This window comes from Xenopus laevis, chromosome 5S, assembly GCF_017654675.1.
Source record: "Xenopus laevis strain J_2021 chromosome 5S, Xenopus_laevis_v10.1, whole genome shotgun sequence".
Taxonomy (NCBI): domain Eukaryota; kingdom Metazoa; phylum Chordata; class Amphibia; order Anura; family Pipidae; genus Xenopus; species Xenopus laevis.
Genome location: NC_054380.1, coordinates 137,218,256 through 137,279,203, shown reverse-complemented (window position 1 = coordinate 137,279,203; position 60,948 = coordinate 137,218,256). Strand labels below are relative to the sequence as shown.

General features: G+C 42.4%; 1 protein-coding gene across 2 annotated transcripts; it reads right to left on the bottom strand.

The window, feature by feature from the left end:
- Nucleotides 1-12,905: 12,905 nt before the first annotated feature.
- Nucleotides 12,906-51,819, bottom strand: fam167a.S (family with sequence similarity 167 member A S homeolog). Of its 2 annotated transcripts, none has more exons than XM_041565099.1 (3): nt 51,475-51,819; nt 23,131-23,658; nt 12,906-13,774 (listed from the first exon to the last, which is right to left on the bottom strand). In XM_041565099.1, exons 2-3 carry the CDS (start codon nt 23,500-23,502, stop codon nt 13,511-13,513), a joined length of 636 nt encoding a protein of 211 aa, XP_041421033.1. In that variant the 5' UTR covers nt 23,503-23,658; nt 51,475-51,819; the 3' UTR covers nt 12,906-13,510. The 2 variants fall into 2 exon arrangements, with proteins under 2 accessions (XP_041421033.1, XP_018121502.1); XM_018266013.2 differs by lacking the exon at nt 51,475-51,819 and adding an exon at nt 37,595-37,728.
- Nucleotides 51,820-60,948: the final 9,129 nt, after the last annotated feature.

Below are 60,948 nucleotides of genomic sequence, written 5' to 3'. Positions count from 1 at the left end.
TACTGGTGCTGAAAGCTCTAGATCAGGAGGGAGACAAGTGATTAAATGACACTTACAGGGTCCAGTGAATTCTAATCTCCCTTTATTACAGGCCACAAGAGCTCAGGGTCACCACTAATTATCCGGCCAGAATCAATCAGATCACACGGGCCTAGGAAAACTAGCACAGCAGCATGACACTGAATTACTGGACTACAACTCCCACAATCCATTAGAGGCCTGGGGGAAACCTTCCTACGCTCAGCTCTGGTGTGGGACCCAATTTGGACCATTCTGATACATCTCTTATTATTATAACGACTGCTAATTACCCAGTGTTTCCCCAGCAGCCCATAGAGAATAATGGCACCACATACACCCACCATTTATTCCCACTGTGCCTATATCTACTCAATATCCCTACTATGCAAAATTCTTCACTGCCTCTTTTGATTGGTCACATTGCAATGACATCACGCCATCTGCCCTCGGCTGCTAGGCCACACCTTCTTTCTTAGGTTTTAGTGGTTGCATTATAACACAATAGGAGGGCTATGGAAATGCTAAGAAAGTCTGCGTCCCTCCAGCCCGATAGACTATGGCAGGTTACAGGATCCTAAACTGTTATGTGAGTGGGTAACACCTACACTGAAACTGGTGATGGTTTGGCCCCTGCACTTAATAAATGACTCCTTTACTTGTCCCATTCTGTTCTCTGCACTGCTGGACCTGACTGCATACACCATTGCAACAATGAAGCAGAAGTTCTTTCCTTTCCAGACAGGATTATAATTTGTCCTGTTTCGCTTCGCCGAAACATTTGCAAATTTCCCACGAAATTCATGAAAGTGCCGATAATTCCAACGCCTGCAACAATATTGCGCGCATTAAAGTCAATGGACGTCCGTTAATTGTCACCGGCGTCAGAATTGTCGCCAACGTCAAAATTCGCTTTTGTTCGTCTCGTTCAAAAAAAAGCTTTGACGCCGGCTAATTTTTGCTGCAATTTGAGAATTTATTCACCGGCGGCAAAACGCAGAAATTTGCCACGAATTTGCGCCTGCCGAATAAATTCACGCCATCTCACTAATTGCAACTCCAAAACACTGCATGCTTGTTCAAGGCATTATGGGAAATCTACTGTTTAAATAGTGCATGTAGTCAGGACCAGCAGTGCAGAGAATATAAACAGACAGACAGACACTGCTTTCAATCTCAGCTATATTTTCACGTAACTATAAAGTGAAATATATGGATATCGGGAAGTTGTATAGAATTTCCCTTCATTAGGCTTCATTGTTCTGGATTAATTTGACTTTTAAGGCCTTGAAGTCTTTCCAGAGAGACTCTGTCATTGATTTGCTATTTCTGCTGTTTTGTTCTTCAGGGAGAGGTTTGTGGCAGCTGATTGGCTAATGCTGGCACCCCATGCCCACCCCAAGCAGGAATAATCACTGTATCAACATGTTTTCCCAGAATGTGATATCAGTGGGGGGGGGGGTAAGATTTGGGCATTGGGCAGGGTTGGCAGAGCTGCTGTTTGTCCAGTTAATCTCCAAACCCTGTTCAACCTCACTATTAACTCTTTCATTCCCATTCCATGATTTACTGAGGATGAAGTTAGAAAACCTCAGCCCCCCCCCCCCCATACCTCCCAGTTCTACATTTCTCTCTTCCAGTTCATTGAGCTCCTTCTTATTTTGGAAAACCCTGATATTTTTTTGGGCGGGGTGCAGCAATTCATGGCTATAAGCCTGCTTTACCCAAAACCCAGACATTAATATAGTGAGAAGACCCTTTGTAATCCCCCCTTGCCCTTCCCCACACCTCCCATCTCTGACTATAGAATTCAAATAGGAGCCTAATGGAATAATTCTTCTTCTACAGCGCACAGACGGTTAAGTGGTGCTCTGATGGACACTTAGTAGATGACAGTTGCTATAATATAATGTAAGTGGCCTTTTTATAATGTCATTGAAACCATTGATGTTTAGCCACATACTGCCCAACCTATCAACCAGTTCTGCACCTTCTACCCAATAGGAATGAAGCTGCGCAACTGTCAGTAACAACTGTCAACAACCTTTAGCTTCAGGAAGTTGTAGTTCAAAACAGCTGGAGGGCTGCAAGTTAGGACCCACCCATGGGGCTGTGTCAGGACAAATACCCTAACCCTTACTGTCTGACCCTCAAACACCTCCTGTTCCCCATCATCCTCTGCTCTATAGGTCCCATTTGGCAGGGTACAATATAACAAAAAGCTCAATACCACCACCTGCTGGAATTGCGAGGAACTGTTTTTATTTATTTATTTTGAATAGACTTTTTAGTAGAGACGCACCAAATCCACTATTTTGGATTCGGCCAAACCCCAGAATCCTTTGTGAAAAATTCAGCCGAATACCGAACTGAATCCGAACCCTAATTTGCATATGCAAATCAGTGAGGGAGAGGGAAAAAGAGAGCCAGACATAAAGCCGCGCACCAAAAGTCACATGATTTTAATGATTCGGATTTGGTTAGACAGGGCAGAAGGATTCGTCCGAATCCGAATCCTGCTGAAAATGGCCAAATACTGAACTGAATCCTGGATTCGGTGTGTCCCTACTTTTAAGTAACTTCTCACCCACTGAAAATGTTATTTTGTACGGTGGTGACTATATGCGAGGCCTGAGTGTAGCCAATGGCAGGATTGCCCCCTCTGGGGTCGTTCACTCATTATTAAAGTACAATAAAAGCCCCCTGGGGGCAGAAGCTGAGAAGTAAACGAGGGAAAGGTTGAGCTCCCATGAACGAACAACGGCTACTGTCAGCCCCCTGGCTACGGCATTCTTATGGGAATGACAAATCCTGTGCCAGTCCAACCGTTACCATGTCAACAAGGCAAAAAATGTGACCCTGGTGCCTGTGCCCTTTACTTACCCTGGTGCCAGGGGCATCACCGGCCTATGAAATATCTCATTCATTAAATTGCCATTTCTTGGAACTGATTCAGTATCTCCCTGGTCTGTTGGCAGTAGGGGTGCAAGTTATTACCTTTGTATGTAAATCGGCCCCATAGACTCACATAGAGCTAAACAGCGCCCCCCAGTGGTTATATTGTCATGAAGCTGCTGCATAAAGACCTCCATGAGTCGGGACTCGATTTCCAGGTTTGGGTTGATCATTTGCATTAGGAAGTGATTTTGGGCAGGCGTGTGTGTGTGTGGGGGGTGAGGGGCTGGGCATAATGAATCCTGTCATGTCACTTTGGGAATAAGCAGAATAACCTCACCAGTCTGACTGAATGAATTTTGTTACAACAGCGCCACCTGCTGGTCATTTTCCCACCAGTCTGACCAACAAGTAGTCAAGGAAGTTGTCAGGAGAAAGAAAGAGGCTGCTCTGATGTTCTTCTGCTTAGGAAAAAATGAGAAACCTTTTCTCACATCTTTCCTAAGCAGAAGAAAATCAGAGCAGCCTCTTTCTTTCTCCTGACAACTTCCTTGACTACTTGCTGGTCAGACTGGTGGGAAACTGACCAGCAGGTGGCGCTGTTGTAACAAAATTCATTCATATTAACAGTACATGTATCCCTTAATATCTTGGAATTAAATAAATAATGAATGTACATTGCAGAAGTGCTTAGAATAGACCCCTCATCAGTTTTACATTCACTTATTTTTAATGATTACTTATCTTTTAAAAGGATACTGTCATGGGATTTTTTTTTCTTCAAAACACATCAGTTAATAGTGCTGCTCCAGCAGAATTCTGCCCTGAAATCCATTTCTTGAAAGAGCAAACAGATTTTTTTATGTTTAATTTTAAAATCTGACATGGGGCTAGACATATTGTCAGTTTCCCAGCTGCCCCCAGTCATGTGACTTGTGCTCTGATAAACTTCAGTCACTCTTTACTGCTGTACTGCAAGTTGGAGTGATATCACCCCCCTCCCTTTCCCCCCCCAGCAGCCTAACAACAGAACAATGGGAAGGTAACCAGATAGCAGCTCCCTAACACAAGATAACAGCTGCCTGGTAGATCTAAGAACAACACTCAATAGTAAAATCCAGGTCCCACTGAGACACATTCAGTTACATTGAGTAGGAGAAACAACAGCCTGCCAGAAAGCAGTTCCATCCTAAAGTGCTGGCTCTTTCTGAAATCACATGACCAGGCAAAATGAGCTGAGATGCACCTACACAAAGATATTACAACTAAATACACTTGCTGGTTCAGGAATGAAATTTTATATTGTAGAGTCAATTATTTGCAGTGTAAACAGTGTCATTTAGAAATAAAATCACATCATAAAAATTGTGACAGAATCCCTTTAAAAGTGAACTACCCCTTTAAGATGTTAGCGTTTTTTTGGTAACAATAGCACCACCTGCTGCTCAGTTAGACCAACTGTCTAGAGGCAGGAGAAAATTAAAGGGGAGGTTCACCTTCAGGGTAACTTTTAGTATGTTATAGAATGTCCAATTCTAAACAACTTTTCAATTGGTCTTCATTATTTATTTTTTACAGTTTATGAAAAATTTTCCTTCTTCTCCTGACTCTTCCTAGCTTTCAAATGGGGGTCACTGACCCCATCTAAAAACAAATGCTCTGTAAGGCTACATAGTAATTATTATTGCTACTTTTTGTTCCTCATCTTTCTGTTCTGACCCTCCCCTATTAATATTCCATATTCTCATTTAAATCAATGCATAGTCGCTAGGGTAATTTGGGCCCTAGCAACCAGATGGCTGAAATTGCAAACTGGAGAGCTGCTAAATAAATAACTCAAAAACAATAAATAATAAAAAATGAAAACCAATTGCAAATTGTCTCAGAATATCCCTCTCTACATCCTACTAACAGTTAACTCAAAGGTGAACAACGGGGATTATTTTAGATTTTTCCTGCGGGTGGAAAGTCAGAATGACCAGCAGGTGGCAGTATTGTTACATTATCATTTATCGATATAGCGCCAGCGCTTTACGTTATATTCACCTGAATTCGTATAAACTACAAAACTGCTTAGAAAAAGTTCTTTGAATCATTTTATATGGTCCCGCGTGAAATTTCTTTTGGAAAACAGATCCTCCCGAGGACTCGGCTCTTTTATTCTCATAAACATTTTTGTTGCCATCTGGTGGCTGATTCCTGTAGTGCGGGTCCTCGGGTCTCTAGCAGGGGCTGGCATAGCAACTAGGGATGCACCGAATCCAGGATTCGGCCTTTTTCAGCAGGATTTGGATTCGGCCGAATCCTTCTGCCCAGCCGAACCGAATCTTAATTTGCATATGCAAATTAGGGGTAGGGAGGTAAATCACATGCAGAAAATGGATTCAGAGCATTGCATTAACTCCAGACATACCAACAAAAATCACTGCAAAAAATGGATTCAGAGCATTGCATTAACCCCAGAGATACCAAAGAGATCTGTAATAAAATTACCTGGTGGTCTAGTGGTGCGGCGGCGTGGACGGCCGCCACGCCGACGCGCTCCTGTTCCGGCCTCCGGCGCTGGTTCTGGTGGTTCTGAATCTTGGTTCTGGTGGTTCCTGAAGCCTTGTGCTGTCTGTTCCTGTGAAACTTGGTTTTGATCCCTGCCTGTTCCTAACTATTCTGATATCCGAATCCTGACCTTTGCCTGCATCTCGACTACTCTTTCTGCCTGACCCCATCTGTTTGATTACCTGGTTTGACCCTTGCCTGCCTGACGATTCTTGATATCTGCCTGCCTCGACCCAGCCTGTCTGACGATTCTCTTGCCTGCTCCATTTGTACCGTGACCTTCGGCCCAAAAGACTATCTACCTGCCGTGCCCCTCTGCTAGCCAGAACATCTCACCTTGTACCCCTCGTTAAGTCCAGGTGGCACCCAAGTAAGCTGAGGGCTCCTCCTGAAGCCCAACGGTGGTCACACTACTGGTGAAGCCGAGCCGAGACCAGGTTACTTGGCACCTGTTCTGGTATTGGGTGCCGGCCGTGACAAGATCACTGCAGAAAATAGATTCAGAGCATTGGATTCAACTCAGACAAACGAATGAGGTCACTGCAGAAAATGGATTCAGAGCATTGCATTAACCCCAGACATACCAAAAAGATCACTGCAGAAAATGGATTCAGAGCATTGCATTAACCCCAAACATACCAAAAAGATCACTGCAGAAAATGGATTCAGAGCATTGTATTACCTCCAGACATACTAAAAAGACTACTGCAATAAATGGATTCAGAGCATTGCATTAACCCCAGACATACCAAAAAGATCACTGCAGAAAATGGATTCAGAGCATTGCATTAACCTCAGACAAAAGAATGAGGTTAATGCAGAAAATGGATTCAGAGCATTGCATTAACTCCAGACATACCCAAAAAATCACTGCAAAAAAATGGTTTCAGAGCATTGCATTAACCTAAGACAAACGAATGAGGTCAGTGCAGAAAATTGATTCAGAGCATTGCATTAACTGCAGACATACCAAAAAGATCACTGCAGAAAATGGATTCAGAGCATTGCATTAACCCCAGACATACCAAAAAGATCACTGCAAAAAATTGATTCAGAGCATTGGATTAATCCCAGACATACCAAAAAGATCACTGCAGAAAATGGATTCAGAGCATTGGATTTTCTTTTTTTTTTTTTAACTTTCTCTTTATTGATTTTTCACATTATCATGTACAATAAAGCTTTGGAGTTTCAAATTTTCTTTTACATAAAGCATTGGTTTTTCACATTGCCGTTTACCATATAATCAACAGTATACATCCAATAAACCTGTGTCACTTCACATAATTGGTACGATCTTAAGGCACATATCTTAACCAGGAAAAGACAAAAACATACTCATGTAATAGACCCAAAGCTATGGGTAGATCATTCACGCCCCAGAATAGGAAGCACAGAGCATTGGATCAACCCCAGACATACTAATAGAATCACTGCAGCAGAATGGATTCAGAGCATTGGATTAACCCCAGACATACTAATAGAATCACTGCAGCAGAATGAATGCAGAGAAATGCAGTAACCTCAGACACCCTGCCTGGGATTCAGCCCACTATATAGTGACCGTCTATAGCATCTTACAGCAGCCCTTCGGCATTTTCCAAAATCCACATATTGCCAGTCTGTACCCTACTAAGATAATTGGAGAAAAAAGGATAATGAACTTTGCATTAACACAAGACTTACCTGTAAGAGTAATGACCACTGTCTAACCCAGGCATGCCAATAAAATCACTGCAGCAGTGGGATTCAGAGCACTTACTTAATGCCAGGCATGCCAATAGGATCACTGCAGAAAATGGAATCACAGCACTGCATTAAGCCCAGAAACACCAGCAAGATCACTGCAGAAAATGGATAATGCTCATTGATTAACCTCAGATATACCAGCAAGATCACTGCAGAAAATGGATAATGCTCATTGATTAACCTCAGGTATTCCTGTAAGATCACTGAAGATGGTGGGTAAGTGCAGGAGAGAGTGTATCAGAGATTGGGTGGAGAAGGCGAGAGGGTATGGGGTCAAGGGAGCAGGTGGTGGGTTTTGAGCTGGCTAGAAGTTTGCTGACTTCATCTAGAGTTGCAGGGGTGAAGGAGTGCAAAGTAGATGTGAGTGGACTGCACGTTGGTCTGAGATTCTTGTTGGACGGTATGCTCAGCCTAATGAGATCGATTTTTTCATCAATCTCATTTTTAGTGCATCACTAATTCCAACCCATTTTCCATAGCCAGTTATGCAGGTTGCTTTTTGGGGCTGGTTTAAAGTAGGGTAGAAAAGCAATTTGCCGAGGGACCCAGTATCATTATAAAGGATCATTGCATTAACCCCAGAGATACCAAAAATGGATAATGCTCATTGATTAACCTCAGGTATTCCTGTAAGATCACTGAAGAAAATGGATTCAGAGCATGGCATTAACCACATACATGCCAGTAAGATGACTGCAGCAAGTTCATTAAATCTTGGGGCCCCTCATGCAACTAAATTAATGGGACTTTTACCATTTGTGACCACAGTGGTGCAGTGCTATAACTATAACTCCCACCTTCTTGTAATCACCCTTTCTCCCCCAAAGACCAAAGCTTTTAAAGCTTTTATTAAACCATTGCAATTTCTTTTCTGTTTTTCCTTCTCTATCCTCTTGTCCTTCCTCTATTGGACATACAGTAATGTCTGAGATCCGGCTCTGGCAGATGTTCCCAAAATCAGTTTATTGCTTCTTATTGTCCCCTGCTGGCTCTGCACCAAGGGAAAAAAATCATTTGACTGCGCTAAGTACAAAAGCCCCAATTGAGTGACTGCCTTTATTATAGCAAGTGCCACACAGACCAACAGAGAGAGATGAGTTCAACAGAAACTGTTATTAAAGGGATCCTGTCATTGGAAAACATGTTTTTTTCAAAACGGATCAGTTAATAGTGCTGCTCCAGCAGAATTCTGCACTGAAATCCATTTGTCAAGAGCAAACAGACTTTTTTTATTCAATTTTGAAATCTGACATGGGGCTAGACATTTTGTCAATTTCCCAGCTGCCCCTGGTCATGTGACTTGTGCCTGCACTTTACGAGAGAAATGCTTTCTGGCAGGCTGCTGTTTTTCCTTCTCAATGTAACTGAATGTATCAGAGCACAAGTCACATGACTTGGGGCAGCTGGGAAATTGACAATATGTCTAGCCCCATGTCAGATTTCAAAATTGAATACAAAAAAACCTGTTTGCTCTTTTGAGAAATGGATTCAGTGCAGAATTCTGCTGGAGTAGCACTATTAACTGATTCATTTTGAAAAAAAATGTTTTTCCCATGACAGTATCCCTTTAACTTATAACATCAATAAGATGGTATTTTTTGCTCAGAATGTTACTTTCTCAGGTAATTTCTTATCATCATGTGACCATCACTTCCTTCCAGGAGGAAGCACAGCAGTTCTGTCATGCTTTATGGCTAGAGTCTAAATGTAGAACCAGAATCAGTTCAATATCTGTCCATCCAGTTCAGCGGTTCTACAATATATCGGTAATGAAGCATATGTATCATTACATTATTATTATTATTATTACATTAATATGTAAGGGACAATTTTATTTTGTTGCAGCGAATTTTCGTGGGCGGCAAAACGCAGAAATTCGCTGTGAATCCATGCCTGGCGAATTTATTAGCCCATCACTACTTCCAACCCATTTTCAGTAGCCAGTTGTGCAGGTTGCTTTTCGGGGCTGGTTTAAAGTAGGGTAGAAAAGAAATTTGCAGAGGGATCCAGTATCATTACAAAGGATCTTTGATATTGTGTTATAATAGCTGACGACTACAACTCCCAGCGTCCCACTTAAAAATCCAGCACAAGGCTGTTCAACCATTTTGGACCCCCATTATTGGTTTACATCGCCCCCCGATGAGATCCTAAGCTTCATGCTTTGCTGTAGACCCCATCTCTTTTTTTCCAGGCCAATAAATCTGAAATATTCCAACGGTCAGTTTTCTATTAGTATCGTATACTAAAAATAAAAATAACTTTAATGCTATTTATCCAGATTATCTCCTGCAATGGCCCCAAGTGATTAACCAAAGCCAAACCACAGTGCCCTGCCCCCTGCTGGCACGTTACCTTCTCCAGGAGATGAGATAATTGTTCTTAAAGGGATCCTGTCATCGGAAAACACGTTTTTTTCAAAACACATCAGTTAATAGTGCTACTCCAGCAGAATTCTGCACTGAAATCCATTTCTCAAAAGAGCAAACAGATTTTTTTATATTCAATTTTAAAATCTGACATGGGGCTAGACATATTGTCAGTTTCCCAGCTGCCCTCAGTCATGTGACTTGTGCCTGCACTTTAGGAGAGAAATGCTTTCTGGCAGGCTGCTGTTTTTCCTTCTCAATGTAACTGAATGTGTGAGACATGGGTTTTTACTATTGAGTGTTGTTCTTAGATCTACCATGTAATTCTCCTACCGCACACCTGTAGTTCACCACTCCTGCAAGCTGGTGGTGCGTTCCTTCCGTTGACCCGGCCGGGTCCCTTAGCAACCAATGTGTAAAAAAAAAAACGGATCCGCACACACACCGATTAGTGCAGTCGGGGATTATCCCCTTTTATTCAGCCACCAAACACCAAACATGTTTGGTGGCTGAATAAAAGGGGATAATCCCCGACTGCACTAATCGGTGTGTGTGCGGATCCGTTTTTTTTTTTTTTTTTTTTTACACTTCCAGGCAGCTGTTATCTTGTGTTAGGGAGCTGCTATCTGGTTACCTTCCCATTGTTCTTTTGTTTGGCTGCTGGGGGGGAAGGGAGGGGGTGATATCACTCCAACTTGCAGTACAGCAGTAAAGAGTGATTGAAGTTTATCAGAGCACAAGTCACATGACTTGGGGCAGCTGGGAAATTGACAATATGTCTAGCCCCATGTCAGATTTCAAAATTGAATACAAAAAAATCTGTTTGCTCTTTTGAGAAATGGATTTCCGTGCAGAATTCTGCTGGAACAGCACTATTAACTGATTTATTTTGAAAAATTTTGTTTTTCCCATGACAGTTTCCCTTTAATAATTGAGATTGAGAATTATTAAGAATAATTGAGACGAGATAATTGTTTTCCCTTTGGAAAGAGAATAACTTCCTGGTGCATGTGTGCTATGGATAAGCAAGCACGGGATTCTGGGAGAACACTCATTTGATCAGCATTATCACATGGGGTAGGGACGAGAGCTCAGGCAGCACAGAAATATACCAGTTATCCAGTATAAGGGTCATTAATGAACGCAGTGCAGGGAACCCTGGAATTAACGCTGATTCTGCAGGGTCAATGGGGATGGCACTTGTTATTGAAAGTTCAGTAACAGAAGCAACAACACAATCCCCATTGTGCGCACGTTACTTTATTGTATATACAAAGGCCCACATGATACACAATCCTCCCATAATCCAAACAGTCTACAAAATAAAAAGGCACCAAAACAGGGTTTTTCAAAAAGTCACTTCCTACTCTGCGTGTCTGCAAACCCCCCCCCCCAAATCCGCTAACAAATAACCTTTGTTATAAAACAATTGTATAAAAGTAAATAAGACAAAAAAGCTTAAAACATCCCCAGCAGATCTCATGTATAGAAAAAGAAGAAAAAAAGAAAGGCAATAACTGGCATTTGTAACAGCTGAAAGAAACATTAAAGGATAAGTAGACCTTAAAAATAAGGGAATATAAAATTGATGAGGGGTCTATTCTAAGCACTTCTGCAATGTACATTCATTATTTATTTTCTTTTGATTGCAAGATATTAAGGGATACATGTACTGTTAATATGAATGAATTTTGTTACAACAGCGCCACCTGCTGGTCAGTTTCCCACCAGTCTGACCAGCAAGTAGTCAAGGAAGTTGTCAGGAGAAAGAAAGAGGCTGATGTTCTTCTGCTTAGGAAAGATGTATAAAAAGGTTTCTAATTTTATTCCTAAACAGAAGAAAATCAGAGCAGCCTCTTTCTTTCTCCTTGACTACTTGGTGGTCAGAAAATGGTGGCGCTGTTGTAACAAAATTCATTCATATTAACAGTACATGTATCCCTTAATATCTTGGAATTTAAAGAAAATAAATAATGAATGTACATTACAGCAGTGTTTAGAGTAGCCCCCCCCTCAATTTTACATTCAGTTATTCTTAAGGTTTACTTATCCTTTAAGGGGAGAACCAGAGTCGGGCCGAGCCCACATTTCTGACCCACGAGATACAAGGTTTTAAACTTTTCTCAATGGACTCCACTACAAGGATTTGAGGGGCCACTGATGAAGTGTAAGAGTACTAAGAGGTGCAACGGTGCACCCAACTTCTTATTTAGGGATAACTTCTCACAGGGTGCCTTGGTGCAGTTTTTGGGATGAGAGAGAGTGGGAGAGAGAGGCATAGGCCACACCTTGAGGACATGAGATGCCCTTGAATTAACAAAGACCCAAGAATCTCCACCCAAGAAATGAAGTGATCAACCAAAATGTAAGACCCCCCACCCTCTAATCTAATGGTTGGATAGGAAAATCCCTTTAGCTGGGTTTTCTGTGTCTCTTGAATGTAACTGCTGATAATGGCACAAATAATGAACAAAACCCAAAGCACAGGCACAACAGCATGTTACTAACTGCCCCCTAACTGTCATGTGTATGTGTCCTAATGACAGTTTTTAGTTGATTTGATTCTATAGAAATGAACGCTCTCCGTTGGACCTAATGAGCCAGTGACCCATCATTACAGTCATTATGTAGAAGGAGGCACTTCCTCATGTTCTTCTGTTATGTCCTAATGTCTCTGCAGAGGGGTCTCTGGCTCAGGCCCAACTTCTGGGCAATGTTTTTAGATATCCTGGGATTGTGTCCCGGCCTGACCCCTACCTGTTACATTCTACTGGATCCATGGACATTGGACTTGGTTTGGAGGACACTCCCATGGTCGGGAAACACTTTGTTTAAATATTATTGTTTGGAAATAGCCAAGAAACATTCATGATCGGTGATTTCCCTTTAAATCAGCAGCAATATGGCAGCTCACAGTTAAAGGGGAACATCCCTCTTTTATTTATTTTTTTTGTTTTTTTTACCAAATGAAGGAAAATAATCCTAAGCAACTTTCCAGTATGGTTTCAAAGATTTCTGTAAATGTAATTGCCATTGAAAAAATGTCTGTCTGTCTTTTTTTTTTTATTTAGCGGCTCTCCAGTTTTGTCCAAATTCCCCTAGCAACCATGCACTGATTTGAATAAGAGACTGGAATATGAATAGGAGAGGCCTGAATAGAAAGATCAGGAATAACGTTTTAATAACAATACATTTGTAGCCTTAGAGAGTGCATTCAATTTTCAGGTGGGGTCAGTGACCCCTGTTTGAAAGCTGGAAAGAGTCAGAAGAAGAAGAAGGCAAATAATTCTAAAACTATATAAAATAAATAATGAAGACCAATTGAACAGTTGGCAAGATTTGGCCATTTTATAACATACTAAAAGTTAACTCAAAGGTGAAACACCCCTTTAACCTTATATTTATAGGGACTTTCAGTGTAATTTAATTGATCGTAATTGCTTTTTATTGGTCAGTACTCAGTACTGTAGACGGCAAGGCTAGAAGGAATTGGTAGGCAAAGGAGGGAGGAAGCAGCAGCCAATCAGAGCATTACAACAGCCACATTTCACATATTAGCTGAGCCAATCACAAACTCTACCTGCGACACAACATGTGAAAGCTCCTCTATAGGCGGATGGGTCCAACTGGTTCCTTTAAAGTCCTACCATTAGGTTTGGTGGGTTGGGGCCCTATTGGTCCCCATTGCAGTGCCCTTATCTGTAATCTGCTGTCGCTTTAATAATGAACTGATCTGAGCAGTTTCTATAACTTGTCCTGACTGGGGCTCAGTTCTATGATATAACCTGGTACAGGCATTTGGGTCGTGTCTATAACTGGTTCTGAAATAAGGCAACAACAACAGGCAATATCCTAATAAAGGTCCATTTAGAAAATTGTTGCGGTTTTGTGCTCTTTGATGCAGGCGATGCTGCTGGGCGGGGGGTCTAACACAGGGAGAACCTCCTAGAGTTGATGTTCATTTTGGTGACCCCAATAAGTTTTAGGGGGGTGGAGAGGCTGAAAGGAGACATGAGGGGGAAATCACACAGCAGGTCGGACAGCTCGTCCCTCTCCTCCATTTCGTAGGTTGCGTCGTTCAGCATGCGCCGGTGCAGGTGACACGTCTGCTCGATCTTCAGTTTGTTGATGTCGCTGCGCAGTCGCATGAGTTGCCTCGCCAGTTGCTGGTCCTGTAGCCGCATCTCTGTCTGAAAGAGACACACGTAAAGCAACAGTCAGTGATATTCTCTGGGTACAGGGGAGCGGCACGGCTATCGTTTATATAGTAGAACCCCCATTTTATGTTTTTCAGGGGACCAGGAAAAAATTACGGGAAAATGTAAAATCAGGGAAATGCGTTAAAGTTAATAACAAGGGTTAAACATTGCAGAGTTAATGTTACACTACGGGGGGCATGTGCGTCTCTGTCGGTCACATACACAACCTAAAGCAATAAGTGATTGGTGCAGGACTGTATAAAGCAATAAGTGATTGGTGCAGGACTGTATAAAGCAATAAGTGATTGGTGCAGGACTGTATAAAGCAATAAGTGATTGGCGCAGGACTGTATAAAGCAATAAGTGATTGGCGCAGGACTGTATAAAGCAATAAGTGATTGGCGCAGGACTGTATAAAGCAATAAGTGATTGGCGCAGGACTGTATAAAGCAATAAGTGATTGGCGCAGGACTGTATAAAGCAATAAGTGATCAGTGCAGGACTGTATAAAGCAATAAGTGATTGGTGCAGGACTGTATAAAGCAATAAGTGATTGGCGCAGGACTGTATAAAGCAATAAGTGATTGGTGCAGGACTGTATAAAGCAATAAGTGATTGGCGCAGGACTGTATAAAGCAATAAGTGATTGGCGCAGGACTGTATAAAGCAATAAGTGATTGGCGCAGGACTGTATAAAGCAATAAGTGATTGGCGCAGGACTGTATAAAGCAATAAGTGATTGGCGCAGGACTGTATAAAGCAATAAGTGATTGGCGCAGGACTGTATAAAGCAATAAGTGATTGGTGCAGGACTGTATAAAGCAATAAGTGATTGGCGCAGGACTGTATAAAGCAATAAGTGATTGGTGCAGGACTGTATAAAGCAATAAGTGATTGGTGCAGGACTGTATAAAGCAATAAGTGATTGGCGCAGGACTGTATAAAGCAATAAGTGATTGGTGCAGGACTGTATAAAGCAATAAGTGATTGGTGCAGGACTGTATAAAGCAATAAGTGATTGGTGCAGGACTGTATAAAGCAATAAGTGATTGGTGCAGGACTGTATAAAGCAATAAGTGATTGGTGCAGGACTGTATAAAGCAATAAGTGATTGGTGCAGGACTGTATAAAGCAATAAGTGATTGGTGCAGGACTGTATAAAGCAATAAGTGATTGGGCGCAGGACTGTATAAGCAATAAGTGATTGGCGCAGGACTGTATAAAGCAATAAGTGATTGGCGCAGGACTGTATAAAGCAATAAGTGATTGGCGCAGGACTGTATAAAGCAATAAGTGATTGGCGCAGGACTGTATAAAGCAATAAGTGATTGGCGCAGGACTGTATAAAGCAATAAGTGATTGGCGCAGGACTGTATAAAGCAATAAGTGATTGGCGCAGGACTGTATAAAGCAATAAGTGATTGGTGCAGGACTGTATAAAGCAATAAGTGATTGGTGCAGGAACTGTATAAAGCAATAAGTGATTGGCGCAGGACTGTATAAAGCAATAAGTGATTGGCGCAGGACTGTATAAAGCAATAAGTGATTGGTGCAGGACTGTATAAAGCAATAAGTGATTGGTGCAGGACTGTATAAAGCAATAAGTGATTGGTGCAGGACTGTATAAAGCAATAAGTGATTGGTGCAGGACTGTATAAAGCAATAAGTGATTGGTGCAGGACTGTATAAAGCAATAAGTGATTGGCGCAGGACTGTATAAAGCAATAAGTGATTGGCGCAGGACTGTATAAAGCAATAAGTGATTGGTGCAGGACTGTATAAAGCAATAAGTGATTGGTGCAGGACTGTATAAAGCAATAAGTGATTGGTGCAGGACTGTATAAAGCAATAAGTGATTGGCGCAGGACTGTATAAAGCAATAAGTGATTGGCGCAGGACTGTATAAAGCAATAAGTGATTGGTGCAGGACTGTATAAAGCAATAAGTGATTGGTGCAGGACTGTATAAAGCAATAAGTGATTGGTGCAGGACTGTATAAAGCAATAAGTGATTGGTGCAGGACTGTATAAAGCAATAAGTGATTGGTGCAGGACTGTATAAAGCAATAAGTGATTGGCGCAGGACTGTATAAAGCAATAAGTGATTGGCGCAGGACTGTAATAAAGCAATAAGTGATTGGCGCAGGACTGTATAAAGCAATAAGTGATTGGCGTCAGGACTGTATAAAGCAATAAGTGATTGGTGCAGGACTGTATAAAGCAATAAGTGATTGGTGCAGGACTGTATAAAGCAATAAGTGATTGGTCGCAGGACTGTATAAAGCAATAAGTGATTGGTGCAGGACTGTATAAAGCAATAAGTGATTGGCGCAGGACTGTATAAAGCAATAGTGATTGGCGCAGGACTGTTAAATATCTAAAGCAATAAGTTGATTGGCGCAGGACTGTATAAAGCAATAAGTGATTGGTGCAGGACTGTATAAAGCAATAAGTGATTGGCGCAGGACTGTATAAGCAATAAGTGATTGGTGCAGGACTGTATAAGCAATAAGTGATTGGTGCAGGACTGTATAAAGCAATAAGTGATTGGTGCAGGACTGTATAAAGCAATAAGTGATTGGTGCAGGACTGTATAAAGCAATAAGTGATTGGTGCAGGACTGTATAAAGCAATAAGTGATTGGTGCAGGACTGTATAAAGCAATAAGTGATTGGCGCAGGACTGTATAAAGCAATAAGTGATTGGCGCAGGACTGTATAAAGCAATAAGTGATTGGTGCAGGACTGTATAAAGCAATAAGTGATTGGCGCAGGACTGTATAAAGCAATAAGTGATTGGCGCAGGACTGTATAAAGCAATAAGTGATTGGCGCAGGACTGTATAAAGCAATAAGTGATTGGCGCAGGACTGTATAAAGCAATAAGTGATTGGCAGGACTGTATAAAGCAATAAGTGATTGGCGCAGGACTGTATAAAGCAATAAGTGATTGGCGCAGGACTGTATAAAGCAATAAGTGATTGGCGCAGGACTGTATAAAGCAATAAGTGATTGGCGCAGGACTGTATAAAGCAATAAGTGATTGGCGCAGAGACTGTATAAAGCAATAAGTGATTGGTGCAGGACTGTATAAAGCAATAAGTGATTGGGCAGGACTGTATAAAGCAATAAGTGATTGGTGCAGGACTGTATAAAGCAATAAGTGATTGGCGCAGGACTGTATAAAGCAATAAGTGATTGGCGGCAGGACTGTATAAAGCAATAAGTGATTGGTGCAGGACTGTATAAGCAATAAGTGATTGGCGCAGGACTGTAATAAAGCAATAAGTGATTGGTGCAGGACTGTATAAAGCAATAAGTGATTGGTGCAGGACTGTATAAAGCAATAAGTGATTGGCGCAGGACTGTATAAAGCAATAAGTGATTGGTGCAGGACTGTATAAAGCAATAAGTGATTGGTGCAGGACTGTATAAAGCAATAAGTGATTGGTGCAGGACTGTATAAAGCAATAAGTGATTGTGCAGGACTGTATAAAGCAATAAGTGATTGGCGCAGGACTGTATAAAGCAATAAGTGATTGGCGTAGGACTGTATAAAGCAATAAGTGATTGGTGCAGGACTGTATAAAGCAATAAGTGATTGGTGCAGGACTGTATAAAGCAATAAGTGATTGGGCAGGACTGTATAAAGCAATAAGTGATTGGCGCAGGACTGTATAAAGCAATAAGTGATTGGCGCAGGACTGTATAAAGCAATAAGTGATTGCAGGACTGTATAAAGCAATAAGTGATTGGTGCAGGACTGTATAAAGCAATAAGTGATTGGTGCAGGACTGTATAAAGCAATAAGTGATTGGTGCAGGACTGTATAAAGCAATAAGTGATTGGTGCAGGACTGTATAAAGCAATAAGTGATTGGTGCAGGACTGTATTAAAGCAATAAGTGATTGGCGGCAGGACTGTATAAAGCAATAAGTGATTGGCGCAGGACTGTATAAAGCAATAAGTGATTGGCGTAGGACTGTATAAAGCAATAAGTGATTGGTGCAGGACTGTATAAGCAATAAGTGATTGGCTCAGGACTGTATAAAGCAATAAGTGATTGGTGCAGGACTGTATAAAGCAATAAGTGATTGGTGCAGGACTGTATAAAGCAATAAGTGATTGGTGGCAGGACTGTATAAAGCAATAAGTGATTGGTGCAGGACTGTATAAAGCAATAAGTGATTGGCGTCAGGACTGTATAAAGCAATAAGTGATTGGCGCAGGACTGTATAAAGCAATAAGGTGATTGGCGCAGGACTGTATAAAGCAATAAGTGATTGGTGCAGGACTGTATAAAGCAATAAGTGATTGGTGCAGGACTGTATAAAGCAATAAGTGATTGGTGCAGGACTGTATAAAGCAATAAGTGATTGGTGCAGGACTGTATAAAGCAATAAGTGATTGGCGCAGGACTGTATAAAGCAATAAGTGATTGGCGCAGGACTGTATAAAGCAATAAGTGATTGGCGTAGGACTGTATAAAGCAATAAGTGATTGGTGCAGGACTGTATAAAGCAATAAGTGATTGGCTCAGGACTGTATAAAGCAATAAGTGATTGGTGCAGGACTGTATAAAGCAATAAGTGATTGGTGCAGGACTGTATAAAGCAATAAGTGATTGGTGCAGGACTGTATAAAGCAATAAGTGATTGGTGCAGGACTGTATAAAGCAATAAGTGATTGGCGCAGGACTGTATAAAGCAATAAGTGATTGGCGCAGGACTGTATAAAGCAATAAGTGATTGGCGTAGGACTGTATAAAGCAATAAGTGATTGGTGCAGGACTGTATAAAGCAATAAGTGATTGGTGCAGGACTGTATAAAGCAATAAGTGATTGGCGCAGGACTGTATAAAGCAATAAGTGATTGGCGTAGGACTGTATAAAGCAATAAGTGATTGGCGCAGGACTGTATAAAGCAATAAGTGATTGGTGCAGGACTGTATAAAGCAATAAGTGATTGGCGCAGGACTGTATGAAGCAATAAGTGATTGGTGCAGGACTGTATAAAGCAATAAGTGATTGGTGCAGGACTGTATAAAGCAATAAGTGATTGGTGCAGGACTGTATAAGGGGGCAGACTCATTGCAATTGACCATTTAAAGGCAGAACCAATGCAACATATACATCTGGTTAGTATTTTACCCTCTCAAATGCGGAAAACTTAAAATCAGGGGACTTAAAATTGAGTTTTTATTGTATATCATTTGCTGGAAAATAAAAAGGAATTTTAGCTCCTTAATGAAGGTCACATACCTAAGCTTTCCCAAACCTGCCCCAATTATGGCCAAACTTTACCCCCAACCCAACAAACCCCACCCACTTCCCAAGCCCCACCCCTTTCATAACCTGCAAACTGCTCTTTTCCAATTCCAGGGCCTCCCTTTGCCATAGGGCCCCTGACTCCAGTGCCCCCTTTATGCCCATCATGGTATAATGAGTGTCTGTATAAGGTACAGTAAAACACAGAATCCATAGTCTGAAAAAAAACAGGGGTCCCTAGCCCCTGTGGGACCCACTGACCCAGACCCGCCCGAACGCATAAAGAAATGATGCTCATAAAGCAGGTAGAGATGCGGGATTTGTGGCTGGGGGTCCCTGATGTAGCAGCCCCAGTGGGCCCAGACCCCCTCAGTCCAACCCTGTCCGTAATAGTTGGGGGTCATACCCTAGAGTGGGCCAAATCAATGGAAGGGAGGCAATCTTGTATTTGGGTACTGCAGGAACAGTGTATTTGTTGAGTTGGAGATTTTTGGGGTCCAAAAAGTAGGAACCTCTGCTTTGTTAGAGACTTCCACTGTGGTCTGGACACGGGCAGGCCCATTTATCAAAGTCCAAATTTATCTCAATATTTTCTGAAAACAGGTTTTTTTCTCTGTATTTATCAATACACTTTCCCGAAAGTTTTGTTTGCGGGAAAAAGCCATAAAAAATCGTGAAAAAAAAACAAATCGTACAACTTGTATGGATTTTCCACCCGAAAACTCCAACAAAAAAACCCAACAAAATCTTTGGATTATTGCACGAAACCCAGTGCAGATGGGGAGGCTTATCAAAGTCTGAATTTATTTCAATATTTTCTGAAAACAACTCTGACCAAATCTGAAAAAAGCGTGGAAAAATATATTTTTTTCGGATTTTCCACCTGGAACCCAGCGAAAATATCTCCGGGACTTCTCCCATTTACTTATATGCAACATCGGCACGTCTGAGATGCCGGATTTTCGGATTCGGACTTTTTCTATCCTCAGAGTATAATAGATCCCGAAAAATTTGTTTTTTTTCTTACTAAAAATTCAGATTTTATACTAAAGAAAGACAATTTTTTTCAGGCATTCAGAGTTTAGTAAATAACTAGTGAACTTGAAGATAAACGGTTGCTAGAGTAATTGTTTGCTCAATTTTTCTTTGGTTTTAGTAAATAACCCCCCTATTATCAGTTTTGTAACCACATTTAACAAATGATTTTATTTCAAGCCTCTTCATTGTGGCCATTGCAGTTCTGGAGTATCCGCAATAGCAACATCTAGTCCCAAGTTTATATTGATTGTCTTGCAGCCCGTGCCCCTCATCAGTTGGATCCTTGTAGGGGGGGGTAGCCCCAAAATTAGTATATTTCAGTATTTTCATTATATGCAAAGCACTGGGGTAACACACAGATCTCACTCATAAAACTATTGATCCCTGTTTCTAAAACCGCCAGATTGAGCTCTGATTCTCCCAGAGGGGTTGGAGGCTAGAGCTGCGGCAGCAAAGAAAGATTCCTTTTATTTCTGGAATAAATCTCAAATGACTTTATTTTCATTCACAAAGGAGAAGTGACATTTAATTCCTTTGTTCTAGGCCTGAAATGCCCCCCCCCTGCTCTGCCAGCCCTCGGCACCGTCACACAGACGCCCGAATCAGATGGGGGAGTTGCAGAGACATTAGAGAGAATGGCAGGGGCAGGAATAGGGTTGCCATCTAGCCGGTATTTTAAATTTTTTAAAATGATGGTTGATCCCAATGTTATTAATAGGGAATAAAGATAAATATATAGGAAGGTCAGTGATCCCAATGTTATTAATAGGGAATAAAGATAAATATATAGGAAGGTCAGTGATCCCAATGTTATTAATAGGGAATAAAGATAAATATATAGGAAGGTCAGTGATCCCAAGGTCATATGTCTCCTTTGCATTAGCTACATTACCCCCTCTCCATCATGGTCACCCCCATTTCTGCTTTCTGCATTTCTTTCCCCAAGCGGCTCCAAAATTCGCTTATCTTGAACAGTATGAATTGTACAGAAAGTTCTCCGTCTCCTCCCCTACAGCACAATAATGCCGTGTATTTATGTACAATTACTATGTAGCAACATTGGGTAAATGTATTCCTGAGAGTTATAATTAGGATAATGAATGGCGGCACCCCAAGCCAACTATATAGCCATTATAATAAACACTGTCAGTCTCCAGCTGAGAAGGAATAAGATAATTAGATTTTAATGCCAAATTCCTTGGAGAGACCCAGATTTTAGAAAATTCGACCGCAATTGTACAAATAAATTGGAATCTTGTGTTTATGGGATTATGAGCCGCCTGTCAGACAAACCATCAGCCTAAAATCATGTTTGTAATGGAAATGCAGCTTCTACCTTTCTCGTGTAGGTTGACGCTTGGGGCTCAGTCTGATGGACAGTTATGGTGAGAATTGGCCTATATCTGTACTTGGAGGGTGGATTTTCAAGAGAGGCCACATCCAAAGTTTGGACCTTCAAGGTGGGTTCTCTCAAAAGGCTGGTCATTCAAGGGTGGGCCCTGTTCCAACACTGGACCTTCAAGGGTGGGCCCTGTACAAAGCCTGGACTTTCAAGGACAGGCCCTGCCCAAAGACTAGACCTTCCAGGGTGGGCACTATCCAAAGCATGGGCCTTCAAGGTTGGGTCCTGTCCAAAGGCTGGACCTTCAAAGCTGATCCTGTCCAAAGGTTGGACCTTCAAGGTTGGGATGTGTCTAAAGGTTGACCTTCAAAGGTGGCCCCTGTCCAAAGTCTGGAATTTCAAGTTTGGGCCCTGTCCAAAGACTGAACCTTCAAGGGAGGGGCCTATCCATGTCAGGCTTAAAATGAAAATGCAATGGAACCAGACAGGGTGGGAGATGGGAGGTTTATCTGTTTTCTGTAAGAGCTCATGTATCTTCTCCTGAGGGGCAGTTGCTGTATGTGCTGTATGTGCCCACCTGCAGGTGTGTTGCCTGGGGCAAGACAGAAGTCAAGGAAGGTATCAATGCTCTACAGCACGTCAGTATTTTAGGAGTCACAAAGGAACCGGATCCAGGCCCCTCAGGGTTTTGGAAAGAAATCTAATAAGCCAACTTGCTATATGTATATTTACTGAAGATTAGATAGACCAAAGTACATTTGTTTTATCACAGAATAAGTATGTCAGTTGCACAGCATGTATCATACAGATGCACTTACCAATACTGACTTTTATAGTCGGAACATTATTTTATATGTGTATTCGTGAACTGTTATGGAAGAAATCTCCTCATTCCATAAGACCGATTGTATTAGAACCTTGCCAAATAAAGCAGTTATGTCACCAGAGAGATCTTTAAAACACACCTTATGAAATTCCTGCTTTGTACTGAATCCCAACCAGAGGCAAATAAGAGGCGGGTGGGTGTTATTCTGTCCTTCCTTAAGCAGATAGAATCCCCTCCTGTTTCCTAAGACATTTGAGAGACTGAGTGGGTGGCAGCCTTGCTCAAGGCTAAAGAGTAGGTACCACAATCTCCTGCTTAATTAAAGGTGGCCATAGATGTAGAGATCCGCTTGTTTGCAGCGCCGGATTTCTTTTCCAGCCACCCCTTGGCCGCGCGGTCTGACCAGGCGGCCGCGCGGTCCTAGCGCCCTCCTTCCCAGCGCGCCGGCGAAAAACCGCTGGTGTAGTTGAATCGGGACGCGAACATCCCCATAATGTGGCTGGGCGGCATGCCGCCCCTATTTTTTGCCGCCCTAGGCCCGGGCCTATCCGGCCTTGCCGCAAATCCGGGCCTGCTTGTTTGGCGATCTCTCCCCGATATGACCACATTGAAGTGAGCGATAACGGGGGCGGTCGGATTGCAGGACTGCATAGATGCGGCCGCGATCCGACAGGATTTTTTAACCTGCCCGAGATATCGATCAGGGAAGCCCGTCGGATGGCCCCACACATGGGCCAATATGCTGCCGACTCGGTTTGTCGGCAGATTTTATTGGCCCGTATATGGGGGCCTTAAGAGTGAAACTTCTTTCTAAAACAGTGAAGGTTCTTAAATTTATATGCATGATTTGGGAATGGGGGTAAGATGAGTTACTTACCAGTTCCTTCCGTAGCCAGTTTAGAGCTTCATCAATATTATCAAACCCATTTATTTTCCTGGAACCAATATCAGTCTCCTTTGGAACACTTGAGTCCAGCTGGACCCGTTCTATGTTCTGAGTAAAAGGTTCCTCTCCATCTCTTGGCTGCTGGTTCACCTGTGGTGGTTCTTCTGGTGGTGGCTTTGGGCTTTTCCATGTTTGGTCTTCAAGCTTTGCTCTCCATTCTATATAAGAAGGTCTCCTAGTCTCCAATCTCAGCTTCTCTGTTAGGGCCTTTAGGCTTTTAAGGTGGTCATCATGAGGAGGCGGCACTAAAGTGGTATCAGTTTCATTGTCAACATCCTCAATTTGTATATTTGGTAAGGACATGTTGCTGGTTGGGAGCTCGGCACCAGGGAATGATAAAATACAAGTGCTTTAGTTCATTTTGCACCCCTCGTTCCTCTCCTTTTCATGAAACGGCCTCCAGTTAACCTAAAATTTACTTGCGTTGACTCATCTGTTTGATTGCAGAGTGCGGCATATCTAAAATAACAAAGTGTTGTATAACTTCATTAAATCATGATTAGGCTGATGGATAAAATTACAGAAGTAAAAAAAAAATTAAGTTATCATTTAAATGAATCTGGGATGAGGCATTTCTTCCTTTCAGTGTGGATTAAGTGATTGGGGAGAGTGAAAGGCATCAGCGAGTGTGTGATTGCTCAGTGTTAGATATTCCATGAGACGGAGAAGAATAATGAGTTTGCATTGGTATGTGCGGCACATGTCTGGATATAGTCGTGTTCAGAAATAACACAGGCCGATTGTTAATGACAAAGTTGCTTTAAATCTTTTGATTTGGCTTCTGTGCAATTAAATAGAGAGGTTAAGTCACTAGGAGGTTTATCAGTCTCAACAGGCCTAGAACATGGCATGGCCAAACATCTTAATTCATATTATTATATAGGATATCGCTGAAGCTTATATTATCAGATGCCTTAAAATTTGATCTTCCCAGAACACATAGAGAAACCCATTAGGACCTGTTTGCTGTCGATCCACAACCTGATGTTACAAGTTTTATCTGGAGCTACATTGCTTGTAATGGTCTCTGGAGGTATTACTCAGTTCAATATGCAGCATCAATATCATATATAACACACAAGATCTACTGGCGTTTATTACTGGGAATATAGACTATTTCTTTCATAGTTGTAACTGCAGGACTGTAGCAGTGGGACTGTGGGTTAGCAGGTATAGGGAAAGTCTCTTTCAATTCCATATAAATGTAGGGACCCATAGGGTTAATTCCTTACAGTCGAAACCACATGTCTGGAAATCCCCTGGATTTGAGCTACAGGGTCTACCTAAAGCCTTGGCAGGGGCAGAAGCCCTTGTGCCTGTGCAGCATGGCAGATACCGGAGGGTGTCACTAGATGTCGCTGCTGCACCACTTTTCTATAAATAGGAGATGCCATGTGCTCATGATTGGATTTGCTGATTTTACTTCACTGAGGACAGAGTGGGAGTAAGAATCTGGCCGCCAAGATTTAGGGGCAGGAGGCCTCAGCCTGGGAGCTGGACCAGGAGGGTCTAAAGCTCCTGATTTCCAAATCTGGATTTCTGAGTGCTTGCGCTATGGAGAGTATTGGGAGCTGTAGTTCTGCAGAGGAGGAATTCTGCGTGCTCGCGCTATATAGTTACATAGTTACATAGTTAAATTGGGTTGAAAAAAGACAAAGTCCATCAAGTTCAACCCCTCCAAATGAAAACCCAGCATCCATACACACACCCCTCCCTACTTTTAATTAAATTCTATATACCCATATCTATACTAACTATAGAGCTTAGTATCACAATAGCCTTTGATATTATGTCTGTCCAAAAAATCATCCAAGCCATTCTTAGGCATTAACTGAATCAGCCATCACAACATCATCCGGCAGTGCATTCCCCAACCTCACTGTCCTGACTGTGATGAACCCCCTACTCTGTTCCTTTAAATGAAACTTCTTTTCCTCTAGTCTGAAGGGGGGGCCTCTGGTACGTGATTCTCTTTATGTGTAAAAAGGTCCCCTGCTATTTGTCTATAATGTCCTCTAATGTACTTGTAAAGTCTAATCATGTCCCCTCGCAAGCGCCTTTTTTCCAGAGAAAACAACCCCAACCTTGTCAGTCTCCCCTCATAATTTAACCCTTCCCTCCCTCTAACCAATTTAGTTGCACGTCTCTGCACTCTCTCCAGCTCATTTATATCCCTCTTAAGGACTGGAGTCCAAAACTGCCCCCATACTCCAGATGAGGCCTCACCAGGGACCTATAAAGAGACAGAATTATGTTTCATCCCTTAAGTTAAAGGATAAGTAAACCTTAAAAATAAGTGAATGTAAAATTGATGAGGGGGCTATTCTAAGCACTTCTGCAATGTACATTCATTATTTATTTTCTTTTAATTCCAAGATATTAAGCGATACATGTGCTGTTAATATGAATGAATTTTGTTACAACAGCGCCACCTGCTGGTCATTTTCCCACCAGTCTGACCAGCAAGTAGTCAAGGAAGTTGTCAGGAGAAAGAAAGAGGCTGTTCTGATGTTCTTCTGCTTAGGAAAACAATTAGAAACCTTTAGATAACTGTTCTCACATCTTTCCTAAGCAGAAGAAGTGCTTAGAATAGCCCCCTCATCAGTTTTACGTTCACTTATTTTAAAGGTTTACTTATCCTTTAATGACCTTTTTTTTATGCAAGACAGAACTTTATTTGCTTTAGCAGCCACAGAATGACACTGCCCAGAATTAGACAACGTGTTATCTACAAAAACCCCAAGATCCTTCTCATTTAAGGAAACTCCCAACACACTGCCATTTAGTGTATAACTTGAATTTATATTATTTTTGCCAAAGTGCATAACCTGCATTTATCAACATTGAACCTCATTTTCCAGTTTGCTGCCCAGTTTCCCAACTTAGACAAATCACTGTGCAAAGTGACAGCATCCTGCATGGAACCTATAGTTCTGCACAATTTAGTATCATCTGCAAAAATAGAAACAGTACTTTCAATGCCCACCTCCAGGTCATTAATAAACAAGTTGAAAAGCAAGGGACCTAGTATAGAGCCCTGCGGTACTCCACTAACAACAATGGTCCAATTAGAAAATGTTCCATTTACCACCACTCTTTGTAGTCTATCTTTAAGCCAGTTCTCTATCCAGGTACAAATACTATGTTCCAGGCCAACATTCCTTAATTTAACCAGTAACCTTTTGTGTGGCACTGTATCAAATGCTTTAGCAAAGTCTATGTAAATCACATCCACTGCCATCCCAGAATCAAGGTCTCTACTTACCTTCTCATAAAAAGAAATTAAGTTAGTCTGGCAAGATCTATTATGCATAAAACCATGCTGGAACAAACTCATAGTATTATGATTTGCTATGAAGTCCAGTATCTTATCCTTTATTAACCCTTCAAAAAGCTTTCCTACCACTGACGTCAGACTAACTGGCCTATAGTTTTGAGGCTGAGAACGGGATCCTTTTTTGAATAGAGGCACCACATTAGCAATTCGCCAGTCTCTCAGCACTATGCCAGATCTCAATGAATCCTGAAAAATTAAGTAGAGGTTTGGCAATCACAGAGCTAAGCTCGCTAAGTACCCTGGGATGAATACCACCTGGCCCCGGACCTTTGTTAATCTTAACATGTTTTATAGACAGCGTTGGGAGCTGGTTGTGAGGAGTAAAGGGGGTTTATCGTGACCATGCTATGGACAGTGCTGGAAGCAATACCCTGAAGGTTTAAAGCAAGGTGTGTGCTCTGCAAGGAGAGCCTGGAGTTTCTAAGGACTTCATCACTATGGATGCCTGTTCCAGCTCTGGAGGAACCTACCCATCTGAGTGACTCCCTCGGGTGAGTTGTGCCTGAGGGAGGGTAGAAAAAGAATAAGGATTCAGCGTATCTCCTGTTTGTGAGACAGGCTACTTGTGTGCCTGCCACGTGGGAGCCAATATCTTGTCCAGTGGGAAAGGTATTTGGGGCAGGTAGCGCTACCTGGGGACAATTGTGCTCTTTTGGAGAAAAGGGATTAAGACTATTTATTTGCCAAAGGAGTTGCGGGACTTTGTCTGCTACGGAGGGCCAGGACTGGACTTGCATACATTCCCAGGGTAGTGGGTCAATAAATATGTAAATGTATTTTACTTTGCCTTTCTCTAACATAAAGTTATTTGTTATACAGTACTTTGTGTGTTGACTGTTTTTCCTAATGGGGCCACCTGCAGGTGTATTCCCAGATCCCATTAGGTGGAGGCACTGCCATGAGAAGAATTCCCAGTACCCTTTCACTTAGCAAAGGGGACTCAGGACCTGCATTGGTAAGAAAAAATTGATGTATAACCTTTGGCACAGGGGGGTGGCCAAAAAGGGGTTACATAAGAAAGTGGAATAAATGTCTGTTCCTAAGTAGAGGATACAAGTCATAGAGAGAGATCAATATTAGAGATGCGAGGAAGGAATTCTGCTGGATTGTAAATCACTTTTGTTATGAAGAGAACTTAAATTATTTTCCAGTGGAAACAAACAAGTGTCCATCACTCACACCTCCTCATTCAACTCCCAGACACAGTCACTTCCTCATTTTGCTGTTTATCACAAGTTCCAATAAACATGATATATGGCCCCGGAGCTTGGGCCCCTGCTCATCAGTTGAGCAACAAAGACAGATATAGCTGCAGGTTAATGAACAGAGAGGGAAAGACTGGCTGGTTACTGGTTACGTAATTCGGAGCCATATCTAAGGACCACTCTACCTGGTTACATTATTTGCATTTATCTAATTGAAGAGTAGAATTTAAAACGATTCTCCTTGCACTGAGCACTTGCATCCGGGGTCTTACTGTGCTTTGCGCCTTGTGCTGGATTTAAAATTGGGTTTGGGGTGCAGAGAGCAGCGCTGATGGGTGTAAGGAATCCAGGTCAGGGCAGAAGTTAGAGAAGACGGGGTCAGGGGTAATGCTTTAACTAAACCAGGGGTGTTTAAACTGTGTGCTGTCATACCTTGGGCTGTTGTGTGTCAGTTACAGTTAGATATAAACACATGTTGCAGATGTAAGTGTATATGACTGATGCATCACATTTCCTTTTGCAATTTAACCTGTATTTACACCTTTGATGCTAGGGGCCAAAGAAAGATGCCCTTTGTTCTTTAACCGTAAAGAAGAAGGAAAGGCTAAAAGTAAGTAAGCTTTATCGTATAGGTCTATATAAATACACCAGTAAACCCTAAAAGAAATTCTGCTCCGAGTCCTCTGTCAAAAGAAACAGCACATTTCTTTCCTTCTATTGTGTACTCATGGGCTTCTGTATCAGACTTCCTGTTTTCAGCTTAAACCTCCAGGGCTAGGGCTTGAGCATGCTCAGTTTGCTTCTCTCTCCCTCTCCCCCTCCCTCCTCCCAGCCCTGCTGTAATCTGAGCCCATAGCTATGAGTGAGCAGGGAGAGACTCAGGCAGGAAGTGATGTCACACCAAGCCAATATGGCAGCTGCTATCCTAAACAAACAGAGAGTTTCTAGAGCTGTTTACTCAGGTATGGGAAAACATTCTACAGAATAAATATAGTGTTACAACTTGCCCTTTTGTGGCTAAGCTATTTGCAATAAACTGCCTCTGTAGATTTCCTTCTCCTTTAAGGCCAATGGTACTTGTAGAAAATGTGTCACTGTTTTGTCGGGCAGGTAACACAGTTCTACTAATTACCCAGGGTGACAAACCCCACGGAATTGCCCCATTGCCCTAAATCTACCCGAATTCTGTGAAACCCAGAAGGAGCCTGAAACCTTGGGCTACAGGGTAATCCCCTTATGGTACAAAGTGGCAGCAGCTATGAGTAGGCAGAGGCGAGAACCACAAGGTTATATTGTTCTCATATATTGATTCTTACAATTTGTCCTGTACTTAAAGTTCAGTAAGTGGATCAGTTTACAGAAACACAATGGGACACTTAGCAATGAGGACACCGGCTTGTGTTTTCTGTTTGGGAACAAGAGGACGTCATTGTGCTTTTCAGTACTGTATGTCCCCAAGGTCAGGTGAAGGCGGCTCCTCTGTCTGCAGCCTGGGAAAACCCTTGGAACATAGACAGGTGCACAGTAATACAGGTATGGGATCTGTTATCTGGAAACCTGTTATCCAGAAAGCTCCAAATTACGGACAGGCCGTCTCCCATAAAGTCAATTTTATCCAAAGATTCAATTTCCTTAAAAAGATTTCCTTTTTCTCTGTAATAATAAAACAGTCGCTTGTACTTGATCCCAAATAAGATATACTGTAATTAATCTTTAATGGAGGCAAATCCAGCCTATTTAGTTTATTTAATGTTTATATGATGTTTTTAGCAGACTTAAAGGATAAGTAAACTAGGGATGCACTGAATTCACTATCCTTCACAATAGATTTGGCCAAATCCCGAACTGAATCCTAATTTGCATATGCAAATTAGGGATGGGAAGGGTAAAACAGGTTAAAAGGGCAGAATCCTGGCTAAATCCCAAACCGAATCCTGGATTCGGTACATCCCTAAAGTAAACTTTAAAAATAAGTGAATGTAAAATTGATGAGGGGCTATTCTAAGCACTTCTGCAATGTACATTCATTATTTATTTTCTTTTAATTCCAAGATATTAAGGGATACACGTACTGTTAATATGAATGAATTTTGTTCAATGACCAGCAGGTGGCCCTGTTGTAACAAAATTCATTCATATTACCAGTACACATATCCCTTAATATCTTGGAATTAAAAGAAAATAAAACAATGAATGTACATTGCAGAAGTGCTTAGAATAGCCCCCTCATTAATTTTACATTCACTTATTTTTAAGGTTTACTTCTACTACTACCTTTAAGGCAGGGGTCCCCAACCATTTTTTACCCGTAAGCCACATGTAATGTGAGAAAAGTCAAAGAGCAACACAAGCATGAAAAAAGTACCTGGAGATGCCAAATAAGGGCTATAATTGGCTATTTACTAGCCCCTATATGGACTGGCAGCCAAAAGGAGGCTCTACATTGCAGTACACTTAGTTTTTATGCAATTAAAACTTGCCTCCAAGTCTGGAATCCAAAAATGAGCACCTGCTTTGAGGCCACTGGGAGCAACGTACAAGGGGTTGGTGAGCAACATGTTACTCAAGAGCCACTGGTTGGGGATCACTGCGCTAAGGTATGAAGATCCAAATTATGGAAAGATCCGTTATCAGGAAAACCCCAGGTCCCGAGCATTCTGGATAACAGGTCCCATACATGTAGAAGAAAAACAGAAAGGGTATAGGCTCACCCACTTGGGCCCAGTGGCATGTCTATATTAGGGTGACAGCCTGACCCCAGTTCATATGCCCAGTTGCATTGTCAGGCCAATCAGAACGAAGTGTTGATTCCAACAGAGTAAATAGCACTGGTGCCATTAATGCTAATCATGGCTAAATATGTAATAAAAGACCTTCCTATTGTGGCATCATTATTAATATCCATATTGTCCAAATTGACATCTGAGAACACAATCTCAGTTTATCACGGGAGCAGATAAATAAATTATTAGGCAAACAGGCAATATTGATTTTGGAGAAAGCATTAACTGCATTAAGTTTGGCTGTGGGAGAAGAAGAAGCAAATTCTTTCTAATAATGAAAGTATCACAAAATATTTTACATTGCCACAGGTTTTCTTGGCAGGAACGCTCGGCTCCTCACACGTCTAAATCAATGTTTATTTTTAGAATGGATTTTCTTACCAAGCCCCAACCTTCATTCAGAAAGCAACCGGATTCCTGTGATCGGCAACATTTATCCAAATCCCAATGAGACTTAAAACACCCAAATGTATCTGTGTTATTTCTACTGGGTCTATGGGGTGGACATTTAATTTATTACATAGATCAGTCGCCATGTAATACCATGGTTTCTTAAAGGGATACTGTCATGGGAAAAAACATTTTTTTCAAAATGAATCAGTTAATAGTGCTGCTCCAGTAGAATTCTGCACTGAAATCCATTTCTCAAAAGAGCAAACAGATTTTTTTATATTCAATTTTGAAATCTGACATGGGGCTAGACATATTGTCAATTTCCCAGCTGCCCCAAGTCATGTGACTTGTGATCTGATAAACTTCAATCACTCTTTACTGCTTTACTGCAAGTTGGAGTGATATCACTCCCTCCCTTCCCCCCCCATTAGCCAAACAACAGAACAATGGGAAGGTAACCAGATAACAGCTCCCTAACACAAGATAACAGCTGCCTGGTAGAGCTAAGAACAGCACTCAATAGTAAAAACCCATGTCCCACTGAGACACATTCAGTTACATTGAGAAGGAAAAACAGCAGCCTGCCAGAAAGCATTTCTCTTCTAAAGTGCAGGCACAAGTCACATGTCCAGGGGCAGCTGGGAAATTGACAAAATGTCTAGCCCCATGTCAGATTTCAAAATTGAATATAAAAAAATCTGTTTGCTCTTTTGAGAAATGGATTTCAGTGCAGAATTCTGCTGGAGCAGCACTATTAACTGATTCATTTTGAAAAAATTTTTTTTCCCATGACAGTATCCCTTTAAGTAAACAGAGAGTATGGTTCACACATATTCTAACAGCAGCAAGATCTCTGCTAGCAGCAAACTGGAAAAAACACAACTTCCAGGTCGACAAACATTAATCACTAAGGTGAATTGGATCAGGGCGATGGAATCAATCTCCTGGACAGAGATTATGAGGGGGAGTTGGAGTGGTACCCATGGACCCGGCACCTGGAAAGCCTTCAACAGCAACGTTAGGTACCTTATGCAGAAGCCGTATGGATCCAAGCTTCTCAGTTGGTGTTTACTAATGATGGGCGAATAAATTTGCGGCGAAAAAAATTTGGACACGCGCCGGAAAAGGTGCTCGCGTCAAAACCATCGCACGTCAACACTATTCAGACGCCCATTGACTTTAATGCCTGCATCAAAATTGCAGAGCGTCAAAGTTGACGTGAATTGATGTGGGCGTCGAAATTCAAGTTCCGCAAATCTTTTGCCATTTTGGGAAATTCGCTAATTTTTCTACGAAGCGAAACGGGAGAAATTCACTTATCACTTGTGTTTACAGAAAGCTGAATAACAATTCTTTACCATTCATTTCATCTTCTCCTTTCTAACTCTTATCTTCCCTCTCCCCCTTTTCTTCCCCTCCCCATTCCGCTCAACCTCCTCATAGGCCTCACCCCCTCTTTTTTTCCTTGTATGTCCCCCCACTGTTACATAAAGGCACAGCTGATGGAAGATTAAACACAACTCCAACGGAAGCAGCCGGACTACAATAACTAAACTTTATGCTGTTCCAAGTGAATATATTCAATGGTGATAAAATGAAATTCTTTCAATGTTAACTCATGCTTGAACTTTTGCTGTGTCAAAGAAAATTAATACAATTTCAAAATTGTGGATCCAGTGACACAAGTGAGTCGGCAGAACCTTCACAAAAGCATCGGCACAAACCCCCAACTCTAACAAGTGCCTGGGGTTTCCTGGGAACTAAAGCCTTGCAAACCGGTACTGAAGGTCAGCAACACAATGGCTAACAAAAGCATGTAGAATTGCACTATATATATATCAGAGCCCATTCTTGGGAGAGTTGGGTCTGCTAATAATTGGACTTATTATTCTGTCTTCCCAGGGCTAATCTCTAAACCAGCAGTTCATACTCCTGCTCTTTAATGTCTGACTATTAACATTTAAATAGCGGGGGGGAGGGAGCACCCTTCTGCAAAATCAGCCATTCTAACTGTCAGTTCCTGACTGTCCTGCTTGTATGGCAGTCAGGAACTGTATGGGGGTGAATAATGTAGAGTTAGGGAGGCTCAGAATCCCAAAAAAAAGATCATTTCTAATTTTAACTTCTCCAATGGAAACTAGTCTATTTGTAACCACCTCTGCCCAGTGCCACAGTCAGGGAAACACCACTTCTGGGCAGAGGAGAGAAGTATTTGGACCTACAGTATATATAATATTTACCCAGAGAGATATTGTCTTAATCCCATGCACAGGCGGAAAGTTCTTGCAACTGGGACCTAGTCATCAAGGCTATATAAATGCTATTGATAAAGAGGGTTTACTTTCCCTTTATTCTCATTTTGGTAGAGCTGCTCTCCAGTTTGCAATTTCAGCAGCTGTTCTCCAGGCCATAGCAACCAAAGCAGTGGTTTGAATGAGAGAATGGGATAAGAATAGGAGAAGGAATTTATAGAAAGATAAGGAATGAAAAAGCAATAATAATAGAATTGCAGCCTCAAAGAACGGTCACTTTTGACTGCCGGGGTCAGTGACCCCCCCCCCCTATACCCCCCCCCCTATTTGAAAACTGCAAGGAGGCAGAAAAACAAAGCATATTATTAAAACACTTTAAAGAATAAATAATGAAGACCAATTGCAAAGTTGCTAGGAATAGGACACCCTATAACATACTAAAAGTAAATTTAAAAGTGAACCATCCCTTTAAAGCTGTGCTAAAAACACATGGTGCCTGCACCCATTTTTTTTTTTGCACTTTGGTTCTTTTTAAAGAATAAGCCCTATAATGGGAGAGAATGAGATTTTGCTACACAACAGGATTAGTTATCCAGGGTCCTTTCAGTTGGAGGCCGAGCTGTGAGCAATTAGTAAGACATAACTGGGAAGGGGGAATCATTAAACAGTTCCTGTTAGTTTGTATGTTGCCTCTCGGCTGGGAAGGAAAAAGGAGGGGGGTTGTTTACTTTTAAATTAAAATAAAATCAGTATGATGTAGAGAGTGATATCCTGAGACAATTTGACTCTGGTTATAATTTTTTATTATTTGTAGTTTGGAGTTATTTAGCTTTTTATTCAGCAGCTCTCCAGTTTGCAATTTCAGCCGTCTGATTGCTAGGGTCCAAATTCCCCTAGCAACCATGCAGTGATTTGAATAAGAGACTGGAATATGAATAGGTGAGGCCTGAATAGAAATATGAGGAATAAAATGTAGAAATAACAATAAATCAGTGACTCCATCTGAAAGCTGTCAGACAAAGACAGTAAATAATTAAAAAAATAATTTAAAAAAAGGCAAAAAATGAAGGCCAATTGAAAAGTTGCTGAGAATTAACAACTGTATAATATACTAAAAACTAACTGAAAGGTGACCCACCCCTTTAAGTATGGGAGAAAAGGGTAATGCCCAATACAGACAGGGAAAGTTGTGAAAGCAAACCTCCAAACATTTTGGAAATAAAAAGAGAGACAAAAAAGTTGACACACATAGCGCAACAAAATATTTTTGGCCATGCCCATGTTGTGGCCACACCCCCTAATTACCATGTTCATGTTACAAAATTTGGCAGGCTATGAAAGTTTGAACCTATTTTTATCAGTTATTAAAGTTTTGATAATGAAGTTGAATTGCCCTTTAAGCTGTGAATCTAACTTCTCCCAAGGGATCTGTTATCTTATATTGTTACAATAACTTATTTGCTTATCTCAAAATTGTTACAAAAGTATCGTATCTGCAGCTGTGGCTGTTCTGGGCTCTCTGCCAAAAGCCAATTAAGTTAGAAACATTGTTTCTTTTTCTGGCTGTTCAGTGCAGAGAAAGTGACTTTCCAGTGCAAACTAGGGACTGCGGGTTCAGCTGTCAAAAGAGGGACTGTCCCTCTAAAAATGGGACAGTTGGGAGGTATGAAAGTGGGCCCTGTAGAGGTTTCCAGCTGTAGTACAGAATACAGAGGTCAAAGTCTTTTGTTTCCAGGCCTGATGAGACATGGATAAAGGTTGGGACCAAAGCAAAACAATCTAATCTGTAGGAACCCTGCTTGGGGGTCCAGAGAGCTTAATTGGGGATTCCCAGTTTTGAGAAACACAATATCTCATTCCACATTCTACCCTTTCCCATTTTCACTGTGCTAAAATGCCAAGATCATTATTACGTGCTCAGCATGAAGCAAGGTAATGTAAATCTGGCTGATTCCACTGCTATCCTTAGGATGGACCATACCAAATGAACACTAATGTAGTCAGAATGGACCATACCAAATAAAAACCATTACAGTCAGCCTGGACCATACCAATGAAATGGCAGTACAGTTAGGCTATGCCATGCCAAAATAACATAAATAACAAAATACATTCAGGATGGACTATCCCAAATGACCACTGATATTGTCAGGTGGACCATACCAAACAAATAGCACTATAACTGGGCTGTGCCATGCCAGGTGAACACTGATATGGACAGGATGGACCATACCAAAGTAATAGCAGTATTGTTAGACTGGGCCATACCAAATTAAAAAGAATGTTAATGTGTCATACGTTCATGTGAGCTGTTAAAACCACTTACTGAGTTTTGGTACCAGAATGTATTTTTTTCAGGTATATTATTAGTCCAATGCAAAGGAACAAAGGGTGTTCCCATTAAAGGCATTATGTGGTACTCACGGAAGGTTTGTTTGTAGAGTGTCATGATTAGAATTCATACTTTCCTTTTGTATTAACAGCAAAACCCTTAAAGGGCAACTGTCATCACAATAAAAACTCCACTCCTCTGCAGTATATGTTTCACAAATAAAGCTTCAAATATAGTTTTTTTAAAAAAAAAATGGAAGGGGTCTATTTATTAGTTAGAGAAGCTGCATTTCTGCATTTCATAACCCCCAATCTATATTGCTCTTCTGTCCTCAGAAAAACAAGACTTTTAATCACATTTTGTTCTAACACAAAATATAAAACACCCCCAAAAGACCTGTAGCAAGCTGTACTACAATGCCATTTTCTGCTCCATGTGCAAAAAGTTCCTTTGTAAGGAAGACTTCTCCTTTAAGAAGAATCCATGGCGACGATGGGGTAAATGCTTGAGGCTGTTTGAGGACACTTCTCCTAAATCTCTGTTTTATTAAAGGAGAAGTAGATTATCAACATGCTCTGAATTTTAAGCAGTGATACAGTGAGGATGCTGGCAGTTCAGAGATGGCAGTTGTAGAGTTGTACACCCTAAATTTAAGGATAAATATATCCATGGCTCATAACAGAATGAAATACTGTATATGATGGTCTGGGTGACAAAACATTATGTTCTCTACCCTGAAACTGTCTGGGGTTGTCGAATTCAGGCAGATTAAGATGTGACAGATAGGTCAGTAGGGACAAATATAGGTGGTGAAGAACCTCTGACTGCACAAAGGCACCTCAAGTTCACAATAACAGGAGGAGAATTTGCATTTATAGAAGAGATCTCTGTATCAACCCAAATTATGGGCAATCGAAATTGAGATCTGGTAGAGTAGGACAAGATAAGCCCATAGGCATTGAACCACCTTGGACCATGGAAGGAACGTGGGATTTAGAGCTCCTCAAAGGTCCCTGAGGTCCAATCATTGGCCCAAGGGCTATCACTGAGATTGCACTCACCCGTTGAGAGGTAAAAACGGGCAAAGGTCCACAAAGCAGGATTGCAAAGTGATATATATGCCAACAAACATGTTCAGCAATGAAAGATGAGATAAGCCCAAACTGGCCAAGTTGAGTTAAGGTGGCCATAGATGCAAAGATCCGCTCGTTTGGCAACATCGCCAAACGAGCAGATCTTTCCCCGATATTTCATTAACGAGCATGGCTATATCGGGGGTAATCTGATTGTTCGGCTGTATGGCCGAACGATCCGATTACGATGTTCCATGGGCTCTGGCGGGATCGGTCTGGTCAAAATCAAACCTGACCGATTGACCAATCTCCGCTGGATGAAAGATGTCGGCACACACCACACACGATCCGAAAAACATACAAATCGAGAATCTGTGTGTCTATGTGTCTATGGCCACCTTTACCTACTGATTGTCATCTTTCCTAAGCAGAAGAACATCAGCCTCTTTCTTTCTCCTGACAACTTCCTTGACTACTTGCTGGTCAGACTGGTGGGAAAATGACCAGCAGGTGGCGCTGTTGTAACAAAATTCATTCATATTAACAGTCCATGTATCCCTTAATATCTTGCAATTAAAAGAAAATAAACAATGAATGTACATGGCAGAAGTGCTTAGAATAGCTCCCTCATCAATTTTACATTCACTTATTTTTAAGGTTTACTTATGCTTCAAAAAGAAACTCCACCCAAAACAGTTTTTTGCACAATGAAAGAAAATATAACTCTTAAGAACTCTTCATGTGAAAATGTTTCAGCGGTTTCAATTTAAAGTAATTTTTACATAAAACTGAAATTAAAAGCAGTGTTTATCCATCTCATTCTGTTCCCTGGTTCTGACTCTTGAAGCAATGTAGCAGCAGTCAGTGTACCCCAGCATATTGCATTTCTCTGATTATATTGTTCTACTGTCCGGGGAGTCTTGTCCCAGAGAACGGGAAGCAGAATATGACAGTATATGAGGGCTGAAAACCCACTGAGATAAAAAGAAGTAAAGAGAGAGGAAGAAATGAGCGGCTCACCTCTCCAGTGATACCTCCGAGCCGATTCATAGACAAGACACAGTCTGCTGCTGCTTTTATGCCTCCGGCACATCCTCCCATTCATCCACTCCCACTCTTAAGCAAATAAGCCCAGTTCAATGCCTTTCTGAAGCTGTGAATGACTTGCACAAAGCTGAATGGGAAACATAAAGGAACCTAGTGGTCCTCACAAAGAGGAGCAGAAATAAAGGAAGAGTTCTATAGCACCCAGGAGAGATGCACCCCCCACCCAAAGGCTTGTCTGGTTCCTGTCAATGCATCATGTCTCTCTCTTATTCCTTCTCTTTCATTTCTGTTCTACTCCCCTTTCTTTAATCCCCTACTACCATAAAAGTGCCAGCGGAGCCCCTGATTATTTGTATAGTTGCAGTTGCACTGGGTTCCTCTCATGGTGCCCCCCAATCTGGCTGCAGTTATAGGAAGGAAGGGAGGTATGGTTTTATCACTGACCCAAATAGCTCAATACATTTTAGGTAAGGGCAGATGTTCCAAAATTGTGGGGTTGCCTCAACTAGAGGGGAGCAGACGACTTGTCCAAAAGGTAATTAGAGTGAAACTTTGGACAAATGCCAATATGACCTTATACTGGAGAGAATACTGACCCCAACATTTCTATATATCTGTAACATTATTATGAGCTAAGGGGGTCCAACCTGGAGGCCAGTTAGGGGCAGATTTGGGGTGAGTGCTTATTTGTACCCTGGGTACCCCTGGAACTATAGCAGGGTGACTGTTACCCCAATGTTTCTATATATCTGTAACCTTGTTATGAGCTAAGGGGGCCGAGTCTGAAGGTCAGTTAGGGGGTGAGATTTGGGGTGAGTGCTTATTTGTGCCCTGGGTACCCCTGGAACTATAGCAGGGTGACTGTTACCCCAATGTTTCTATATATCTGTAACGTTGTTATGAGCTAAGGGGGCCCAGCCTGAAGGTCAGTTAGGGGGAGATTTGGGGTGAGTGTTTATTTGTACCCTGTGTACCCCTGAAACTATAGCAGGGTGACACCCCAATGTTTCTATATATCTGTAACCTTGTTATGAGCTAAGGGGGCCCAGTCTGAAGGTCAGTTAGGGGGAGATTTGGGGTGAGTGCTTATTTGTGCCCTGGGTACCCCTGGAATTATAGCAGGATAACTGTTACCCCAATGTTTCCATATATCTGTAACCTTGTTATGAGCTAAGGGGGCCCAGTCTGAAGGTCAGTTAGGGGGAGATTTGGGGTGAGTGCTTATTTGTGTCCTGGGTACCCCTGGAACTAAAGCAGGGTGACACCCCAATGTTTCTATATATCTGTAACTTTGTTATGAGCTAAGGGGGCCCAGTCTAAAGATCAGTTAGGGGGAGATTTGGGGTGAGTGTTTTTTTTTGTGCCCTGGGTACCCCTGGAACTATAGCAGGGTGACTATTGCAGAACGTGATTGTATCTGGAGTTGCCTGTGTATTAGCACTTTGCCAAGAGTGAACGGGTCTTTGCCAATAACACTCCTGTGGTTAAATGATATTATCTCATTGGCAGTTGTTATTTTACCTGGCGCCCCACTGTGCAGGAATCCTAAACTATAAACTGCAGAAATACGGAAAAAAACTATCAAAACAAGTGATACAAGAACAGTACATGACTATGGGTCATTTTTCTGTGTCTCACCATATCACATCTCACAATTTCTAGCCCAGAATGGAAGTTGTTAGATGGGGTCAGTGACCCCCTCTTGAAAGCTGGAAAGAGTCAGAAGAAGAAGGCAAATAATTAAAAAAACATAAAAAAAAGAAAAAATGAAGGCCATTTGAAAAGTTGCTTAGAATTAGCCATTCTATAACATACTAATAATTAACTGAAAGGTGTACTTACCCTTTAAGTTAATTATTAAACTGCAACAAGTCAATACAAATGTTATTCCTTGTTTTATATCAGAGCATCAATATAAGGGACTAATCTGCACATATTTGTTATGGACGGGGACTGGCAGAGCTCATGTACCTGATGGCAATTGGCACAACACCAGCATCAATTCAATAAATAGAAATATATATATATCCAATGAGTCTGACTTGAAGGATTAAGCTCTACAGGGATAATGTAATAACAGATGCAGTCAATGCTACCTGCTCATTGGTTGCTATAGGTTACTAGGTTGTTTCTATCCGTTGCCTTTTTCTAATAGATCATAAGCTCTTTGGGCCGGAAACCTCATCCCAACTGTGTATTGAATACTGAAGCATAGATGTGTTTATTTCCACTGTCTCATCCGTATTATTTGCACCCCTGTTTGTGTTCATTTCTTGTCAAGCTGTGTGCTGCTATAGACACATACAAACTAAAGGGCAGAGGAAAGTCACACTCTCCTTTAAGGAATGTATTTACCCCTCAGAGGAGAATAGACATCTGATTGTTCTCACTGGATCATTTACAGGCTAAATAGCAATTAAAGGACTAAATGAGATAGTGACTAATGGATGTGTCTCCTTTACAAACAGTATCCATGTTATATTGTGTTTGTAACTTAAGTCCAATTGTTCATCATTATTAACATCCTTAAGGGCTCTAACCAGACTTGTTATCTTTTGTAGAAACTGAAACTAAAATATAATTCCTTATTAATTGCCATCTTTAACACTCCCCACCTCCTCTGTGACTGGGGTTGTTATTGCCGATGGCTTATTTTTTAAAAAGTATCCTCCTTCCCCGAGACTCTGTTACTATAGGCACCATCTCTCCCTACTATACCTGCTATCTAACAGTCACACTCCGTTCCCAGAGAATATTATCCACTGTTACTATAGACACCATCTCTCCCTACTATACCTGCTATCCCACAGTCACACTCCCTTCCCAGAGACTATTATCCACTGTTACTATAGGCACCATCTCTCCCTACTATACCTGCTATCCCACAGTCACACTCCCTTCCCAGAGACTATTATCCACTGTTACTATAGACACCATCTCTCCCTACTATACCTGCTATCCCACAGTCACACTCCCTTCCCAGAGACTATTATCCACTCTTACTATAGACACCGTCTCTTCCTACTATACCTGCTATCCCACAGTCACACTCCCTTCCAGAGGACTATTATCCACTGTTACTATAGGCACCATCTCTCCCTACTATACCTGCTATCCCACAGTCACACTCCCTTCCCAGAGACTATTATCCACTGTTACTATAGACACCATCTCTCCCTACTATACCTGCTATCCCACAGTCACACTCCCTTCCCAGAGACTATTATCCACTGTTACTATAGGCACCATCTCTCCCCTACTATACCTGCTATCCCACAGTCACACTCCCTTCCCAGAGACTATTATCCACTGTTACTATAGACACCATCTCTCCCTACTATACCTGCTATCCCACAGTCACACTCCCTTCCCAGAGACTATTATCCACTCTTACTATAGACACCGTCTCTTCCTACTATACCTGCTATCCCACAGTCACACTCCCTTCCCAGAGACTATTATCCACTGTTACTATAGGCACCATCTCTCCCTACTATACCTGCTATCCCACAGTCACACTCCCTTCCCAGAGACTATTATCCACTGTTACTATAGACACCATCTCTCCCTACTATAACCTGCTATCCCACAGTCACACTCCCTTCCCAGAGACTATTATCCACTGTTACTATAGGCACCATCTCTCCCTACTATACCTGCTATCCCACAGTCACACTCCCTTCCCAGAGACTATTATCCACTGTTACTATAGACACCATCTCTCCCTACTATACCTGCTATCCCACAGTCACACTCCCTTCCCAGAGACTATTATCCACTCTTACTATAGACACCGTCTCTTCCTACTATACCTGCTATCCCACAGTCACACTCCCTTCCCAGAGACTATTATCCACTGTTACTATAGGCACCATCTCTCCCTACTATACCTGCTATCCCACAGTCACACTCCCTTCCCAGAGACTATTATCCCACTGTTACTATAGGCACCATCTCTCCCTACTATACCTGCTATCCCACAGTCACATTCCCTTCCCAGAGGCTATTATCCCACTGTTACTATAGGCACCATCTCTCCCTACTATACCTGCTATCCCACAGTCACACTCCCTTCCCAGAGACTATTATCCCACTGTTACTATAGGCACCATCTCTCCCTACTATACCTGCTATCCCACAGTCACATTCCCTTCCCAGAGGCTATTATCCACTGTTACTATAGGCACTATCTCTCCCTACTATACCTGCTATCCCACAGTCACACTCCCTTCCCAGAGACTATTATCCCACTGTTACTATAGGCACCATCTCTCCCTACTATACCTGCTATCCCACAGTCACACTCCCTTCCCAGAGACTATTATCCACTGTTACTATAGACACCATCTCTCCCTACTATACCTGCTATCCCACAGTCACACTCCCTTCCCAGAGACTATTATCCCACTGTTACTATAGGCACCATCTCTCCCTACTATACCTGCTATCCCACAGTCACACTCCCTTCCCAGAGACTATTATCCACTGTTACTATAGGCACCATCTCTCCCTACTATACCTGCTATCCCACAGTCACACTCCCTTCCCAGAGACTATTATCCACTGTTAGTTTAGACACCATCTCTCCCTACTATACCTGCTATCCCACAGTCACACTCCCTTCCCAGAGACTATTATCCCACTGTTACTATAGACACCGTCTCTTCCTACTATACCTGCTATCCCACAGTCACACTCCCTTCCCAGAGACTATTATCCACTGTTACTATAGACACCATCTCTCCCTACTATACCTGCTATCCTACAGTCACACTCCCTTCCCAGAGACTATTATCCACTGTTACTATAGGCACCATCTCTCCCTACTATACCTGCTATCCCACAGTCACACTCCCTTCCCAGAGACTATTATCCCACTGTTACTATAGGCACCATCTCTCCCTACTATACCTGCTATCCCACAGTCACACTCCCTTCCCAAAGACTATTATCCACTGTTACTATAGGCACCATCTCTCCCTACTATACCTGCTATCCCACAGTCACACTCCCTTCCCAAAGACTATTATCCACTGTTACTATAGGCACCATCTCTCCCTACTATACCTGCTATCCCACAGTCACACTCCCTTCCCAGAGACTATTATCCACTGTTACTATAGGCACCATCTCTCCCTACTATACCTGCTATCCCACAGTCACACTCCCTTCCCAGAGACTATTATCCACTGTTACTATAGGCATCATCTCTCCCTACTGTACCTGCTATCCCACAGTCACACTCCCTTCCCTGAGACTATTATCCACTGTTACTATAGGCACCATCTCTCCCTACTATACCTGCTATCCCACAGTCACACTCCCTTCCCAGAGACTATTATCCCACTGTTACTATAGACACCATCTCTCCCTACTATACCTGCTATCTCACAGTCACACTCCCTTCCCTGAGACTATTATCCACTGTTACTATAGGCACCATCTCTCCCTACTATACCTGCTATCCCACAGTCACACTCCCTTCCCAGAGACTATTATCCCACTGTTACTATAGACACCATCTCTCCCTACTATACCTGCTATCCCACAGTCACACTCCCTTCCCTGAGACTATTATCCCACTGTTACTATAGGGCACCATCTCTCCCTTCTATACCTGCTATCCCACAGTCACACTCCCTTCCCTGAGACTATTATCCACTGTTACTATAGGCACCATCTCTCCCTACTATACCTGCTATCCCACAGTCACACTCCATTCCCAAAGACTATTATCCACTGTTACTATAGGCACCATCTCTCCCTACTATACCTGCTGTCCCACAGTCACACTCCCTTCCCAGAGACTATTATCCACTGTTACTATAGGCACCATCTCTCCCTACTATACCTGCTGTCCCACAGTCACACTCCCTTCCCAGAGACTATAATCCCACTGTTACTATAGGCACCATCTCTCCCTACTCTACCTGCTATCCCACAGTCACACTCCCTTCCCAGAGACTATTATCCACTGTTACTATAGGCACCATCTCTCCCTACTATACCTGCTATCCCACAGTCACACTCCCTTCCCAGAGAATATTATCCCACTGTTACTATAGACACCATCTCTCCCTACTATACCTGTTATCCCACAGTCACACTCCCTTCCCAGAGACTATTATCCCACTGTTACTATAGGCACCATCTCTCCCTACTATACCTGCTATCCCACAGTCACACTCCCTTCCCAGAGACTATTATCCACTGTTACTATAGGCACTATCTCTCCCTACTATACCTGCTATCCCACAGTCACACTCCCTTCCCAGAGACTATTATCCCACTGTTACTATAGGCACCATCTCTCCCTACTATACCTGCTATCCCACAGTCACACTCCCTTCCCAGAGACTATTATCCACTGTTACTATAGACACCATCTCTCCCTACTATACCTGCTATCCCACAGTCACACTCCCTTCCCAGAGACTATTATCCCACTGTTACTATAGGCACCATCTCTCCCTACTATACCTGCTATCCCACAGTCACACTCCCTTCCCAGAGACTATTATCCACTGTTACTATAGGCACCATCTCTCCCTACTATACCTGCTATCCCACAGTCACACTCCCTTCCCAGAGACTATTATCCACTGTTAGTTTAGACACCATCTCTCCCTACTATACCTGCTATCCCACAGTCACACTCCCTTCCCAGAGACTTTTATCCCACTGTTACTATAGGCACCATCTCTCCCTACTATACCTGCTACCCCACAGTCACACTCCCTTCCCAGAGACTATTATCCACTGTTACTATAGGCACCATCTCTCCCTACTATACCTGCTATCCCACAGTCACACTCCCTTACCAGAGACTATTATCCCACCGTTACTATAGACACCATCTCTCCCTACTATACCTGCTATCCCACAGTCACACTCCCTTCCCAGAGACTATTATCCACTGTTACTATAGACACCATCTCTCCCTACTATACCTGCTATCCTACAGTCACACTCCCTTCCCAGAGACTATTATCCACTGTTACTATAGGCACCATCTCTCCCTACTATACCTGCTATCCCACAGTCACACTCCCTTCCCAGAGAATATTATCCCACTGTTACTATAGACACCATCTCTCCCTACTATACCTGTTATCCCACAGTCACACTCCCTTCCCAGAGACTATTATCCACTGTTACTATAGGCACCATCTCTCCCTACTATACCTGCTATCCCACAGTCACATTCCCTTCCCAGAGGCTATTATCCACTGTTACTATAGGTACTATCTCTCCCTACTATACCTGCTATCCCACAGTCACACTCCCTTCCCAGAGACTATTATCCCACTGTTACTATAGGCACCATCTCCATCTACTATACCTGCTATCCCACAGTCACACTCCCTTCCCAGAGACTATTATCCACTGTTACTATAGACACCATCTCTCCCTACTATACCTGCTATCCCACAGTCACACTCCCTTCCCAGAGACTATTATCCCACTGTTACTATAGGCACCATCTCTCCCTACTATACCTGCTATCCCACAGTCACACTCCCTTCCCAGAGACTATTATCCACTGTTACTATAGGCACCATCTCTCCCTACTATACCTGCTATCCCACAGTCACACTCCCTTCCCAGAGACTATTATCCACTGTTAGTTTAGACGCCATCTCTCCCTACTATACCTGCTATCCCACAGTCACACTCCCTTCCCAGAGACTTTTATCCCACTGTTACTATAGACACCATCTCTCCCTACTATACCTGCTACCCCACAGTCACACTCCCTTCCCAGAGACTATTATCCACTGTTACTATAGGCACCATCTCTCCCTACTATACCTGCTATCCCACAGTCACACTCCCTTCCCAGAGACTATTATCCACTGTTACTATAGGCACCATCTCTCCCTACTATACCTGCTATCCCACAGTCACACTCCCTTACCAGAGACTATTATCCCACCGTTACTATAGACACCATCTCTCCCTACTATACCTGCTATCCCACAGTCACACTCCCTTCCCAGAGACTATTATCCACTGTTACTATAGACACCATCTCTCCCTACTATACCTGCTATCCTACAGTCACACTCCCTTCCCAGAGACTATTATCCACTGTTACTATAGGCACCATCTCTCCCTACTATACCTGCTGTCCCACAGTCACACTCCCTTCCCAGAGAATATTATCCCACTGTTACTATAGACACCATCTCTCCCTACTATACCTGCTATCCCACAGTCACACTCCCTTCCCAGAGACTATTATCCCACTGTTACTATAGACACCATCTCTCCCTACTATACCTGCTATCCCACAGTCACACTCCCTTCCCAGAGACTATTATCCACTGTTACTATAGACACCATCTCTCCCTACTATACCTGCTATCCCACAGTCACACTCCCTTCCCAGAGACTATTATCCACTGTTACTATAGGCACCATCTCTCCCTACTATACCTGCTATCCCACAGTCACACTCCCTTCCCAGAGACTATTATCCACTGTTACTATAGGCACCATCTCTCCCTACTATACCTGCTATCCCACAGTCACACTCCCTTCCCAGAGACTATTATCCCACTGTTACTATAGACACATCTCTCCCTACTATACCAGCTATCCCACAGTCTCACTCCCTTCCCAGAGACTATTATCCCACTGTTACTATAGGCACCATCTCTCCCTACTATACCTGTTATCCCACAGTCACACTCCCTTCCCAGAGACTATTATCCACTGTTACTATAGGCACCATCTCTCCCTACTATACCTGCTATCCCACAGCCACACCCCCTTCCCAGAGGCCATTTTCTAATCACTACTGCTACTGTGAGGAGGTGTTTGGAGAGCTCTGTGGAGTTGTGGCTTTTTCCTAGGCCCGGCTGGGTCTGGGGGTTAGTATTGTAGACACTTCTGCTTTGTTTTTATTGCCTTTCCCCACTCCATGGGGAAGAAGGAGACTATGCCTGCAAGTTATTCAGTGAAGACCCGTTTAGGCAGTAGCAGGAGGGCTACTGATCCTAATATAGAGGTGACCGTGGAACGCACAACAAAGGGCAAGGTTTCCTGCTCCATTAAAGGAAAGAAAAAGAAAAGAAAAAGCTGTCCGAGAAGCGGCATGGAGAGTGACTCTGACTCTGCAGAACTGAAGGCTGGTGTTGGAGTGACTGCAGGGAGCTGCGGAGCTACAACAGAGGCAAGCCAGGAGGAGAGAGTGGAGTCTGATGGCTGCAAGATGGCTGCTGACAGTGAGGAGCCTAGGAGTAGTGTGGCCCTGGAGGTTGCAGAAAGTGCTCTGACCAACCAGGAGATGGCTACAGACAACATGGAGCCTGAGTGCAGTGTGGCCCTGGAGGTTGCAGAAAGTGCTCTGGGTGACCTGGAAATGGCGGCTGCCAGTGAGGAACATGGAAACCGTGAGGCCCTGGACACTGAGCAGGTAATGACTGTGACCCCCATGGGGAAAGCAGAAGTGAGTGAAGGGAATTTTCCCAAAGTGACTGAGACTGTGATACAGTGTGACACTATTATTAAAGCATTGGAGGACCTGAGGAGTTTGGAAGATAAACAAAACTGTTTAAACAGAGACATTGATAATCTCATAGATGAACTGCAGTCGCTGAAAGGAGAGAGGAGAAACCAGGTTTTACGGGAGTTGACTTTCCTTGATAAGGATTTGAAGGAGACCGAGACTTACATTAAAGACATTCTGAATGTTATTGAGCCATGGAAGGAGCTTTATGGAAACCTGCAGAGGTTTAAGGAGATGCAGGAAGGCAAAGTGACTGCTGAGACTCTGCTTAAAGTTACTGAACTGCTTAATGAAACAGAGGGTTCAAAAACTGTTGCTGAATGTAGCAGTGCTACAGACATTACACAATATAATAGTGTTGAAAATAATCCTGATAACCATACTGATAACCATACTGATAATGATAACCATACTGATAACCATACTGATAATGATAACCATACTGATAGTGTGTGCAGCTGCTGTGAGTGCTGGGGGCAGTGAGGTGCAGGTGAATGCAATTAATGCAATTAATACAATGCATGTGAGTGATGAGGCTGCTTTGGCTGAAGGGGGAGTGAGTGCAATGAATGCTGTGAGTGCTGGGGGCAGTGTGGAGCAAGTTGCAGAGAGAGGTGCAGCTGAGGTGCATGTGGTTGATGCAATGCAAGTGAGTGGGGGAGGGCAGGGAAAAAATGGTGTTTATTCTGCTGGGGAGAGCAATGTGCAAGGTGGGAGTGAGAGGGCTGCTGGAGGTAATGTTTGGGAAGGGAGGAGGTTCTTCGCACGTGAGAGGGAAGATGACTCTGATGATCAGATTGATAAGAGAATAAATGTAGTTAAAATTAAGTGGGAGAATGAGAGAGAGGATTTCCCGGGGCGCAGGTTTGTTGCCAGAAACATAATTAAACAGTTGTTGGATTTCACCCCACAAGATATTTATGCTCTAACAAGTGTCACAGATATTGAATTTGACGTCAGTTTTAAATTATCCCAAGGGTTGGAGGAATTCTGGAGGAGGTATCATCTGAAGAAAGAGGCCAAGGAGTGGGAGGGGTTTAGGGTAATACCTGTCTCCAAACCTGAAACTAAAGTAGTGACTATAATGATGAAGAATGAGACGGTACATGAGCAGGACGTCCTCATATGGCTCAGGCGCCAGTGCACTGTCTTATCCCCCCTGGTGCGACTGTTTGATGAGGAGGGTTTCTGGACGGGGGGATATAAAGTCCAAGTTAAACTGCATGTAGAGAAAAATGTTCAGAGTCATCTCACAAATTCGTTTTTCATTGGGAAAACAAGGGGTGTCTGCTTCTATGTGGGTCAGCCCAGACTATGCTATAAATGTGGGTCCAACAGGCATTATGCCATGAAATGTAATGTACAGAAATGTGCTTTGTGTGGGGAGACTGGGCACCCGAGCAAAGAATGTGTCCAGGCAATAAAGTGTAACCTGTGCATGAAGTCAGGCCATGCTTATAGATCATGCCCCGAAGCCTGGCGCAACATTCAGCGAGCTTGTCCCAATTTGGCACAGGAGATGAGCACCCCAATGCCAGGGGAGAACCTGCCACAGACTGGGACAAGGAGGGAGGAGAGGGCAGAAGGGGTAAGAGAAACAGCTAGAGGGCCCCAAACAGAGGTGAGAGGGAAGGAGGCAGAGAAAGATGGAAGGAAGAGTGACACAGGGAAGAGTGAAAAGACAAAGGTACTGATGTCCCATGGAGAAGGGGAGACGAAGGGATGAGTGGAAAGTGGTGGGCAGCAAATCAAAGAAGAAAGTTAAAGAGAATAAGTGTCCTGGTGTAATTCCCATTGAAACTGAAAATAGGTTTGTTTTGCCAGGGGGGAAATCATGGGGGGAATTGGCAGAGGAAGAAGAGGCGAGAATAGAGGAAACACCTGAGAAAAGGAAAAGTCTCCCTTCCGTTATTTCCAGTAGGAAAAAGAGTAAGAGGGAAGAGATTTCTGAATCCCAGGAGGCAGATTGGGAGTCCCTTGAGGAGGAGGAGGAGGAAGAGGAGGAAGGAGGGATTGTGAGCCATGAGACGGGTATAAGGATTCAGGTGAAAAGATCAGGAGGCAAAAGTTCTGACAAGTATTTAAATAAGAAACATAAAGATGGCTCCTGATATGCATTATATGAACATAACCAGAATGTTAAATCTTGTTTATGGGCTGATGGCGGAAACATGATGCTTTGTAGGAATGTTTATTTTCCTTTTTGATGTATTATTGATTTATTGCTTACTTCTGATCTGATTGAAATGTAATTGTATTTCTTTTGTAATTGTTTAATATTTTAATAAAATTCTCTCCCTACTATACCTGCTATCCCACAGTCACACTCCCTTCCCAGAGACTATTATCCCACTGTTACTATAGGCACCATCTCTCCCTACTATACCTGCTATCCCACAGTCACACTCCCTTCTCAAAGACTATTATCCACTGTTACTATAGGCACCATCTCTCCCTACTATACCTGCTATCCCACAGTCACACTCCCTTCCCAAAGACTATTATCCACTGTTACTATAGGCACCATCTCTCCCTACTATACCTGCTATCCCACAGTCACACTCCCTTCCCAGAGACTATTATCCACTGTTACTATAGGCACCATCTCTCCCTACTATACCTGCTATCCCACAGTCACACTCCCTTCCCAGAGACAATTATCCACTGTTACTATAGGCACCATCTCTCCCTACTATACCTGCTATCCCACAGTCACACTCCCTTCCCAGAGACTATTATCCACTGTTACTATAGGCACCATCTCTCCCTACTATACCTGCTATCCCACAGTCACACTCCCTTCCCAGAGACTATTATCCCACTGTTACTATAGGCACCATCTCTCCCTACTATACCTTATGGGCAGAGACATGCGGTCAGATTTGGGGAGATTAGTCGCTCAGCGACAAATCTCCTCTTTTTCGGGGCGACTGCCTTACCCTGCCTTCCTGCTATCTAGAATGAAAGCCGCACTTTGTTTTCAGAAGTCGCCCGAAGTTGCCTCACAATGAAACCTCGGGCGACTTCGGAGAACGAATCGCCCCTAGTGCCATCCCGCCGGTGATTTTCCTTCTAGCCAGAGGGAAGGCAGTTCGGGGAGATTAGTCGCCCCGAACAAGAGGAGATTTGTCACTGGGTGACTAATCTCCCCATTTTAGCCTTCAGTGTAAATGTGTTTCCATTCTAATAGGAACTGCAGTGGAGAAACAAAAGAGGAATGAGACCCTGTGGCTTTGGAGGGGGGCACCAAGTGGGATTGTGTTGGGGGGCCACAGGATCAAGGCCAAGTACTCCTTGTCTAGTAAGAATTTTGAGATTAAGTAAATACAGCGCATTACACAGACTCACATCCCTCCCTGCCCTGGGGTTGGTGCCATCAATAAACAATGAACCTGTGTGAGTGTGAGAAGAAAGAGGAGCAAACCAACACAGGCAACAGGGGAGCATACAAACTGCAGTCCATTTAGATTGTCCTGGAATCAAACCAAGGCAGCAATACTAACCACACACACACATGTACATATAATATATTTATATACTGTATATATATATATATATGTGTAAAGCTTTTATATGAATAGATGGGTTTATTGTGGCAATCACATGACCTCCCATGACTTTTTTTTCCCATTGCGCCGCAATTGTACTTGTTTACAGGACTCCCAGGGGCCCCTGGTGAATTGTGGGATAGTAAATGGGATCTGCTGGAGGGCCGCTAATTTAGTATGGGGCCTTGTGATTACTGACTACTATAATTCTGATAAACTCACAAGCCACATAATCCCTATGGAATATTACGACATGAATATTTAATTTCAGGGGACACGTGCAGATCCCTCCCTTATCAGCCACACAAGATCCCCAGTTGGAATCTCTATTCCTCAGAATCAGGAATGTGCAACTGTTGCTCAACTACAATACCCAGCATCCCCCTCCTAAGAGCTGGGGGGACAGTTGGGAGGCTGCAGGTTGGCCACGCCGGTTACGAATCAGGACAGAGTGGCCGCCGCAGGGCTATAACATGGATATCACATGGAAATAACACGGATATAACATGGATATCACATGGAAATAACACGGATATAACATGGATATAACATGGATATAACATGGATATAATGTTATCACATGTTGGGCTCAGGTGGGACATAGAGAGAATTATGCAGATGTGCTGATGTACCTCTACTGCCATTATTCTGCAAATATAAAATCCAGACTACATAATTTATATATATATATATATATATATCCAGTGCATGGGTCCCCTTTATAAAATGCCAAGGCCTGTGCATGATGAGGGCACAATGAAGCAGAATCACTTCGGCCCCATGTTACTCACCTATTGTGCCGGCCATGGAGGCATCAGGGTTGTCATTACACGGGGCACATCCAGTTGCTTCACCCTCTTCTCCCTCCTGTAGGTTTTCTATTCACAAGATGCTGCAGGTCCCTCCCAGGCTCCAGGTTATTATAACTGTCCAGATCTGAATTCTCTCCCTCTGCTCCGGGCTTCTCTGTCTCTTCCCAGAATTTGCTTTCCCCCCTTATTCCTTATGTGATGACTTTTTTTGTTGTTGCGTCAGGAGAGTTGCCAGGAAACAGCAGAGCAATTCCATTCCAGCTTCTTCTTTTCTCTCCCCATCTCCCCTATTCATTCAGCCTCTGCTATGGGCACAGCATTGCCCCTCATCTGCACTCGCCAACAGCCCCTGGGTCCTACAGCCGCCTCTTTCTCTCTGTCATAGACACAATGTGCTCTACACTGCATAGCACTTCTGTTTCTACTACTGACAAATGCAACTTATTGTCAGTATATTGATAGGTATATATACATATTATAAGGCTAGTTAGGGGGAGATTTGGGTGAGGGTTTATTTGTGCCCTGGGTACCCCTGGAACTATAGCAGGGTGACACCCCAATGTTTCTATATATCTGTAACCTTGTTATGAGCTAAGGGGGCCCAGTCTGAAGGCCAGTTAGGGAGAGATTTGGGGTGAGTGTTTATTTGTGCCCTGGGTACCCCTGGAACTATAGCAGGGTGACACCCCAATGTTTCTATATATCTGTAACCTTGTTATGAGCTAAGGGGGCCCAGTCTGAAGGTCAGTTAGGGGGAGATTTGGGGTGAGTGCTTATTTGTACCCTGGGTACCCCTGGAACTATAGCAGGGTGACACCCCAATGTTTCTATATATCTGTAACCTTGTTATGAGCTAAGGGGGCCCAGTCTGAAGGCCAGTTAGGGAGAGATTTGGGGTGAGTGTTTATTTGTGCCCTGGGTACCCCTGGAACTATAGCAGGGTGACACCCCAATGTTTCTATATATCTGTAACCTTGTTATGAGCTAAGGGGGCCCAGTCTGAAGGTCAGTTAGGGGGAGATTTGGGGTGAGTGCTTATTTGTACCCTGGGTACCCCTGGAACTATAGCAGGGTGATTGTTACCCCAATGTTTCTATATATCTGTAACCTTGTTATGAGCTAAGGGGGCCCAGTCTGAAGGTCAGTTAGGGGGAGATTTGGGGTGAGTGCCTATTTGTACCCTGGGTACCCCTGGAACTATAACAGGATGACACCCCAATGTTTCTATATATCTGTAACCTTGTTAAGAGCTAAGGGGGCCCAGTCTGAAGGTCAGTTAGGAGGAGATTTGGGGTGAGTGCTTATTTGTGTCCTGGGTACCCCTGGAACTATAGCAGGGTGACACCCCAATGTTTCTATATATCTGTAACCTTGTTATGAGCTAAGGGGTCCCAGTCTGAAGGTCAGTTAGAGGGAGATTTGGGGTGAGTGCTTATTTGTGCCCTGGGTACCCCTGGAACTATAGCAGGGTCACACCCCAATGTTTCTATATATCTGTAACCTTGTTATGAGCTAAGGGGGCCCAGTCTGAAGGTCAGTTAGGGGGAGATTTGGGGTGAGTGTTTATTTGTACCCTGGGTACCCCTGGAACTATAGCAGGGTGACTGTTACCCCAATATTTCTATATATCGGTAACCTTGTTATGAGCTAAGGGGGCCCAGTCTGAAGGTCAATTAGGGGGAGATTTGGGGTGAGTGCTTATTTGTACCCTGGGTACCCCTGGAACTATAGCAGGTTTTCACCCCAATGTTTCTATATATCTGTAACCTTTTTATGAGCTAAGGGGGCCCAGCCTGAAGGCCAGTTAGGGGGAGATTTATCATATCATTCAGATGTTTTAGGGTTAAGCTCCCCCCCTTTGCAGTACAACACTAGTTGGCAATATAAATATTAAAGGGGTAGTTTACCTTTAAATCAACTTTTTGTATGATTCAGACAATATTTTGAAAAAAAAAATTCAATTGGCCTTTATTTTTATTTTATTTTCTGTCACTTTAGAATGATTTGGCTTTTTGTTCACAGCTCTCCAGTTTGGAATTTCAGTAGCGATCTGGTTTCCAGGCTTAGTAATGAAAGGGAACAACAACAATAAAATTGTCGGCTCACACAGCAACATTTTCTTAGCTGCCAGGGTCTATGATCCAAATTTGAAAGCTCGGAAGGAAGGCAAATATTTAAAAAAAGCATAAAAAATGAAGACCAAGTGAAAACCTGCTAAGAGTAGGACATTCTAACTTAATAAACTAACTGTACTAATTAAAATCTGTTATAGAGGTTTTTTTACCATGCAGGGGACGTATTTACCATACTTTGTCAAGTGACTTAAATCCTCATTTACAATTACAAACACAAGTGCTGAAATGGATGCAATGTCCCAATATTCAAAGTTATTCTATTATTCTGCCCTCCCTGACTTCTCAGGAAGTGGAACAGACATTATCATAAGGCCCCTCTGGGCAATATATTTATTCCAATAATGAATATAATAAGCTCTGTGTTTATGTGTATTGCGTGTGATAATCATGGGGTTTTATTCCTGAGCAGAGAGCACATGGGAAGACATGAACTTGCTGTTATGGCCTTAGGTAGATCCTGAATGCAGAGATCTGGTTGCTAGGGTCTGAATTCCCATAGCAATCATGCATTGATTTCAATAAGAGACTGGAATATGAATAGGAGATGCCTGATTAGAAAGAGGGGTATAAAAATTAGCAATAACAATACATTTGTAGCCTTACAGAACATTTGTTTTTTTAGATGGGGTCCTTGACCCCCATTTGGAAGTTGGAAAGAGTCAGAAGAAGAAGAAGGCAAATGTTTCAAAAACTGTAAAAAAAAAATGAAGTCCAATTGAAAAGGCTTAGAAAATACTAAAAGTTAACTTAAAGCTGAACAACCCCTTTAAGGAGATTCAAGTGAGGTGACTGCACAAAATGGGGACCCACAGTGGTATGTAAGAAGAGTGGGATAGAAGGGCAAGATGGGGCAGTAAGGCAAAATTAGTGTCACCAGGACAAAACCAATTACCCCTGGATCAAGTGATAGTACATAGTATTAATAAGGGGGTGCATATATCGCTAGTTTACATTGAATTGAGAGCTGCCCTACTGTTTGCCTTAGAAGGGGGGAGGGGGTTCAGGATGGAGCAGCTTCCAAAAGCCTGGCCCAGCTGCTAAAATCAGAGTCTCTGCTAACTTGTCCTAAACACAGTCACATGACCCTTTAATTGCTTTAAGAACTCCTATCACTCAGCACCCACCCCAAACCATGTGCAAGCATTTCCTATTCCATACACAGAGTTTTGGAGAGTTGGTGCTGGTATGGATCTGAATATGTTTTATCCAAGTCCAGCCATAACAGGAAAATTCACCAATGAGAATGCTCAAAACCAGCTCTGTGTCTTGTTGCTATCTTACATACATTTGGCTCATTATATGACACTGGGATAAGACATGGGGATGAAGGACACACTTGTCAGGTGCTGGGAAACTGTGCACTGTGAAGGGGTGATTCACCATTACGTTAATTGTGAGTGTGTTACAAAATAGCTCATTCTAAGCAATTTTTCAATTGGTCTTCACTTGCTCTTTTTTTATAGTTTATAAATTACTTGCCTTCTTTTTCTGACTCTTTCCAGCTTTCAAATGAGGGGTCACTGACCCATACCTTCCAACTGTCCCATTTTGTGCGGGACAGTCCTGATTTTGACAGCTCGACCTGCAGTCCCGAATTGTTACTGAAATGTCCTGACTTTCTCTTTGATCTCCTGCACTGAACAGCAAGAAAAAGACACTAAGTTTCTAAAACTTAACTGGCTTTTGGAAGAGAGCCCAGAATATGTGGCAGGTGAATTTAATAATTTTGTAACAATTTAACATAAGCAAAGAAACTATTGTTACAATTTAAGATAAGCAAATATATAATTGTAATAATTTAAGATAAGCAAATAAACAATTGTTACAATGTAAGATAAGCAAAGAAACAATTTAAAATAAGCGAAGAAACAATTGTTACAATGTAAGATAAGCAAAGAAACAATTTAAAATAAGCGAAGAAACAATTGTTACAATTTAAGATAAGCAAAGAAACAATTGTAACAATGTAAGATAAGCAAAGAAACAATTGTAACCATTTAAGATAAGCAAAGAAACAATTGTAACAATGTAAGATAAGCAAAGAAACAATTGTAACAATGTAAGATAAGCAAAGAAACAATTGTAACAATGTAAGATAAGCAAAGAAACAATTGTAACCATTTAAGATAAGCAGGTCTCTTGAGGAAACTGTGACTCAAACTTTCATAACAGAGGAAAAAAAAACCACACACGCCTATGACTACAAAACGCATCAGGATGTTTGTTTTTACCCATGGAATAAAGATCTAAATTTTACGAACCTGGTGTGTCGCAGGAGTGCGTGCCTTTCCACACATCAAACTTTCATAACCTGCCAAATTTTGTAAAATGAGCATGGTAATTAGGGGGTGTGGCCACAAAATGGGCATGATCAAAAATATTCCACTTCGCTCTGCACAGCAATTATTATTGTCCCTCTTTCTATTTCCAAAATGTTGGGAGGTTTGCCGACCCCATCTAAACACAAATGCCCTGTAAGGCTACAGATTTATTCTTATTGCTACTTTTTATTCCTCATCTTTCTATTCAGGCCTCTCCTATACATATTCCTGTCTCTTATTTAAATCAATGCATGGTTGATAGGGGAATTTGGACCTTAGCAACTAGATTTCTGAAACTACAAACTGGAGAGCTGCTGAATAATAATCTAAATAACTCAAAAACCACAAGTAATTAAAAAAGAAAACCAAATGCAAATTGTCTCAGGATATCACCCTTTAAATCAAACTCAAAGAGAATTTAAAGGTGAACAACCCCTTTAATACATCCAACTCCAGTTGCAGGAACAAAGAACACAGTTGCCGACTTGAGCTGAGATTCCTATTGGTGGATCACTTTACATATTAATAAAGCTGCTGGACCTGGAGAGCTGGGGAAATCGTATATTGAGCAATATGGCTTTAAAAATACAAATTCAGTCCCATAGCAACCATAGTAACTCTGATTGGTCAGCTGCAGTGTAAAATGAAAAAAGCAATATTCCGATTGGTTGCTATGAGTTGCCAGTCTGGAGAAGGACTTTCACCTGTTTTGTATGTGTATCCCAATTATCATACAAGCTAGAAAGCTTAAAACACAGTAATCCTGAGCCACAACCCACAGTAACCAGTGTATAAATAGCAGTAATTTCCCCTGGCTCTGATAGAGACTCTTCCCACTGATGAACCCTCATGATAAGGTTCCTCCATTGGTTTCATGACAAAAGTGATATTATCTGTTACATGGAAATTTTCTTAATTTCAGAACTCCCTTTTAACTTGGTTATCAGCTGCAGTGATCACTTATCAGCCCCAAGAACTGTACCTCATCCCATCATGAAAAATCGCCACTTTCAGAAAAAAAGTCCTGTGGCCCTTTAAGAAAAACTGGAAATAGGGAAAGAAATAAAAAGGGAAATATTTAGCTATAAATAATGCAGGAACTGGGCTCAATCCTTAAATCCCAGGCATCCCCAGTGCTCCCTGTTACTGCTTATACAGCACTTAAAGAGCCGGCACGTATTTCATAGGCAATTAGTGTGTATAACGATGCATCAGAGAGGGGCCACTGGAGCCTGTGGGATGGGAACTGCAGCACGGTGCACTAACTGCTTATTTATCATAAGAAATATTTCTGTAGACACCAACTTGACATATATATATATATATCTGCTTCTCTGCACTGCTGGTGCTGACTCCTGAAACAATATAGCTAAAGCCAACTGAGTAAAAGAACTGGAACAGAAGTAACTAAGGGCTCTTACTGACGAGCGGTTGTAGCTGCGCTCCCCTGCGTTCCGTTTTTCTGCGTTCAGTCGCAGGGGAGCGCAGGAATAAACGCATTACGTTTTTTCCAATGGGGCTGTACTCACACAGGCGCGTGTAGGCGCCGAACGCAGGAAAAATGCAGCATGTTGCGTCTCAACCTGCGTTCAGCGCCTACACACGACTGTGTGAGTACAGCCCCATTGGAAAAAACGTAATGCGTCTATTCCTGCGCTCCCCTGCGGCTGAAAGCTGAAAAACGGAACGCAGGGGAGCGCAGCTTCAACCGCTCGTCAGTAAGAGCCCTTATACTATGCTGTATTAAGAGTCAGAACCAGAACCGGAATTGCAATTACAGTTACACATAACCACTGAACACATGTAATGAATGGATTTTGGGTAATTGGTGAGAGTTCCCCTTTAAGCAGAGTTATAAACCGGGGACTGGTGCTGCCAGAAAATGTTTTTAATGAGCTGGACAAACAGATCTAACCTTTTATTGTCCATAAAATATTTTCACTTTTAGGTGTTACCTGCCCTTTAACCTCTTAAAGTGACAGTAACACTTAAAAGCTCCCTTTGTATTTAATAAGTACACATTTCTATCTTGGGTTAGTAGCAACTTGTATAACACTGATCTGCACTGTATAGGTGTGGGGCGGAGACCTTTAAATATTATTTTCGGGCAATTAGTCACAGCCTTTACATTGTTGCCCTAAGAGCTTATACGTTTTTGCCTCAGGGACCTGATTAGCTATTTCATAAAGGAATTATTTTAAGAAAAAGATAAAGCATGATACTGTCCCTATTTGTTATTTATATGGCTGGTCTGTTAATATTTCCCGTCCCCATGCCCCACTCTGTGTTTAGCTTTCTCACTTGGTACAAATGGCTCAGGGATTTATTCCACTTTGTACTTGGTGACAGATTCTAGGAAATAATTTGAGCTGGGAATATTTTTACATACATTTTTCAGTACCTTTAGGTTTTTTTTTGGAGTGTAAAATGTTTTGTGTTTGTAATTCTTCCTCTCCATCAGGTTTCCAAGAGCTCCACCTATTGGGCAGATACAGGTACTGCCTTGGGAAAAGATTTCAGAGCCGGGAATGAATTTAGTGTTGGTAATTCATGTTAATAACAGAATATCAGAAGTGTATGGGACATGTTGCTGGGTACAACCAGGGAGTTCCCACGCCTTAGATTGGCATTCTCATCTTCATCAGAGAAAGATAATAATGATTCGGATTTGTCGTTAGGCCTAAAATTACTTCCCTGTCTGTAAAACCACCCAGACTCATATCCACAAACCACTAATGAGCATAGACTGGCCGCTCATCTTGAGTCTTTTCCCCATACATGAACTGATCAGATAAAGGGGGAGTCCACACAGGAGCCCATCAAGAATTCTAAAAACCTTCTAAGAATTAGGGGGACAGTCACACGACTTAATGAAACATTTGCATTCTACGTTCATTTAAGGTTGGAATGGGGCTTCCGTGGCTGGGACTTCAAGGGCCCTCTTGATGAAGTCTCAAGGGCCCCTGTACTGGCATCAGCATCCCTCCCCCGGCCCTCGTCTGTGTATCTGCCCCGCACTCTTTTACCTTCCTCCTCCTTAAAGGGATTCTGTCATGATTTTTATGATGTAGATTTTATTTCTAAATGACACTGTTTACACTGCAAATAATTCACTCTACAATATAAAATGTCATTCCTGAACCAGCAAGTGTATTTAGTTGTAATATTGGTGTGTAGGTGCATCTCAGGTCAGTTTGCCTGGTCATGTGCTTTCAGAAAGAGCCAGCACTTTAGGATGGAACTGCTTTCTGACAGGCTGTTGTTTCTCCTACTCAACGTAACTGAATGTGTCTCAGTGGGACCTGGATTTTACTATTGAGTGCTGTTCTTAGATCTACCAGGCAGCTGTTATCTGGTTACCTTCCCATTGTTCTGCTGATCGGCTGCTAGGAGGGGATGATATCACTCCAACTTGCAGTAATAATCAGTTTACTCTTTAGAACACAGATTTCAGTGCAGAAGTCAGCTGGAACAGTACTATTAACTGATGTATTTTGATAAAAATCATGTTTTCCCATGACAGTCTCCCTTTAACATAACACTTGATGGTCCAGGCAGGTACTGAGCCTGGATCTTGGGCGAGGAGTGGGGCCTATGAAGGCCGTGGCCATCCAGGTTTTTTCCTGGGGTCCCACTGGCCCAGTCTGATCCTGTATGTGCGGAAATGTTTGAACATGTCAAGAAATCTATAAATCTATAGATCTATAAATCCCTTTGTGTGTATTTTCCAACAGTCAGACAGACAGTTATATGCAGAGAATATGAACCGAATCCTAGATTTGGTGTATCCCTGCTGAATATTAGGGTACAAAGGAAGAACTGATTTCATTTATATCCTGGATTTTATACAGAGTCAGACTGGGGGCCCAGGGCCCATCCCCAAACCCCCTCTGCAGCCCCCCCCCCACATGTACCTTTGTTTGATGGGGCCTACAAGGGGTATGTGCTGGCCCAGTCCAATCTTGTGTTTATATGGTACAGAGCAGCCTCTCCGTCTCCTCCCCACTGCACTCCAGCATTGACCTTCTTACCTACTTCTCCTGCAGTTTTCCTTTCCAAAACTCACATGTTCAGGAATTTGGACCCCACGAGGTGTCACTTAGGAAACAAGTTGTGAGAATAAAGACCAGATGCGAACTGGGCCTCTTGCCACTCCGTACTTTGCTCATCTGAATGAAGTATCCAACGAAATGGCCAGCGCCACACAGATAAAAAAAGTTTGGGTTAAATTGCCCTTTAAACCCTTAATAGAGGCCAGGGAGGGGTTGTAATGTTAGAATTTCAATTATGTTAAGGCTTTAAAGGGCAACTTAACCCAAACTTTTTAAGACACACAGACATTTGATTTGTTACAAAGGGTGATTTGATTTTTTTTATAACATACTACACTTTATATTTTGTTGTTTACTCCCCCGCTAGTCGTGCAGCGCTGGACATTTTGTTGGACATTTGAAGAAATTGTATCTGGACCAACAGGAGGAGAAAGACTGAAAGTTTAGCAATCTAATAATTTTCTGTTTGTCACCTGAATGAATCTCAAGGTATGGGGGACACTTACATTCTACATTGAGTGAAATACTAATACAGGCAGCATTACATTCATGGTGCATTCGCAGGTCTCTGCACAAGGCCTGGGGATATTTGCGCAATGAAATGTGCAGTGAACAAAATACAAAGATTGCAGCACTTTTCCCGCTGCGTGGGGCATTGTACATGGGCCCTATAATGCCGGAATAAAACAAACTGATTCTGCTTTGCCTTTCTTCACTTCCATGCAGTGGCACAAGAGGGCAGGCTTTTCTCATTTAGGATTTCTGAGCAGAAGAGCTGACTTGGGGTTCCACTAGGAGGAGAATAATAAATGAGAAATAGAGAAACCATTAAGTCTGGGAAGAGGAAGCTGGAGAATCTGGTGACGTCTTTGGCTAAAGCAAGTTTAGAGGTCTCTGTACATGACAGACCCCCGGATCAGGGGCCGACCAAACATGATTCATTAT

Bases quoted from the DNA above. Each gene is read 5' to 3' on its own strand.
- fam167a.S (XM_041565099.1), bottom strand. From the start codon at position 23,502: ATGTCCTTACCAAATATACAAATTGAGGATGTTGACAATGAAACTGAT. The intron at 13,775-23,130 runs GTAAGTAACTCA...TGTCTCTTTCAG, and splicing joins ACTGGCTACGGAAGGAACTG to ACAGAGATGCGGCTACAGGA.